The sequence below is a fragment of the Gigantopelta aegis genome, chromosome 4 (assembly GCF_016097555.1).
Source record: "Gigantopelta aegis isolate Gae_Host chromosome 4, Gae_host_genome, whole genome shotgun sequence".
Classification (NCBI taxonomy): domain Eukaryota; kingdom Metazoa; phylum Mollusca; class Gastropoda; order Neomphalida; family Peltospiridae; genus Gigantopelta; species Gigantopelta aegis.
In genome coordinates, this window is record NC_054702.1 from 67791400 (window position 1) to 67863488 (window position 72089).

The 72089-nt window shown below is 36.7% G+C and overlaps 2 protein-coding genes across 2 annotated transcripts in view; one reads left to right on the top strand and one right to left on the bottom strand.

The window, feature by feature from the left end:
• Positions 1-13807, top strand: part of LOC121370976 — a 33429-nt gene extending 19622 nt beyond the window's left edge. The window contains exons 13-16 of the mRNA XM_041496547.1: positions 1-340; positions 3449-3548; positions 7608-7771; positions 11236-13807. The exon at positions 1-340 is cut by the window's left edge and continues 1069 nt beyond it. Coding sequence (XP_041352481.1) covers positions 1-340; positions 3449-3548; positions 7608-7771; positions 11236-13654 — 3023 coding nt within the window. The 3' untranslated portion in view covers positions 13655-13807. The remainder of the gene's footprint in view (positions 341-3448; positions 3549-7607; positions 7772-11235) is intronic.
• Positions 13808-31438: 17631 nt separating this feature from the next.
• LOC121370977 (UBX domain-containing protein 11-like) lies at positions 31439-58198 on the bottom strand. The gene is made up of 14 exons (XM_041496548.1): positions 57827-58198; positions 52944-52981; positions 51762-51926; positions 49421-49515; positions 48379-48433; positions 47522-47598; positions 45008-45131; positions 44691-44824; positions 43721-43888; positions 42173-42377; positions 39052-39155; positions 37690-37757; positions 36401-36553; positions 31439-34133 (listed from the first exon to the last, which is right to left on the bottom strand). The coding sequence occupies exons 1-14, from the start codon at positions 57877-57879 to the stop codon at positions 34007-34009; spliced, it is 1566 nt and encodes a 521-aa protein (XP_041352482.1). The 5' UTR covers positions 57880-58198; the 3' UTR covers positions 31439-34006.
• Positions 58199-72089: the final 13891 nt, after the last annotated feature.

The window sequence follows — 72089 nt, forward strand, 5'->3', positions numbered from 1 at the left end:
AGAAGAAGAAGAAGAAAGCAGCCGATAAACAGCCAGCAGAGACATCGACTTCTGGGAATACTTCAGTTGATTCTAATAAAGTGTTGAAAGTAGAGAAAAACATCACCAACACAGTTCTTCCAGATGTTGTTAAAGATGATGGTGATGACTTGGACTTTGAAGAACAGCAGAGACTGATCATTGAACAGGCGTTTGCTGATGACGATGTTGTGGATGAGTTTGCAAAAGAGAAGTCTGACATTGTCGACAGAGATAAACCAAAGGATATTGACCTGACATTGCCAGGCTGGGGAGAGTGGGGAGGTGCTGGGGTTGAGCCGTCTGCTAAGAAAAAGAAAAGGTTTGTCCATTTACTTTTAGATACTTTAGACTGGATTAATATTGCAACATTGTTTTTGTAAATATGTATCTTGCTGCATGTTCACGAAGCGTGTAAATTAATTGTTGGTGACCATTTGAATCTGTAGTACATATCTGAAATAAAAATAATGTATGCATATATATTTCGAAACTTGAGGTTGTGTGTAAAAGTTATATGCACACATTTTATTCCTGGTTTACAGTAGGGTAAAGTTCTTCTTTGATGGTGAAACAGTGTTTAATCATAAAGGTATCATGATAATGCGATGAGTACCTATACAGCAGCCTGTTGAGTTCCTGCTATATAGTACACTTTGTGATTGAACATGTATACAAAAATATTTTGGGGAATATTCAAACAGTTGAGGAAAACTAGAGTTATGTGTAAATGTGGAGTCTTTTCTAAAAATATAAACTCAACTAAATTAACGTGGCAATACTAATCTGCCCACCACTGGCGAAAGCTGTATTGTAGATCAAATGAAGTGCATTACTTGATTTTCACAAGATGTGTATGTCAGTATAAACTTGAAGATGTCTAAAATGTTTATTTACTATAACTTCTGTCTTGGCCTCTTCTCTAGAGGCAACCAGTTGCTCACAATTGCAGTTGTGTGTGTTTCCTTGATCACCTGTCATTGTTTCACTTTAAAGGAAATTTTTATATCCAGATCTGTGTGATTACTTTTTTTTTTATATATGAAATGTTCGACTTGGAATTAGGACTCTGTTATTTTTGAGTGGAGAAACCTACTATTTCAGGGCTCCTAGATTATGGTAGCCCCACTCCCATGGCTAGTGATATTCAATGTTGGACTAGTAAATAACTACTATTGCCATGCCAGACGGGGCTTCTAGATTATGGTAGCCCCACTCCCATGGCTAGTGATATTCAATGTTGGGCTAGTAAATAACTACTATTGCCATGCCAGACAGGACTTCTAGATTATGGTAGCCCCACTCCCATGGCTAGTGATATTCAATGTTGGGCTAGTAAATAACTACTATTGCCATGCCAGACAGGACTTCTAGATTATGTGGGGCTAGTAAATAACCCCACTCCTTCTATGGCTAGTGATATTCAATGTTGGGCTAGTAAATAACTACTATTGCCATGCCAGACAGGGCTTCTAGATTATGGTAGCCCCACTCCCATGGCTAGTGATATTCAATGTTGGGCTAGTAAATAACTACTATTGCCATGCCAGACAGGGCTTCTAGACTTCTAGTGATTAATGTTGGGCTAGTAAATAACTACTATTGCCCCACTCCTTCTAGATTATGGTAGCCCCACTCCCATGGCTAGTGATATTCAATGTTGGGCTAGTAAATAACTACTATTGCCATGCCAGACAGGGCTTCTAGATTATGGTAGCCCCACTCCCATGGCTAGTGATATTCAATGTTGGGCTAGTAAATAACTACTATTGCCATGCCAGACAGGGCTTCTAGATTATGGTAGCCCCACTCCCATGGCTAGTGATATTCAGTGTTGGGCTAGTAAATAACTACTATTGCCATGCCAGACAGAGCTTCTAGGTTATGGTAGCCCCACTCCCATGGCTAGTGATATTCAATGTTGGGCTAGTAAATAACTACTATTGCCATGCCAGACAGGGCTTCTAGATTATGGTAGCCCCACTCCCATGGCTAGTGATATTCAGCTAGTGAATAACTACTATTGCCATGCCAGACAGAGCTTCTAGGTTATGGTAGCCCCACTCCCATGGCTAGTGATATTCAATGTTGGGCTAGTAAATAACTACTATTGCCATGCCAGACAGGGCTTCTAGATTATGGTAGCCCCACTCCCATGGCTAGTGATATTCAATGTTGGGCTAGTAAATAACTACTACTGCCATGCCAGACAGGGCTTCTAGATTATGGTAGCCCCACTCCCATGGCTAGTGATATTCAATGTTGGGCTAGTAAATAACTACTACTGCCATGCCAGACAGGGCTTCTAGATTATGGTAGCCCCACTCCCATGGCTAGTGATATTCAATGTTGGGCTAGTAAATAACTACTACTGCCATGCCAGACAGGGCTTCTAGATTATGGTAGCCCCACTCCCATGGCTAGTGATATTCAATGTTGGGCTAGTAAATAACTACTACTGCCATGCCAGACAGGGCTTCTAGATTATGGTAGCCCCACTCCCATGGCTAGTGATATTCAATGTTGGGCTAGTAAATAACTACTACTGCCATGCCAGACAGGACTTCTAGATTATGGTAGCCCCACTCCCATGGCTAGTGATATTCAATGTTGGGCTAGTAAATAACTACTACTGCCATGCCAGACAGGGCTTCTAGATTATGGTAGCCCCACTCCCATGGCTAGTGATATTCAATGTTGGGCTAGTAAATAACTACTATTGCCATGCCCGACAGGGCTTCTAGATTATGGTAGCCCCACTCCCATGGCTAGTGATATTCAATGTTGGGCTAGTAAATAACTACTATTGCCATGCCAGACAGGACTTCTAGATTATGGTAGCCCCACTCCCATGGCTAGTGATATTCAATGTTGGGCTAGTAAATAACTACTATTGCCATGCCAGACAGGACTTCTAGATTATGGTAGCCCCACTCCCATGGCTAGTGATATTCAATGTTGGGCTAGTAAATAACTACTATTGCCATGCCAGACAGGACTTCTAGATTATGGTAGCCCCACTCCCATGGCTAGTGATATTCAATGTTGGGCTAGTAAATAACTACTATTGCCATGCCCGACAGCTAGTAAAAACACTTTGTCAAATGTTGCAGATTAGTCCATTTTGTAAATATTAAATCCTGCCTCCACCTCAACCCCCCAATGTTAGTGTTTTTAAACTCTATCTCCTTCTTTAGGTGACATATCTGATTATTACTATTATTTAGTAAAATTGTATTAACTTAAAGTAAAGTAGGGCTAGTGAATTTTTAATTGTGGCTAGTAAAAAATTTTAATCATTGATCCCATGGCTAGTGGATTTTATAAAAATTCTAGAAGCCCTGGATTTGTTCGTTTTGTTGTTTATTTTGATCATGTCATGGCTAGCTGGATGTAATTTTGTATGATATAAGTGTTGTCTAATGTTCAGGTTCGTGATACAGGCTCCCCGAGCTCCTCCGAGAAAGGATCAGAACCTTGGTAATGTTATTATCAGTGAGTGCAAGGACACAGCCATTGCCAAGTATCAGGTACTGTTAGCTGTATTATGTTCGTTTTAAACAGTATTGGAAGATTACATACAAAACTTAATTTAAATACTACATATAGTGTCTTAGTGTAATGAGGGGGCGGGACATAGCCCAGTGGTACAGCGCCCACTCGATGCGTGGTCGGTGTGGGTTCGATGCGCGGTCGGTGTGAGATCGATTCGCGGTCGGTGTGGGATAGATTCCCGTCGGTGGGACCATTTCTCGTTCCAGCCAGTGCACCACAACTGGTATATCATAGGCCGCGGTATGTATTACCCTGTCTGTGGGATGGTGCATATAAAAGATCCCTGGCTGCTAATCAAAAAGAGTAGCCCATGAAGTGGCGACAGCAGGTCTCCTCTCTCAATATCTGTGTGGTCCTTAACCATATGTCTGACACCATATAACCATAAATAAAATGTGTTGGAGTGCATCATTAAATAAAACATTTCTTTCTTTCTTAATGTGATGTGAACTTTTTCTGTTCAGTTAAAGCGACATACCATAGTTTTTAAAAATGCAAGAACTAATGGTTAATAAGACACACTCTAGTTATTTTTTATGGTATTTTCCTGTTTAAACATCATATACTTTAGCTTCTCTCTGTTATAACCATATCCAAATGTGTGTTGCAGGTTTGTAGATTAACTAAACTTAGTATCCATTTTCACGGGCTGAAACTAGGGTCTGCGCCCTTAAAAAGCTAGGTAGTGGATTTTCTTTTAAACGTCTTTCAAACTGGGCGAGACTACTTTTGATCTCAATGCAAATTTCCAGAATAAATCTCATAGTTCATTTCTTATTAGTTCTCTGCTAGTCCAACCAGAGGGGACTAATAGACTCCATCATATGCAGTCATGTGGGATAGGAAAAGTACACATGAGGTGGTGGAAATTTCTACCCGGGATGTAGCTTTCTGAGTGGAAGGGTGTACCTGTCACGAGGCAACGGTCATTTAATAGCTCCACTCTTAAAGTTTCGTATACGTGTTTATGGGGTTATTTCCTCTCTTGTGTTCACATTTGCTGATGTTAAAGTGGGTTGACTGGTAAATGCTAAGTTAAAGTAACATGGAGCAGTTCGATAATTACGTAACGCGGGTATTTTCCACCACCACTTCCTTTAACGTTTTGTATTTGTTTTAGTATTCAATATGTTGTAAGGCATACAGGAATTAATTGAACTGATTTGAACGTTTTGTAACCTTAAGACCACACACCCCTCTGAAATTACGTAACGCTTTTGTGAACACCCCTCACTGTCACTGTGACGTCATTTGACAATAAACAAATATAGCCAGTGCACCACGACTGTTATATCAAAGGCCATGGTATTTGCTATCCTGTCCTAGGGTCAAAATTTTCACCACCGAGGGTGTAATTATTCTATCCCACGTGATCATATATACTCTTCAAAAGAAGAAACGCAAAACCACATTGTCGTAACATTTTGAGAATTGATTTAATTATTGAATGGTGAGTCCGATAATTACCAAATGTTGCAGGATTGTTCACAATTCACTCTAGTCCATTGTGAGTACGTGATAGGACACACCACCAAGGTCAAGGTCATCTGGAGTCAATACCGGGTGTGGCCTCCGCGTGTGTTGACAACTGCCTGGCACCGCCTGCCCATTGAAGCAACCAGAGTACGGATGACGTCCCGGGGGATGGTGGCCCACTCGGCCTGCAAGGCTGCTGCCAGCTCGGGCAGGGTCTGGGGCTGTGGTTGTCGCTGTCGGAGGCGTCGGTCCAACTCGTCCCATAGATGCTCAATTGGGTTCAAATCCGGTGATATCGATGGCCAAGGAAGGACATTAATGTTGTTGTTCTGTAGGAAAGCCGTTGTGAGACGTGCTGTGTGAGGCCTGGCGTTGTCATGTTGGAACACTGCGTTGGCGTTGGCCATAACTGGAACGATGTGTGGCCGGAGGATCTGGTCAATGTAGCCCTGTGCATTCAGGTTGCCCTGCACGTGGACCAGGTCAGTTCTGCCAGTGTGTGAGATGGCTGCCCACACCATGACACTACCCCCGCCGAATCTGTCCACTTCCTGCACGCAGTTTGCCGCATAACGTTCACCACGACGCCTATACACGCGACATCTTCCATCATGACGTCGGAGCAGAAATCGGGACTCGTCACTGAACCACACCTGTCTCCATCGCAGTTGAGGCCATTGTCGATGAATCTGGCACCACTGCAGTCGGAGTCGACGGTGTTGTGGTGTTAAGATGACACCTCGAACTGGACGTCTGGCACGAATTCCTACCTCACGTAGGCGGTTCCGTACGGTCTGGTCGGATATCCTGCGCAAACCTGGTATTGCTGCGGCTGTGGAGGTGGCAGTAGTCAATCGTTCCCGAAGGTGGCGTACCCGGATGTAGCGGTCCTGCCCGGGGGTAGTGACCCGTGGTCGACCGGATCTAGGGAGGTCACGTGTTGATCCATGTTGCTGGTAACGGTCCCACAGTCTGGAGATGGTGCTTGGGGACACATGGAATGCCCTGGCAACGGCCGTTCTGGATTCGCCTGCGTCTAGTCGGCCGATGGCATTGTTTCTCTGCGGTTCACTGAGACGTGGCATGTCCTGGATTGTCAACTGTCGGCCAGATACAGAGGCCAGGCAAGCGAACATCCTGCACTTTTATACTGTCGGTGTTCATGTTGCACGTGCAGACAACGCACGTGCAGTGGTGACATGGTTTGCACGTGGCTGCGTTTTTGCGAATATTCACATTTTGGAACTTTATTGTACAGTAGCTGCGTTTTATCGAATGTAACCGTGGGAATGTGTTTGGGACATGCAATGACCTTATATTCACAAAGCATGAACCGGTAGGAAACATAAAATCGGAGTTATAACCCATTTGTACCCTTTTGCGTTTCTTTTTTTGAAGAGTATATGATGGAGTCTTTTTCTCTTGTCCATTTGATATATAAATATTTATTTTACATGAACAAACAAAGATGGCTACACTTTAAACACTACAAATTAACAAGGGAGCTTTTGTAATGAAGTTTTTAATAATAAAATATTGATCTAAAACTAACCAACTTGCATTGATATGACATCATATATTACCAACACCATAATACTCCCCATGTTAAATTCAATGACGTCATAGCCCATACAAGACATATTTATTCCGCATGGGCTGACGTCATGGAATGGGTCTGTCTTGCATTGCTAGGGATGGGAGAATATAGGTTTTATCTCTGTCCTGTCTGTGTCAGCGCGGAAATCATTTTGCTCACGTCAAACCATAAGGACTGTTGTTTAGTGATCAAAGGGACAATATTTCTATTCGCGTATCAGTTACACAACATTAAATTCACACAAACTTTAATATGTGCCAAGATGTATTAATAACAGCAGTAATAGGTCATGTTCTGAAATTAAATGTTGCAAACTTTAAACTTGACATGTTCATGACAGAGCCTTTTTGATGACTAAAATTATATATTAAAGATATTTTTTTATTCAGAATATCAGAGTATGAATAAACAATGTGTTTGTTGTCCCAATGTTTATAGTGGCCTAAATTGGAGTTTATCTTGCAATAATTTCATACATACAAAAGTATATATATATTACAAAGCAAAATGAAAAATAACTTCTACAAACATTAATAGATGTTGCCAACACATTGGGTATACACACTCTGGTATTCCGAACAAGAAAATATATTTAATATCTAAAAAATGCATAGTCCGAAACATCTTAAAATGGCTGCCAGCTCAGGACAGACCCTTTAAGACAACTGATTACAATGCATGTGTGTGATAATTGAATAGGTTATACAGACATAATTCCCGTAGTGGAACAATTGCTTACCTAGGTTAGGTAAAAATCAATTGAACTGACTTCCGGTTACCTATAATATTGATTATTATTCCATTGATCATGACTTTTTGTCAACTATATTATTGAAATTATTTGATGTTGAAAACAACAATTAAGAAAGGAAGCATTTAACTGCATTGCTTTATTTCATTAATTTTTTTGTTTGATTGGATTTTCTAATTAAATTTGTATTCTATTCTCGACATGTTGTAGGTGAGCCAGCTTCCTTACCCTTGTATGAACATGAAACAGTTTGAGCAAAGCATACGTGCCCCCATTGGCAAAGACTGGAATCCAGAAATGGCTTTCAAGAAATTGGTGGAGCCGAAAGTTGTAACCCAGCTGGGGACTATCATCTCACCAATAGACAAAGACGAGACGTTTAAAAAAACAAGGACAGGAAGACGCAACCCAAACATGAATTTCAAAAGTCGTAAACTTTGATGATGAAATAAATGATGTAATTGATACTCAGTGGCCTTCTGTTTTCTGTTTGCAGGTTTACATTAATACTATATTATTTATATTATAATTTACATTGGTAAATGATATGGCCTGTTGATTTTTCTTTGTTATCATGGTATTTACAATTATCAATTTCCCATATAAATGGTCTGCTTTTGTAGAGAATGGCCATGTCTATGTCAGAAGTAATTCAAGTAATAATTGCAAATAGAAGGTTCATAAAAAGAGGAACTAAAGGTTGAGAATCTTGCACCCAGACCAGTACAAAATGATACTAATAATAAGTTTTATATTTTAATTATTTGGATGGATTATCTCCCTTCTTGCAAACTAAATCTTGACATTTCTGAATGGAGTAGTATGTTCAGAAAGACTGGTATTTCCTAAGAGATGGCAAATTTAAATTAAATGACATTCCAGATTCAGTGTATCAGAAAATGTTATCATCTTTATTCTTTCTTAAAATATTGAGTTCACAATAACTTTACTACCCCCCTCATTTTTGAAGACCGTTTTTTTGCTGGTTTTTTCACACTGATTTTCACCAGTACTCGCTACTGCATCCGTCGCGAGTGCTTGCCAACCAGAGGCCTAATTCACAAATGTCTCTTAGGCTCTGCTAGACAACAAAGCATCCTCTTTTCAAGTCTTTTAGCATTGCACTGTGAGATCACAAAGTTGTGAGAGTTTAGTGAATTAGGCCCCTATCTACTCGGCATTTTACTAACGTTTCCTAGGTATGGTGCCCCTGTGAAGTAAAACACTAAACACCATTCCTCAGTACATCATTCCACAGTACATCATTCAGTTCACACTGCATTGATTTCTGCAATAGTTTTGACAGGAGTGAAAATAATTTTTGTCAAAGTCCTTTTAAAAAAGAAAGTTTTTACATGGAACGTGCCAAAAAGAATAGGTAGTATTTGTGTGTTTTTTGCTCTTCATTTTTTTGGCGTGGGGGGGGGGGGGGGGGTGTATTGTTTTTATTTTACTACATTCACTCCTACAGGGTCCAAATAAAACAACCTTTATACATGTATTTATCACCTACATTTTAATATTTTTAATACAGGAGAGAAAAAAAATCTAATGCATAAAAAAAACTGGGGTCGGCCCTTTTTTTAGGTACTGTCTGGTTGCCAGAAACGTTTCTCCTTTATTAAAGGCTTTAACAACATCTTGGCACATTGAAGTACAACTGGTGCCCTATATATGGCCAGGTGAGTTTGACACTTGGTTGGGAGAGGGGGAAGCGCAGCTGTTGCTGTTACAGGCTACTCCTATTTACATCTATATCCATCAACAATATTGATCTAACACCCACTGTAGTTAAAAACTGTCCTATTACTGCTACTATTTAGGCTCCTGAGAACGTCATCTGGTTGGAGGTGAAGCACAATCTCTAGTGGATAGGGGCAAAGTCGGTGGTGGGGGGAGGGAGGAGGGGGACGGGCCAGGGGCCTAATTCACAAAGGTCTCTTAGACTCTGCTAGTCTTTTAGCATTGCACTGCGAGATTGCAAAGTTGCGAGAGTTTACTGAATTAGGCCCCAGATTTGTTACCTCTATTTATATACAGTGGGGAAAACAAGGTACGTTTTGTTCCTCAAGTAAAACACAAGGCCTTCAGGTTCCTGGATGTCAAACGTTTGGTATTTCCGAAATATAGTTTTAAGAGTAAAACATCTACGTTTTTCCGTTAGCAGCAAGGAATCGTTTATATCTACTTGCCCATAGATAGGACAGCACATATATACTAGTTACGGCCTTCGAAAAACGTTGTGGGGTACTGCTTGGACAAAAAACAAGCTACGTGTCCGCCGAGAAGGCTCGACCCAAGCCTTTTAGACGAGCGCTCTATCGACTGAGTTAAATCTAGCCGAGTACTCTGCCTTTCGATACCTAGACGGACAGTTCTAGATAGGCAGAGTACTCTGGCTAAGCTAGATCCCCCCCCCCCCCCCCCCCCCCCAATACAAGAAAGACAGTTATTTAGATTACAAACGTGGTATGGAAAAGAATTGGGGGTCCAGCTTACAGAATCTTACTATCGTATGTATTATTTTAACTCGACACGAGCGTACTGCAAATTAAAAATGGAAATCGTAATTGTCTGATGAAATGTGGCCACAAAATGAAAGTAAGTGCAGCCAACCCGTAATGTGTGTTTTCATTGGGTGTCGCTAGCAATCGATGTGTTCACGTGACGTCAACAATGGTGAACATGCTGGATGAGCTGACAGTATGAACACGGTAAATGGTTTGATTTGAGTGTGACAGTTTGTTTATTGCATTTCTACCTTTTCCAGTGTTTTTTTGGCAGTTACTAGAATTAGAGCTTGTTAAATCATATGTATTGTTAATCATTACATATTTCCCTTGACTAAATTACTTTTTAAGTTCTGTATAGATCTCTGGGTGTGCGGTGACATTGTGTCATTGACATTCACACTGTACCTGTCACGAGGGCAACGGGACGTTTTAGCTGTATGTCAGTTAATAGCTACGCTCTTAAAGTTTCGTATACGTGTTTATGGGGTTATTAAATTTTCCTCTCTTGTGTTCACATTTGCCGATGTTAAAGTGGGTTGACTGGTAAATGCTAAGTTAATGTAACATGGAGCAGTTCGATAATTACGTAACGCGGGTATTTTCCACCACCACTTCCTTTAACATTTTGTATTTGTTTTAGTATTCAGTATGTCGTAAGGCATACGGGAATTAACTGAACTGATTTGAACGTTTTGTAACCTTAAGACCACACACCCCTCTGAAATTACGTAACGCTCTTGTGAACACCTGTCACTGTGACGTCATTTGACAATAAACAAATATAGCCAGTGCACCACGACTGTTATATCAAAGGTCGTGGTATGTGCTATGTGCTATCCTGTCTATGGGATGGTGCATATAAAAGATCCCTTGGTACTAGTTTAACAATGTAGCAGGTTTCCTCTCTATGACAATATGTCAAAATTACCAAATGTTTGCATGCAATAGCTGATGATTAATAAATGAATATGCTCTAGCAGTGTCATTAAGCAAAACAAACTTTTGTTAATTTTTTGCAAAGTATTGTAACTAATTACTATATTGCAAGAAGGTGGGTGGTTTGGGGTTGTTATTTAGTTTTTTGGGTGTTTTTTTTTATAAATGCTCCTGTTATTTCTTTTAACAGATTGCTACAAGTCAAACTAGAGCAAAGATTATCTGACCATTGCTTTTGAATATTAAACAATCAACAAACTGTGGTCATGGGTTGAACAAAGCAAAAGAATAAACTTTTGTTTGAAAAACAAAAAACAACAATAACCAGACAAGCAACTAATGAGAATGGAAAAGAAAGCGCTTGTGTACAGAATCAATGATAACGGCGTTGGGCCGGAGTTACTGCACCAAGTGTTTCTCGAGAAGGGCTGGCTGGAGTACGACGAGGAAATACACGACGAGTCTGACTGGAACATATGGTGGAAGACATCACGGTTCCGCACCAGCGACTACGATCAGATCAACCCGTGGCAGCGTCTCAACCACTACCCAAACTCGGTGGGCATCACCAGGAAAGATTTCCTGGCAAGAACATTGAAGCGAATGAAGGGAGTGTATGGGAGTGGCGTTTACAACTTCAGTCCAATTGCTTTTAACATCCCTAACGACTACACTAAGTTTGTGGCCGAGTACAGTAAAATGAAGGGGTTGAGTACCGTTAATGACAAATCACTACTGTGGATCTGCAAGCCGGTCGATATGTCTCGGGGAAGAGGGATATTCTTGTTCCGGGATCTGTCCGAACTGCAGTACGACTGCAGTGCCGTCATCCAGAGGTACGTAGCCAATCCATTTCTGATAGGGGGTTACAAGTTTGACATTAGGATCTATGTTGCTGTTCCATCGTTCCATCCTCTGACCGTGTACATTCACCAGGAGGGGCTTGTCCGATTCAGCACGGAGAAATTCAGTCTGGATTCTATAAACAACATTTTTGCCCACTTGACAAACACATCGATCAACAAGCACAGTCCCAGCTACACCCACGATAAGGAGAGGGTCGGACCCGGGTGTAAGTGGACTCTGTTGCAGTTACGTTACTATTTTCACCAAAAAGGTATTGATGATGGTAAAATTTGGCTTCGTATTATCAACATTGTCATCCTCACACTGATCACCCAGGCGCCCTCTGTACCCAAGGTTGAAAACTGCTTCGAGTTGTACGGCTTCGACATCCTCATTGATGACAATCTAAAGCCGTGGCTTCTGGAAGTTAATTTCAGTCCAGCATTGGCATCCGATTGTCAGGCAGATATTTTGGTCAAGAAACCGTTGCTTCACGATTTGATGGAAATGTTGAATTTTAAAAGTACTGATGCCGACAGAGGTGCACATCTGGCTAGCAAGTGCAGTACAAATACTAAATCAGACCGATACGCCTCACTGAGTATGACAAGCAGACATTACACACCGAGGTATGTTGGCATGTCCAATTCTGATATCCTGAAAAGACAATCAAATGCTAAAGACAAAAGACTGTCCGATGCTGCCAGTGAAAATGAAGGTTCTGAGAGTGTGGAGCAGCATCCAATATTCGGTCTTCCTCTGGTTCACCATTCTGATGATGAAGGAATAGATGAAACACCTGAATCAGCTATGGATGCTTCTAATAGTCATGATTTGCATAATGAGTCCACTGGTGCTATACATTCATCTCTTCTGAATGGTTATGAGGTGACAGGATCAAAAATAGAAGACATTCCTGAAGGTATACCCGTTTCCATGACACGAACAAATTCAGGTAATTCTTGGACAAGAAAAGAAAATGGTAATAAACACACAACAAATTCAGCAAGATCTAGAAATTCTTATAAGACACAGCCTGGCTATGGATTACAGAAGGGTCATAGTAAGTCGTCTACCATTTCTGATAGTGGCATATCAACATTCTCCGGATCTAGTGAAAATTCTGATCGTGTGAAAAAACCTAATTCTGATGGTGAAAGTTGCCCGTCTCTTCAATCAAAGACTGGTAGTGGAGACCCCGTTGCATTGTCTCCAGATAAAGATAAAACATTGACTAAAGATGGCAAAACGGTTTCTGTACAATGGCAGGCCATGACCAGAAAACCAGGTCTACCTGGTTTGGCTAGACTTGTAAAGAACCCACTAAACAGCAAGTCCACCCGTTTTAGTACAGTCACCAAAACTGGGAAGAATGCTTTAGTGAGATCTCAAGAGAGAGGTCCAGGTGCTGCAGGCCATGTACTGGGAAAAGATAAAGCTGGGGGTCTCATGCATATGAAAGATAAAGCTGGGGGTCTCATGCATATGAAAGATAAAGCTGAAGCCATAGCAGCATGTCAGTCAACACCTTCTCTCAACAAACTGATCACCAGCAAGACGAAATTATCTTCTTCTATTCCCGATCTGCTGCATTTACCAAAAGTGTCATCAAGTAGGCTGCCCAATCCTAAGCCAGTGGCCGTAAATCAGCACAGGACAGGAATCCTTAAGCCATCTTTGAGAATGAGCAGGAGCCACTTTGTCAAATCCACACCACCACCACCCAAAGAGGCTCCAGAATGTATTGGGGAGTTTTATCTTGTCTTTCCTTTCAATGAGGTCACCAAGAAGGCAAGTCAGCCTGTCTTGGATGCCAGAGCCATCATAAGAGAAACTCAAAAACTGATTAAAGAATCTGCTAAAACAAAAGGAAAATCATCTGGCAAAGGTCAAGGACAGGGGCAGACATCTGCTTCTGAAGAGCCAGTTGATAGACTGTGGGGTCCTCTGAAAGGAACATAATGTGAGTTTCTGCTGTGAACTGAGCACAGAAATCTAACTGGATTACAAAGGAATACTATATTTTATATATATATATATATGAAACAGTGGAGTACATGCCTGCAGTTAAGCTTGGAGTAAATACTTTCATTGGAGTAAAGCATTTTTAACTTGTGTAATTGCTTGTTCTTTCTTATAAATGAGTAAATACGGGGAAAACCCCCCAGTTGTTTCTTTAATACCATCAAAGATTCTTTTAATGCAGTCTTTGATTCTTCACATCATTCTGTAAGTATTGATAAAATGTAAAACTATTTCTCTACTTTTATAGCCACCGACCCTGGGTATTACTAGGCAGTGTAAAATATGTTCGGCTTAAAATACCAATGTTAACAATGCAATCTGATTAAAATTAGCTCTTCTGGTCTACCAGAAGGTCTAACAGCATTGCATGGACTCCCATGTCCAGGTGACATTTCATCTATAAATAACAATTTAAATATCGACCAATTACATTTTGCCTTTTATAGCGTTATTCAGGAGCATACAAATTCTAAAAATATCATGCGAGATTACTTATGCAATAGGCGAATTTGTTGGTCTATTTTAACATTAAAAAATGGGGAAAAGTAATAAACTCTGGATTGTATACTAGTATAAACAGATTTCATATCTATACCATCACATTTTTTTTTTTTTTTTTTTTTGTCTTGAAACAAATTTTATATAAAATTTTATATTGAAATTAGTTTCTGGCATACTTTGTAATTCACCTGAATCATTTCGTATACCCTCGGTATAATACCAAATGTTTTCAAATTCTTTTCAAATCACTGCCATGATTTTGCAAGTAAGGTTTTGATTGGTCGAATGAAAAGTCAGCTGGACATTGTTAGCAATGCCAATGTGTTTTTCGTTAATTTTATGAGGACAAAAGAGGTAATATACCTTGAAAACTAGGGTCAGTGGCTTTAATATTCATGTTAATAATTGATATATAGGTAGGTAAATAGGTAGTAATTATGACATAAACAGCAAGAAATGTATATGTTTATGTAAGTTTTATGTAAGTTCCGTGTCTGGTGTATTCAAGGATGTGGTGTCTGCTATCCTGTCTATGGGAAAAACTCAGGGCAATGTCCTCTTTGGGTGACTTAAATATTAGAAAATAATGGTGTTAGTTGCCCAAATAATATTATTTCATCAATCTTCTTCAGAGCTATAACATATGAGCCACTATTGAATGAAGGGACAAATAAGGCATTTGGCCTGGTATGCATATTCAACGATATATAATGCACATTAATGCTTAATATCAACAAGTATAATCATATTGTTAATTAATAAAACGGTTAAATGTGATGGCTATTATATATAATGGGTGCAGCCATTTTGTACCATCCCAGTGAATACACCCTCTGGCGAGCTGGTGGTTACGTAATACCTAACGTGTCACATCAGGAATTAGTCTTCAAACTGAAGAAACAAAACATACCTGATTTTTGCAGATGCATCACAATGTTCTGTAATAATATCCAGCTCAGTAAGCCGACAAGAAGTATATATTATTTTTTAATAACCATTGTCAAAGTGTTGAAATAACTGTATTATGTTTTGTACATAAATTAACTCACGTACTGAAATAATAATCGGAGTGTTTTCTTGGTTAATTGGTCTTTTCTTTCCGTGGCCTGTACCTGTGGTTCCTGATTGGCAGGTGTATATTTAGACGGTCCCCAGACACTGTCTAGACACACTAAAAAGATGTGCCTCTATTATTAAGATCACAAGGTATTGTTTGTTAGCCACGCAGACACCCCTCAAATCATAATGGACATTATCAGCCGTCTGTAAAACCCTTTATTAAGTAGACTTTCCCATCTAAAATCACAAAACTGACCAATTACGTAGTCCCAAAGAAAAGAAAATTATCACTTGGGTATCATGAGTGGTCGTTTTTGCTCAAACGTACCCTACCAATAGGCCTAATAATAAAAAATATTTCATTGGATTTTTTTAAAGAGAAAAATATTATAACTCCATTTCGTTCTATTGACGCAAATTGAAATATATTTAGCTAAATAGTTTATTATACTATCAAGTCATTTATGTTGTTTTACAAGTCAGGTTGATAAAAGCGAAGTGTCTTGTCATAAATTAGAGCATTTGTTTACACTGTGCTTAGAGGATTTGGACGGAGCTGACGTCACTTCGCCCCAAGCTATACCACCGGATGTCACAAAAAAAAAAAAAATGGCTGCCACCAGTTAGCAGGAATAATCATGTTTTTATATTAACTCTAAAATTACGCGTTTTTCATTTGTTAAAGTGTCAGTATGTATTGGTGGTCCGGGTATGCATCTTTCCAACACATAAGGCTCTTATTTGAGTTTATCCTCCCTTTAATATTTGTATTGCATATATTTATTCCACATTAAAATCTTGCTCATGGTTTGTGGTTCACTTACCTTAATTTGCCAACATCCATTATTATTTTTTGGGCCACCATATGTTTTGGCGAGTTTCAAACCGTGTAAAATGCATATGAAAGATTGTCTGCTGCTACATGTATGTGGTAAGTTTTCGCTCACTCTCTAGACCAAGCGTTAAAATAATTATATTATATGTTAGACCCCACATTTGAAAACGCAATAATTTAAAACATGTTGAGTTGTCAGAGACAGTGTCATGTTGACCTCCTAATCATTGGCATATAACCATGGGGACCATGCCCCCACCCCATTCATAGCTTTTCCAGCCAATCACAGGTATGTGTGCAGGGAGTGTTGAGAGAGTTGAAACTCTTGCTCAAGAAAATATTCTCTCTCTTTTTTTTTTTTTAATGTCTTTTCTGGGACATCATGTCTGAAGACCTAGACTCTTTGCACACCAATATCTAGACCCCTACATAAATTCCTGCACAGATGCCTGTCATCCCATGATACAACTCATAGCCCCCACCCCACCCTACCCCCACTTCCACTATAAAGTCCTTGGTTATACCAGTGTCCCTAAATCAGCCTCTTAAATTGAAAGCATCTGAATGTTTGAAATTTTTTGTTAAAAATAAATGAACCTACATGTACATAAAGTAATTTATAAACATTCCTTTCTTTCTTTTTCCAGTAGACGAGAATAATTTACAAGTTAATGACCTGCGAAACGTGAACCACTTGCACGCAATGCTTAGTGTTGTAAGTGCAGTGTCACTGGTGTACTGTCGGTCAGAGAACACAAGCACATCCACATAAATCAACCCGGCAACAACCCAATTTGCCTCATTGCCATAACATGTCTAGTTCAAGCCTTTTGTGTTTGGCAATTTTGCATTTATCTCTACTCAGCAAACGTTATGACAATAATGCGGATTAGTTCCTTGCATTGGTCTGTGTTTCATAGCAGTGGTAAGCCCACTTGACTACACAATGTCTTACTAAATGGGAGGATTTGGTGTGTGGGGAGGGCATACAGTTTTTTTCTCTACCTGGTTTGAATAATATATATATATTAATTTATCATACCTTGTAACTGCAAACTGAATATGGCTTGTTACAGCCGTCTGTCCTGTTGATGACAAATATGTGTTAGCTTGTGAATTTCTGATACAATGTTATTAAAGGACCTATCCTGAGTTTGCTGCCAATTTGTAGCATGTTTATGACTGGTAAATCCTTTTTGATGACTAAAATTACATATTAAAGATAGTTTCCTCTTTAGAATCTCAGTATCTGTATAAACAAGGTGTTTGTTGTCATGTTAATGTTTGTAGTAGCCCAATAATTTTGTACATATAATTACAAAGTAAAATGAGCACTGACTGCTACACACATTAGCACATATGACTGCAAACACATTGGATATACAGTTACTGGTATTCGAAACAAGAAAATGATTTTAATATGTAATTTTAAATATATTTAATACACCAGCCTTGTGTAGTGGTTAGACGTAATACACAAGCCTCATGTAGTGGTTAAGTCTTAATACACCAGCCTCGTGTTGTGGTTAAGTCTTAATACACCAGCCTCGTGTAGTGGTTAAGTCTTAATGCACCAGCCTCGTGTAGTGGTTAAGTCTTAATACACCAGCCTCGTGTAGTGGTTAAGTCTTAATGCACCAGCCTCGTGTAGTGGTTAAGTCTTAATGCACCAGCCTCGTGTAGTGGTTAAGTCTTAATTCACCAGCCTCGTGTAGTGGTTAAGTCTTAATGCACCAGCCTCGTGTAGTGGTTAAGTCTTAATGCACCAGCCTCGTGTAGTGGTTAAGTCTTAATACACCAGCCTCGTGTAGTGGTTAAGTCTTAATACACCAGCCTCGTGTAGTGGTTAAGTCTTAATACACCAGCCTCGTGTAGTGGTTAAGTCTTAATGCACCAGCCTCGTGTAGTGGAGTCTAAATACACCAGCCTCATGTAGTGGTTAAGTCTTAATACACCAGCCTTGTGTAGTGGTTAAGTCTTAATACACCAACCTTGTGTAGTGGGTAAGTCTTAATACACCAGCCGTGTGTAGTGGTTAAGTCTTAATACACCAGCCTTGTGTAGTGGTTAAGTCTTAATACACCAGCCTCGTGTAGTGGTTAAGTCTTAATACACCAGCCTCGTGTAGTGGTTAAGTCTTAATGCACCAGCCTCGTGTAGTGGTTAAGTCTAAATACACCAGCCTCGTGTAGTGGTTAAGTCTTAATACACCAGCCTTGTGTAGTGGTTAGACGTAATACACAAGCCTCATGTAGTGGTTAAGTCTTAATACACCAGCCTCGTGTAGTGGTTAAGTCTTAATGCACCAGCCTCGTGTAGTGGTTAAGTCTAAATACACCAGCCTCGTGTAGTAGTTAAGTCTTAATACACCAGCCTTGTGTAGTGGTTAGACGTAATACACAAGCCTCATGTAGTGGTTAAGTCTTAATACACCAGCCTCGTGTAGTGGTTAAGTCTTAATGCACCAGCCTCGTGTAGTGGTTAAGTCTTAATGCACCAGCCTCGTGTAGTGGTTAAGTCTTAATACACCAGCCTCGTGTAGTGTTTAAGTCTTAATGCACCAGCCTCGTGTAGTGGTTAAGTCTTAATGCACCAGCCTCGTGTAGTGGTTAAGTCTTAATACACCAGCCTCGTGTAGTGGTTAAGTCTTAATGCACCAGCCTCGTGTAGTGGTTAAGTCTTAATGCACCAGCCTCGTGTAGTGGTTAAGTCTTAATACACCAGCCTCGTGTAGTGGTTAAGTCTTAATGCACCAGCCTCGTGTAGTGGTTAAGTCTTAATGCACCAGCCTCGTGTAGTGGTTAAGTCTTAATACACCAGCCTCGTGTAGTGGTTAAGTCTTAATACACCAGCCTCGTGTAGTGGTTAAGTCTTAATACACCAGCCTCGTGTAGTGGTTAAGTCTTAATGCACCAGCCTCGTGTAGTGGAGTCTAAATACACTAGCCTCATGTAGTGGTTAAGTCTTAATACACCAGCCTTGTGTAGTGGTTAAGTCTTAATACACCAACCTTGTGTAGTGGTTAAGTCTTAATACACCAGCCTTGTGTAGTGGTTAAGTCTTAATACACCAGCCTTGTGTAGTAGTTAAGTCTTAATACACCAGCCTCGTGTAGTGGTTAAGTCTTAATACACCAGCCTCGTGTAGTGGTTAAGTCTTAATGCACCAGCCTCGTGTAGTGGTTAAGTCTAAATACACCAGCCTCGTGTAGTGGTTAAGTCTTAATACACCAGCCTTGTGTAGTGGTTAGACGTAATACACAAGCCTCATGTAGTGGTTAAGTCTTAATACACCAGCCTCGTGTAGTGGTTAAGTCTTAATGCACCAGCCTCGTGTAGTGGTTAAGTCTAAATACACCAGCCTCGTGTAGTAGTTAAGTCTTAATACACCAGCCTTGTGTAGTGGTTAGACGTAATACACAAGCCTCATGTAGTGGTTAAGTCTTAATACACCAGCCTCGTGTAGTGGTTAAGTCTTAATGCACCAGCCTCGTGTAGTGGTTAAGTCTTAATGCACCAGCCTCGTGTAGTGGTTAAGTCTTAATACACCAGCCTCGTGTAGTGGTTAAGTCTTAATGCACCAGCCTCGTGTAGTGGTTAAGTCTTAATGCACCAGCCTCGTGTAGTGGTTAAGTCTTAATACACCAGCCTCGTGTAGTGGTTAAGTCTTAATGCACCAGCCTCGTGTAGTGGTTAAGTCTTAATGCACCAGCCTCGTGTAGTGGTTAAGTCTTAATACACCAGCCTCGTGTAGTGGTTAAGTCTTAATACACCAGCCTCGTGTAGTGGTTAAGTCTTAATACACCAGCCTTGTGTAGTGGTTAAGCCATCAGACACAATCCTGATATATACTGGGTTTGTATCCCAGTACTGGATCCCACCCAGAGAAAGTTTAGAGACTCAGTGGGTAGGTGTAAGACCACTACACTGACGATTCTCTCACTAACCACTAACAACTAACTCACTGTCATGGACATGCATTCCCAGATAGCTGAATTGTGTGCCCGGGACAGTGTACTTGAACCTTAATTGGATATAAGCATGAAAATAACTATAAATGAAATTAAATGTATTTAATATGTAAGTTCAGTCACCAGGAAGACTCTGGTTAGTTGGGTAAATCTTCCATTGGTTACAAACTCAGGTTACATGTAGTTCCTTTAAAACGGCTCCATTCCTTTCTCACCTACCAGAAAAAAGCTGGTTACGACCCTGTGGCAGATTTATGCATCTAATGACAAGTAATCTCCAGTTTATCTTAAATGTTACAATTTAGATGATTTATACATTCTAGATTGCTTCCATAATGTTTGCTGTTTGTATACTACAGGGAAACTCTTCTAAACCGAACACCCTCGAAACCAAGAAAAAAGTCCGGTTTTAAGAGGTATCCGGTTTAGAGAGGTTCTCTTCTGCACAGATATTTATAAAGGGACCGTGAAAAACATCTAGTTTTGAAGGAATTTCGGTTTACAGTAGGTCCGGTTTTGAGACGTTTCTTTTTGTGGGGGGATGGTTTGCTCACAACTTTTGTGGAACTACGTACATGTTCAAGAAATTTCTGACAAATAGAGACTTTTAATGACTAATATTTAATAACATCTTAAATATGGTTGAGTTTTTTTTTAATGTTAGTATCAGTCAGGACTTCTAGATTATGGTAGCCCCACTCCCATTGCTAGTGATATTCAATGTTGGGCTAGTAAATAACTACTATCGTCATGCCCAATGACTAGTTGAAAAACAAAAACATTTATCAAATGCTGCATTTAAGTCTATTTTGTTATATTGGCCCCACTCCCATCTCAAATCTAAGGATTTTTAAGCTCTATTTCCTTTTTTAGGTGACATGTCCAATTATTCCTATTAGTAAAATGGTATTTACTTAAAGTAGGGCTAGTAAATTTTTATTCATGGCTAGTACATTTTTTAAATCACTGATCCCATGGCTAGTGGATTTTGATAACAATTCTAGAAGCACTGTGTCAGTATACTCTGTGTGTTTCTGGTCATCCTAATGTTGTAATAGCTTGAACTTAATTTTACTTTCAAATGTTTTGGGTTTTTTTTTTTCATGTACACCTAATATTATTTGGAGATGAAATCTAGTTTTGGTTACTACAAACATTGGGACAACCAGAGAGACCTTGGATATAATACTTGGATATTCTAAACTATGAAGTTTGTTTTGTTTAATGACACCACTTGAGCACATTGGTTTATTAATCATCGACTGTTGGATGTCAAACATTTGGTTATTTTGACATATAGTCTAAGAAAGGAAACACGCATCGTTTTTCCATTACTGGTAAAGGATCTTTTATATGCACCATCCCACAGACAGGATAGCACATACCACTGTCTTTGATATACCAGTCATGGTACACTGGCTGGAATGAGATATAACCCAGTGGGCCTATTGACAGGGATCCATCCCAAACCGACCTTACCACTGGGCTACGTCCCACCCCTATTCTAAACAAGAACATATATTTGATATGTACTTTTGGTAGGTAAAAACTTTGCATGTTAGTCAGAAACATGTTAATAACAGTAGGTTTGGGTGCAGAAAATTATGCAGGAGGGTCTAGACTGTCACAAGTGAATTTTAAGGGGGGAGGTCATGCTCCCCCAAAAAATATATTGAAAAAAAGAAAATTTGCCTTGTGCAGGGGAGGGGTGGGGATTCGAACCCACCTGAATAGCAAATTCAAAACAGTCCCTTTCATTTCTTATGCTTGACATGGAGTTGTTCCAGAAATGATGGTGCTCATTACAGTCCAATATTTTAAATATTCACCACTTATAAAACAAAAATCAAATATGAACAGTATTTACATTTAGAGTGATATATCATCATATTTTGACTTCTACCCTTAAATTGGTGCCATGTGTGTAAATTGGTAAAACCATTATTATAATTTTCCTGGGTTTTTTCCATTTCAGGCATGGGATGGGCAACAAGTTATGGAAAGGTTCAATTCATGAATTTTAATTTGAATAACTTGTGTCCAATTCTTTCTGCATTTTATATACATCAAAATAAATTTTAATCAATGAAAGGTTAATATTTTTTTATACATGTATATATATATATATATATATATATATATATATATATATATATATCTGTATGAAGCTCAATTAACAGATTTATACACGTATTACAAAATATGCATTGTAATACTGAGTCAAGTATCTTAAAAAATGTATTTTAAAACACTTTGATGCTTATCAATAATATCAGATATCCACTCCCCACACTTACACATATGTGTTGACCTGTAGTATAAAATGCATTGTGATACAATCATGGGTTTGACAAGACAAAATGTATTGGGCAGATAATTTTGAAGCTATCTTAATACACATGTACTATGATATTGCAAAACCATTGTATACTATGGCGGGTATCGTAGTGACGTTATAACCTATGACATTGTTTTACGATATTGTAGTGCTAAGATGTATGTAGCTTCAAAGTCTGTAGCCTGTATTTTACTAATTCATTAAAAACACTTGCATATATAATACCGGCCTCTGTGGTGTCGTCGTTAGGATATCGGATATCAGGCTGGTAGGTACAGGGTTTACAGCCTGGTACCGGACCCAGAGAGAGAGTTTTAACAACTCAATGGGTAGGTGTAAGACCACTACACCCTCTTCTCTCTCAATAACAACTAACCCACTGTCCTGAACAGACAGCCCAGATAGCTGAGGTGTGCACCCAGGACAGCGTGCTTGAACCTTAATCGGAAATAATTTAAAAGAAAGAAAGCATATGTAATATAATATATAATACATTAACCCATTTATTTATTTATTTATTTATTTATTTATTTATTTAATTTATGTCCTTACATGTATCTGCCTGTTTGCTTGTCTGTCTGTCTATTGTTAATTTATATTTAAAGATACTATGCTTAGTTTTAAAGGTACTCTCTAAAGAATTTGTATGGTATTTCTTAGTTTCTTGTTTAGAAGATTCATCTCACTTCAATCAATAGCATACAAGTTTGGAGTTTGGGGTGGGTTCAAAAACTATGGCAGCATTCGGCAAAATGAGCTAGCTTGAGACCTTTTTACCAAATATTTCCATCATTCTACTCGTAATATTAGCTGTAACTCACGTAAAAATGTTTAGTCTTTTGTTTCCAACCCTATATAGTACCGGTAGTAATGTGGCAATATGAATAATTGTTATCCAGTTTCAGGCATTTCATTGGTTGATTGGTTGATTGATTGATTGATTGATTGATTGATTGGTTGATTGATTGATTGATTGATTGATTGATTGATTGATTGATTCATATTTATTTATTTTATTTATTTATTATTTTATTTATATTATTTATTTTATTGATTTATTCATTCATTCATTCATTATTTATTTATTTATTTAATTATTTATCTTAAACTGGATTACAGTGCACTCCTGTGTAACTATGTATGTAACACGACACTGAACATGTATGTACAGGTATATGGGAGTTACATGGTGGTATGCAAATATGGGATATAATTACCAGGTTATTTTATCACAAAATATTCCTATATACATGTATATTCAGTATACCATATTGAGTACAGTATGGTTATTACACAAAGTCGTTTACCACATGGAATTTTACTGTGCAAGTTCATGTTATAGTGAAAAAACTGTATTGGACAAGAAGCAGTAGAATGTGTCTTGTACCCAGTGGCAGATCCAGAAAACCCATTGGGGGGGGGGGGGGGGGATAACATGAGGCAGAATGCTAAGAGAACTTTGGGGGAGGTTTGGAGGGGGATGAAAATTAATATATAATAAAATTATAATGGTCGCAAAATTCCCCCCCCCCCCTTAGATATGCCTCTGATACTGCCTGTTTGATCTACATGAACAAGTAATTTACACAATACCCAATACCTTCCAAAGGTGACCACTTAAATACATGTTAAAAATGTGTGTGTATGGATGTATGGCTTTCGTGTAACTTGTTAATGTGTAAAACGATTAAATACTTGGCTGGCAGTGATTAGAATATCCGTGTATAGCCATTCAGCTGGAAACGAACCCATTACAGTTACTGGTGTGCCAAGTTATTCACGGCCTGACCATTTACCTTTGTGATCTTACTGGTTATTATGTTTGTTGTCAATAGTCTGGCACACACTGCAGAAATTATTATGACCTGACCTACAGACTTTATACTCAATGTAATGGTGTTTTGCTTTTAATGTGGAGACTTTTGTGCTTATATATTTATATGCAATCAACTCAATTGTGAATTCATTATGTTTTTATAAAAGGTATTGAATACCCTAAAAAGTAATGTAGTATTAATACAAAGTAAAAAAATTTAATTCTTTTTTAAAAGAAGAATATTTTTAAATCATAATATTTACATAACTTTGTGTACACAGAAAGAATCTATAGCATGTAGATTTGAGCTCTTCCATATTCCAATCCATATCTCTGTTTTTCCAACGGTCTTTCAGTAATATTAAATATTGATAGACTCAACAAATTGTTTTAATTGTGATATGTAAGTATGTTTTAATGTTGTAGCCATGTATTAGGGGCATCATTAAGCTGAATATTTTAGGAATTATGCTTTAACATTTTTGTTACTGTGTATAATAATTTATTTTTATTATTAAACATACATATTTATATCTATCTTAGTATTCAAGTGTAATTGTCATATTGTACAATAAGTTATTTTTTTTATTCTGTATTTATAGCATATTGTAAATTTCAAATGTGCTCAAATGGCCTCTTCTGTTACAGTAAGTAGACGCCTGTCATAAGAAGCCATTGTATCCATATACACTTACCTGTATTAATTATGCAGCCAATTTGTGGCTTCTTCATATTCCTTTAAGTACTTGTTCAACACAAATAGTTTGACACACAATAGTCGATGTATTTTTCATGCTGGGGTGTCATTAAACATTCATTCATTCATTCATTGTTCAACACAAGATTTGTTTTATATGTGTTTAATGTAAAAGCTGCTCGACAGTAAACAAATGGAGTCTAATGTTTTCTTTCAGGGTGCAGGTGGGGGAGGGACAAATTATGTTTTTCCCTTGTGTGCCAAACACTATATTTACTTTGAACTGGATATATAAACTTCATGTTAAACTCCAGGTCCCTGTTATGATCATTGATTTAAAACAACATTATTCATTAATGATGATCAGTCTTGTCAAATTTGTAAATCATAAAATATTAGCGATCTTAAAATTTAGCAAAATCGAAGTAAGTGACATATTAGCGAAATATAATTTTAGCGAGGTCATCGTATCTAAAACTAAAAAACATATAAGCAGAAGTTGTAGGATGAGCTGAAATCATGTTTTTGATGTTATGCATCTTACAGACATCTTGAATTTGGCAGAAAATTGCAGTAATGTGCATGCTAACTAACTATTATTACTTGCTATCCTTTTGGTTTAATCAATAGCATATAGCCAGTGTTGTGCCTTCAATTTAATAAAATTGTCAATCGGTCCCACATGATGTCATCACTACTGGGGGTGGGGGTGGGGAAGGAGGGAGAGGAAAAATAGGAATAAAAAAAAAATCATAAAAATCATTTAAAAGGCAACATTTGCCAAATACTGTTTTTAAAAAATCATAGGGGTGTTTGTATACTGAATTATGAATGCGAAACGATAAACATCAAAACATGAAAGAAAAAAAATGTTTGATCACATCAGCGAAAAAACTAAACAAATTGTATATAGTGTAACATGGCCCACTTTGGTTTTCAAACTCATTAATAATTTATGATGATATTTTGTTTTTAATTACAGGAGAAAAAAAGAATCCTGTTAATAATTTAGGTTCATCACATTTCTTTTATCATGGTAACATGTTTACATGTTTTAAAAAAAAAAATTTTTCATTATGTAAATTATTAGAGGGTAGGGAAAGGGGTTACTGAATATTAATTATTAAAGTTTGAAGTATGGATATATTTGTGGTTATTATGAGAAATAATGCATGTATTTAACTGATTTTATTAAAGTTTGAAGTATGGATATATTTGTGGTTATTGTTAGAAATAATGCATGTATTTAACTGATTTTATTAAAGTTTGAAGTATGGATATATTTGTGGTTATTGTTAGAAATAATGCATGTATTTAACTGATTTTATTATCTAATAATGTACACATACTGAATTATTAAAGTTTAAAGTATGGATATATTTGTGGTTATTGTTAGAAATAATGCATGTATTTAACTGATTTTATTAAAGTTTGAAGTATGGATATATTTGTGGTTATCGTTAGAAATAATGCATGTATTTAACTGATTTTATTAAAGTTTGAAGTATGGATATATTTGTGGTTATCGTTAGAAATAATGCATGTATTTAACTGATTTTATTATCTAATAATGTACACATACTGAATTATTAAAGTTTGAAGTATGGATATATTTGTGGTTATTGTTAGAAATAATGCATGTATTTAACTGATTTTATTATCTAATAATGTACACATACTGAATAGTTAAACTAAAGAAGCAAAATCTGTTACTGCTTTAAATAAATAATTATCTATATGTAGACAGGTGTTAAGTGTGTTTTGTTTAACAACAACACTAGAACACATTGAATCATTAATTAATCATCAGCTATTGGATGTCAAACATTTGGTAATTCTGAATCCTAAAAGCTTCCTTGAGACAAACACAAAAAAATACATAATAATAAACTGTAAATTAATTAACCTTTGGATGTAACTGGTACTTCTTGCCCTGGTAGACGATGTGTGACTGTCTTGTCTTTCATATTATCATGTTATATTACACCCATATCAAACCATAATAACCTCTACTGTTCATAACTTTTGACAAGTTAAAATTTGTTTTGTATAACACCACCACTAGAGCACATTGATTTATTAATTGTGACATAGTTTTAGAGAGAAAGCACACTACATTTGTCCATTAATGTCAATGGATCTTTTATATGCACCATTCCACAGACAGGATAGCACATACTATGGCATTTAATATTCGTCATGGTGCATTGGCTGGAATGAAAAACAGCCCAATGGGCTCACAGATGGGGATCAATCCTAGACCATCTGCGACCTCTTTTTTCCATTGAGCTACGTTACATCCCAACTTTTGACAAATGATCACAGGTTGCTGAATCTTCTGAAATAAACTGAATAGTAATCAGATTTTATTTTTCTGAAACTACATATTATACACATACATGATATACAATGTTAGTAAATACTTTTAGTTGCTATTCTATTTACTGTTATTCATTGTTGTTTTTGTTTTGCCTTGTAAAAATTGGAAGGTATAATAATAATGTATATGTAGGAGTTGCTTTTTATTGGCAGTATAGATGGCTTAAAGTTTCAGATTTAGCACTGTGTTATGGTTTTGCCTTGGGCTCTGTTCCTCACAAACTGTAAGTCCCATATCAGTGAAATATAAATCATAGTAGCACCTGTGAGTGTTACCTGAATGCATGTTTAAGAAAAGAATTGATGATAGGTAAAACATTTAATTTTCAGTTTTCATATTTTATTTCATGTACAACTGAAAATTTACAATATATTTCTATTTATATCAAAATATGTTATGTGCTGTTTGTTTATATGTACACAATGTATCTCATGCTGTTGACACTTTTTTCTCTTAATATGTGTTCTTAACCATATTGTTACACATACAATGTACATATATTTATTATATTTATTATATTTATCTGTTGAACTGCTGAGAACATATTTTTTCAATTAACTTTCAGTGTTATTTCTATTATTGTGAAATGTGTTGTATAAATATATTGTTATATTTCATTTTTATTTGATCTTATATTCACACAGTACAGAGTACACACATAAAATATGGTTGTAATTACATTATGAGAGGAGAAAAATGTATACATACATGTACACAAATATCAATTCCGATACACTTATGACTGTAAAGCCTGACCAATATATTTCCATCTTTTTCTTATTCTGGAAGCCTTTGCTTTGAGGGTACAAATATAATGAATACAGTTCTATGTGTTTATATGACTTAATAATTGGCAGTAACTCTTTAATTCTACATATATGGATATATTGTTTTATTAGTATTAAACACAAATTTATTGTTATATTTATATATTTATATTTATTTTCATTGTCTGATAGATTAAGTTTGCTTTGAAATTAACAAGAACATTTGGTTTAAAATGCATCTGGGTAACACAGTTTGATTGTTTTAGAAATATGTTATATTATTGTATTAAAATGTCAACTGAAAGCAAAGTGTTTAGTATTTTCTGTCATTTTTTTTTTTATAGTAGGCTATAAAATTAGATATCTGACTGAACCACCATTTTGGCAGTTGATTTACAAGAATATGGTACCATAAACAGAACAGCATATACCATGGATCTTGGTGGAGTATTGGTTAGAAACAACCCACCAGAACCACTGGTCGGGAGTGAACCCTGTGACCTTTATACAAATGTACCTCACACAGAAGCTGATGCAGTAATCTATTCATAGAACACATGACTGGTATATCAAACACTGTGGGATGTGCTGTCCTGTCTGTGGCAGCATGCATATAAATGATCCCATGGCTGCTAATGGAAAAATGTGACAGGGTTTCCCCTGAAGACTACAGGTATATGTCAGAATTACCAAATGTTTAACATCCTGTAGCCGATGATTAATCAATGTGCTCTGTTAAAATTAAACGAAAGTCATTAAACAAAACAGACTTTTAACATTTCATAGATCAAGATATCTTAGAGTTAAACTTTGTTGCCATTGTCAAGATTTGTTTCATCTAACAGAGCCTTTTAACATCTAAAGTTCTTTTTAAACACCTTCTCATTTAAAACATTAGTGTCTGCATATTTAGTGCGTTATAGATAACTAATTAAATGTTCAAAAGTTGTCAATGTTGGGCTTCTACAAACATTAGAATAACTAAAACCACCGTGTATATACAGATGCATATTATATTGAAAGTAAGAAAATATATTTAATATGTAATTCTAGTTGCTGAAAGAAATTAAATTGAAATATACTAGTAAGAGACTATCACTGTATTTTATTTTTGCTGTTTATGCGTGTGTATTTTTACCCATGTGCTACTAAAAAATAATAGTGCTATGGTCGATGTAAACAATTTAAATCAGATTTTTTTAATAAAGCATTTTAAATCAAATTTGCTTTATTTGTGTTTATAGCATCTCATTTTTTTAAAAGTTTGTTTTGTTAATCTTCACTAATAGAATACATTGATTTATTAATCATAAGCTAATGGAAAGAAATGTTTTATTTAACGACGTACTCGACACATTTTATTTACGGTTATATGGCATCAGACATATGGTTAAGGACCACACAGGTATTGGAAACCCGCTGTCGCCACTTCACAGGCTTCTCTTTTCAATTAGCAGCAAGGGATCTTTTATATGCACCATCCCATAGACAGGGTAGTACATACCCCGGCCTTTGATATACCAGTCGTGGTGCACGGACTGGAATGAGAAATAGCCCAATGGGCCCACCGACGGGGATCGATCCCACACTGACCTGCACATCGCGCGAGCACTGTATCACTGGGCTACATCCCACCCCGTCATAAGCTAATGGATGTCAAACAATTGGTAATTTTACATAGTCTTGGAGAGGAAACCTGCTTTATTTTTTTCATAAGTAGCAAGGAATCTTTTATATGCACTTCCCATAGACAGGACAGCACATACCATGACATTTGATATACCAGTCATGGTGCACTGGTTGGAGCAGGAAAACACAACAATCTGAGAATGGGTCCACCGAGGTGGTTCATTCCTAGGAAAATTATAAAAGTTTGTTTTGTTTAACGACACCTCTAGAGCACATTGATTAATTAATCATCAGCTATTAGGTGTCAAACATTTGGTAATTGTAACTCATAGTCATCAGAGGAAACCTGCTACATTTTTCCTAATGCAGCAAGGGATCTTTTATATGCACTTTCCCACAGACAGGAAAGCACATACCATGGCCTTTGTTACATTTGTGGTGTGCTGGTTGGAACGAGAAAAAACTCAATCAGCTGAATGGATCCACTGAGGTGGTTCGATCCTGCAATGCAAGCACCTCAAGCGAACACTCGACCGACTGAGCTAAATCCTGCCCCTCAATCCTATGATGAAAGCACCTTATGCGAGTGCTCTATCCACTGAGCTAAATTCCACAAGAAGTCTTGAAAAATCCACCTGGTTATGAACCAAATGCCATTTTTGCTTTCTGTACTTGCTGTATTAATTCAACTTCAACAACCCACAAATTTGAACTGTAATTTTAATCAATTTTATTCAAGTGTTTAAAATCTTTAAAATTAACCACATAAAAATGCTAGTTATTTGGTTTGGGGTTGGAGGGGGGGGGATAGATGGATTTTTCTGGTGGGTGATGATAGTGGTGGTTATAATTTGTACCAGTATATCACTGCTTTGGTTTTTATCAGATACTGCAAGAGAAGAATAACAAAACCAAGTACAAATAATACAACCCACAATATTTTAATCAACATTAAATGTTGAAACACTGATTAGAACAAAACCAACAGAATTAACATGCATACAAGTACAGTTAATTAAATTACACTGCTTTATTAACATAAAATGAATTATTTAACAAATCATGTGGGGACATTTAATAAAAAAACATGTGCAGACATCTAATAACAAACCATGTGGTGACATTCAATACAAACGTTTTGACCATTTATATACACAGCCATCTCACAGTAATGAACCAGCCATTACATCATACACTTGAGTAACATAAATATCTTAAAGTTTATAGTAATAACACCAACATGTTAATGACATGAACATGTATTACAACATCGCAGAGGAAAAGTGCACTCGGGCTAGGAGGGAAGAGCACACCCACCCACTGACCTCCCACCACCCATTTGAAAGGCAATAACACTTATCCCAGTTGCTTGAATCTTCCACTGCCTATAAAATGGCGAAATGGGAGACATTATAGGACTTCATCATATGTGATCATGTGGGATAGAAAAAGTACACCCGAGATGGTGGAAATTTTGAGTCCAATGGTCAAAATATTTATTGCCAAGGGTGTACTTTTTCTATTCTACATGACCATATATGATGTGAGTCTTTTTCTCTCATTCATTCGATAAATAAACCATTATTTTACAGGAACAGACAAAGATGACTGAACAAGTAACTTTTTTATTTGACCATTATATCATAAATAAACTACACTATCATATTTGCTGTGTTTGTTTGATGTGTTAAATAAAATTTAACACTATTTAAATAAAAAATTTTAAATAAAATTGAACACTACAAATTAACAAGATAGCTTTTAAAATGAAGGTTTTAATAACAAAATATTAATTACCTCACATCACCATCTCACATTAATATGATGTCATATATTACCAATGACGTCATGTTAAACACAAGCGTGTGATATCCCATGTGGGATAGAAATTTCTTATACATAGCGTTCTTTCACTGGATACATGTAGCTCTGCCCCACATACCTGAGGATGAGAGAAAACTGCATCCAAAATGTCCAAAGTGTAACAAAACCCCATTAAGAACTTTCACCAAAACTGCCTTTAGGAATTATTTTATTACAATTTTAAAAGATTTTTAAAATGTGCAGCAAAATGCCAAATTGAAATGTTATCATGGTATTGCCATTTAATTAAACTGCTAGAACTATATAGGCTGTTCTTCTTTTATAAACTAAATTACTGTAATCTAACCTTAATAGAATTTAAAATATAATAAAAACAATATTCAAACCCATTTCCACCAGTCAGTTTGATTACAGCCAACAATATAAACGGCAAAATGCAGGAATTGTTTCAAGGGTATGTATGTCTAGACTGTAGCTCCCTGGAAAATGCATTACAAATAGAGAAAATGTTATGGAGCAAGGGTGGGGTTCGACCCCCAAAACCCAACCTTTGTACACGCACCTGATATAAGGTTATACATTTCCTCTTCCCTGTTTTTTCTCTACTTACGTTTATACACATGAAATGTTGTTTCCATGCCCTCAAACCTTTCATGTCTTTCTCAATAAATTTCAAAGCGTACACACACACACATGAAATGTTGTTTCCATGCCCTCGAACCGTTCATGTCTTTCTCAATAAATTTCAAAGCGTATACACACACACATGAATAAAGTACATTGTAATAAAGGGATAAAATTATCTGACAGTGCACATGTCTGTTAATTATTTTTTTTTACTTCTTCAAAGACTCGGGTCATCAGACTAAAAACATGTAGCTTAGCATACAGTAAACAATATTATATAACAATCACAAATATCACAGCAGTACAAGGGGAAAAAAAGAAATAACAACAAAAGATAAAATATCACAAAACTGAAAATATAATATAAAAAATGCATTTTGAAAATGCCAGTTAAAAACATTTAAAAACAGTACATTTATAGGCAAGTCTGTACACTACTTGTGGGGTTTGAATGCATGCTATTTATAAATAAATGCAGGGTTTCTGCCAGAGGTTAAAACGGGTATGGCGCCATACCCAAATTATTATTTTTTAAAGTTAACATTTTGTCAAAATTAATGACTCTTTATCATTAATGTATGATTTTCTTAACCCTAATCCTTTATGTAATCCATTTTCTTTGTGGGGGAGGCCTCCCATACCCCCTGATGACTGTGGTGGCATTCAATTCCATAGCGCCATAGCCAAATATTTCTTTCTGGCAGAAACACTGAAATGGTATTGCGAACTAAGAAAAATTATCTTAACTTCTGGTTTTTGCCCAAATTAATGCTTATGAAAAACTAATGTCCAGATATTATCCAGTTTTCTATGTGATTTTAATTATTTTTATTGACTGGTGAACAGTCAAGCATTTATTACTTGGATATCAGTGGTTTTGACCAATAAGAATAGCACTGAATAACACCATTTTGTTATCATTTATATATCATGAAAAATTTATTTGATGGTATTGAAATTACTCCCGGTAAAAGTATAATGTACAATCAATAATAAAATCATAACAATTAAGAAATACAAACAACAAATACAAGTAAACAATCAACAGATATTCAATAAAAACAATTCTAATATCCATAGTGAAAATACTGTACACATAATACATAATACATGTATATTCAGTTTTAAAAAATATTGCAGTAGAAAGCAGCATATAGTTTTGGCATTTTGTTCTTGCTATAAAATGTGAAAATAAATTAATATTAAGTAAAAAAAAGAAAAATCATTCAAAAGACTATCTTGAAATTTACTGTTTAATTCATTGTCATATTCTTTGTACATTGAAACCTGACTAAAATGGATAACACTGAAGACTTAATATGTATCCGATTTAGATGCTGGTGTTCAGAGAGTTGCGTTCTAGAATTTCGAAAATTGGGGATCGTAAAACTTAGCTGGTTTTGACAGGGTCCAGTTTAGACAGGTTTCACCATACATGTATATGCAAGGAATTCGGTAAAAATATACATTTTAAAATATGTTCAGTGATCTAGAAGTGCAGTAGTATGGTTCCACAGAAACTTAACATACGATGTACTCGACATCATCACTTCAGTCCTTTTGGCTCAGGAATTATCATTTCATCCCCCATGCTGTCTCTTAGAACTATGACCCGACAGGAATCACAGGAACAACCGACTTACATCAGCAGCTTGTTCAGTTGTGTAAAACATTAAAACTGTCCTCCTTCTTCAGCTATTACTTCTTCTTCATTATTTTCCATTATATTTACTTTTTAAAACATTGACATAAATATAATATGGGTGCACAGTGGCCCGATTCCCTACTGATACGGTAGAACCACTTTCAGGAAAAGGACATTATAATTCCACAGATTTAACATTTGTTATGTCACAGGGCGCAATAACATCACAGCATTTGGCGTGAGTCCACTTTCCTCAAGAGTTGCGCTGTCATCATCATAGGTTTTCTTGGGATACGCAGTTGTTATTTTATAAGCAGGCATGTTCTTTCTGTAAAACAGTCAACAAAGATACTTTCATTTTTTTTTAAACAAATTTTTAAACAATATAAGCATCCATCTTATGTGGCCATGTGGGATTATAGAAAAAGATGGCTGAATAAGTAAATTTTTTATTTAACTAGTTTATAATTAATAAATAAACTACACTATAAAATTTACCATGTTTGTTTCATGTGTTAAATAACATTTAAAACACTACAAATGAACATGATACCTTTTATAAGGCAGGTTTTAATCACAATATATCAGTCAGAAACATTCCGAGTTTTGATCACGATGAGGCAAGACCTTTGTCCATGCTCTCTCGAGTTACTCCCCCCCCCCCCACCTGGGGGGACTGATGATCTCTTATGGAGCTTTGCTAGAGTACCGGATTACGTACACCGGGTCACGGGCCTCCGTGACCTTGGTGTACGGGGACCCGGTACCACCGAAGAAAGGAAGGTGGAGGAAGAGGAGACGTGCGCCAGGGAAGGCTCAGGGGGAGACAAAACCGGCGGCTAAACCACCGGCAGCGGCTCCTTCTGCTTCGCCACCCATCGCCGCCCCCCCCCCTAAGAAGACTGGATCGGAAGAGGCACCAGCCCCGGACATCCCGACTTCTAGGATGGACCAAGATGGACCAACTCCACAGGCCACTACTTAAGCGCCTCCGGTTGTGCACCCGTTGAGGTGCAGGCTCGAAAAACGGCTGTAGTGAAACGGAAGGCAACCACTCCCCCGAGTGGCCAACCGGACAAGCCAAGCCAACCGTTGCAACCGCCGAAACCCGACGACCCACAAACCAAACAGTGGACACTACAGGCCGGCAAACTTCAACAGCGGTATGCTAACCTCGTGCGGATGAACTTGGAGGACGTCACCAAACTGTATATCAATCCCAGACCAACAGCCTGGGTCAAGCTCCCAAGGAGCCCAGAGGGAAAGTTTGCCATCACCAGAACCCTACTGTGTGACAAGGAGGAGGCGTGTATTCTTACCATACACCAAGCCAGAGTTTACCATCAGGGAATGCTGTTGAAAGAAATGGACAACCCGACGATACATCGTATCGTGAAGACGATATCGGGGGCCAACTACCGTCCATTGGTCAGGCAACTAGCAGTTAGCCCGTACCGGCACTTCTTCACGGATATTGACTCCTCCAACTTCATCGGATCACCCTAGACGCCAACCTTTGCTAGGACAGGTAACAACCTCCTTTTTGGACTAGTTGGACTTTAAACATTTTCGATCGAGTTCAAAATTCTTATGTTTATTTATTTTTTATAAATAGTCTGACGCATTTTACTTTGGCGCCCAATCAATTGCTCAAAATCACCTTAAAACCATTTCGGCCGAGCAGTCTTAACCTTTTTTGGGCTTAACTTAAGAGTCCAGACATGTTTTTGGATGCAGTTATTCATGACAAGTTTTACCAAGGAATCAAAATTCAGCCAATCACAGCACGGCTATCACTTGGTGTCTGCTATTTGGTCCGCGCTCTCGCTGGACTTCACTAAATGGCTTTATTCCAAATTCCACCCACTTCAAACTCAATCCCCCCCCTCTCCTGCTCCGGAATTAGTCACTGGCGAAGTCAGAGGCTAAGTCCGTGGTGGGCGTGCCTGAACCTCTGTGGATAGGGGCACGTTAAACGAGTTCCCTTCCCTTCCCTTCCTTCAGTCAGAAATTGTTGTCTGATGACCCCCGACATACTAGAGTTAGCTCCCCTATTTAAGCATAATTATTATGAAATGGCTCATGGAAGTTTATAAGACTCCGTCATATACAGTCATGTTGGATACAAAATGTACAATCGAGGTGGTGGAAATTTTGATGTGGGATGAGGCTTGCGGTGTTCCAGGATATATATCTTTCATAACTGTCTTTCATAAGACAGCTCTGTCCTATATATAGGCTACTTATATAAGAATGATGAGAGAAAGAAACATACTATCTAATATCTCGTATTCATTTTTGTATATTTCATACAAGTAAATCTGGAGAAAACAATATGTTCTGTCTGATATTTCATTTTGGTATATTTCACACAAGTAAATCTGGAGAAAGCAAAATTTACTAACAGGTATTTCATTTTGTAAATTTCAACTAACTAGTAACTACAGAGAAAGCAAAATTTACTACCTGGTATTTTATTTTGTCCATTTCAAACAATTTATAAATAAAGAATAGTAAAATTTTACTTTCTAGTGTTTCATATTTGTTCAATATTTCAAACATATCTAAAATTAAATACAATCAAATAAAACATACCTTGCTTTGTCTAGATATTTTCTCAAATCACCTATTGTTTCAATAAATTTCATCTTCACTATGTACGTGTGATCACCAGACTCTGACTTTATCCTCAGTGTTGTAATATTACGTGGTGTGGAGGGTCGAGCATTTTCCTCCTTATCCTCCAATCTGAAACAAAATTATTTTTATACCACTCTGGTAAAAACCCCACACTAAGAACTACCTCATCTGAATTGTGTGACCATTATTTTACACCTATTATGATAATTAACTTAAGATGGTCATATATATTTTTTGTTAACTCTTTGAGATAATTAGCTGTTAAATTAATTAATACAGTATCTGTAAATGATCTGTTTTTCAGTAATATATATTATCAGTAAAAATGTGTTTTAATTTAACACAAACAGATCTGAAAATAAACCACACTATACACAGTATTAAAAAACCCCTGAAAAACATTACTGTAAACTGATTTACAGCATTTATAATAATTTTTAATTATTTAACTCTTTCCCTCCCATTCTCGACTGCAGTTGAGATGCGCAAAAACCCATTCATGACTGCAGTCAAAACTCGACCAGTCTTCATAAACATAGCTGTAAAAATTCACAGGAGTTATCTATCTTGATTCTGTGAATGCTAGAACAATAGAATGACAATAAAACATGTCGAGTGTATTTTGTTGGCTGGTATTCATATTTAAGTTGTTATCTCAATATCGAAACGAAAACAAAAGACAGTCTAAATTTGTATAAACGTTATTGATGACGTAACGCGCACATGAGTTCGATTTCTCACTATTTGTATAATTTCTTTTAAAATATGTTGGACATTATTATTTAATGAAACTGAACATTTGTAAAGGACGTATTCACTGAAAATAACTGAAAATACAGACTTTCAAGTAGATGATGGATGGATTACTCGTCGTCGATTGAAAGTGAAAATAACTTCGTGAAAGAATCATAAACAATGACACTATGGATTGTGATGTTAGTGTTTTAAAAAATATATTTTAATATATATATTAAGTTCTTCTGTAAATTTTATTTTTGTAATTAGACTCACTAACATGTCCTTTAAACTATGACACACATCAAAATAGTGTTACATTAGTTGTTTTTTTTACAATTTAGGGTTGAAAAATGTAGATTCAAAATGACATATTTCACGTTGGAAACTTGGGTCAGTGATGACGTTTTCTGATTGTAGAGCTGGGTGGATAAGACTTAACTAGAGAATAGTCAGGAGTAAACAAAGCATCATGTCAATATAGTATTAATGAGATTAACTCATATTACCTTTTCTTCATGTCTGCTGTAACTTCAGTCTCAATCACCGTAACACTAGAGCTTTTCATTGGTGAACCCTGTAACAGATAACACCAGTGAGAATTTCAACATAACTCAGAATGTTTTCTTACTGTAGAATCCTAGAGCTTTTCATAGGTGACCCCTATAACAGAACTATAAGACCAGTGAGAATCTCAACATAACTCAGAATGTTTTCTTGTTGTAGAACCATTCCTGACTTCAAATTACAGAGCATCGAACTGATTCAAAGTTCTGAACCTCAAGTTTTATTTCAATATGATATTGTACAATCAAGATTCTGGTCACAGGATTAGGTATTTTGTCTTTGGCACTGATGAACTGTTTTGTGCAATGTATGAAGGGGTCACTGAAAAGTATTTTGAGTTTAGGAAGAGTATTACTGGAATTAGAATGGAAATAATTTAACGTGTATGTTCAGAGCAAGCTGTTGTAGTGCACGCCTGTCTTGGATGCAAGCTTTGGCTTGGCCAGTTCTTTTACCTGTACTATTACCTGTTCAGTTATAATGTAAACCATGCTCAGTAAATTAATATTCATCAGACAACATGCATACATTATGTAAACAAGTACAAAGACAATATCTACAATAGTTAATTATAACTTGTATGAATTCTTCATTTAAAGTGGATCCACTGGATCAAATCCTGCTCCATTCAGTGTCTGTCAACTATCTGGCCCATATCAAAGGCCACAATCAAAAATAGCCTATGTTAACCTAAAAGCCAATAACGTTTGTTTTCTATATTTGTAAATATGGATTTTTCTTTTCTTCTTTTCTCTCTGTCTATCTGTTTAATTAATTTTTTATTATATATTTAGTCTGTCATTAATTTTGTGCTCCAAATTTGACTGTTTCAATTAACTAGTAATTTTATTGAATGCACTTTATGTTTATGTATCTATTGTTAGATAATGATTTCAGGGCCCCAACCCTGACATTATCAATATATAAATATCTGGGACAATAAATATATTTAAAAAAAAAAAAAAAAAAAAAATAGCCCATGTGGCAGAAGTGGATCTCAGTAACTGATTAAAACATGTGCTTGGGTGTCATTAAATGAACATAATGGTCAAATATGATATAGATGAGACAGGAAGAACATTTGTAATCCATGATGTAGATTGTACCTTGAACTTTTTTCTTTTTTGTTGTAATGTGCCTTGTGTATTTTTGTGCTGGGGTGTCGTTAAACATTCATTCATTGTAAAAAAAAATTCTATAAGGCAAGGGAGATTATCAATAAAGGTAACAACTAATTCCAATTACTGTAACTTCAAAAATATCTCCAGACATTAGTATTCAGAAAAAACATCACAGATTCAAACCTTCAGGTTATCTGCAATGGAGTCTCTAATGTCAATCAGACGACCTTGTTTTAAAATCGATTTTGGTAACTTTTCCAAGAATTGTTCAACTGACATTTGTGGACCTGAAATATAAATAAAAATATAGAGAGATCAAACATCTTTCTTCAAATATTACCGGTAAAATGACATAAATAATATTAATGAGCTTTAAGAGATGCATGCACAATACATACAGTTTTAAAATGTCAAAATGTATAAAACAAAAACTAACTACTCCAACAGAGTACATGGTTCTTGAGTCATGTTTAGTCAAGTGATGCAGATTTCAATACTATATGTAGATTTCAGTATCATAGTCCATGCGACAGGGAGTGCCTTTTTTCATACGATGGTATTTACCACAAGTTATTTCTTTCTGAGCCGATTGTTTTGTAACTTGCTCACAAAAATGGTATTGTTTTGTTATTTCCAAACCAATTTTACTTTTCTTCATGCATCAAACCAAACTGACATTATTAACAAAAAAACACTTTTGTAGGAGGATGGGACAGACTATAGATGTAACTATGAATAACTCTAAGTCTAACCACAGTCACTGAGTGGATGAAAGGCACACACATCGACCGGTTTTCCACAACTGATATACCTATCTCCATTTTCAATTAGAAATAACAAAAGTTATAAGGCGACCACAAGTGTATTTTCACAATGACTTATTTATATTTGACCTATGTTGGTAGTACTGATATCTCAGTGCATGCCCAAAGCAGAAATGACACCACTCAAAACAATCTAATTACAGTACTGTTATATTGGTGTCGGACATATGGTTAAAGATCTCAGAAATGAGAGAGGAAACCTTCTGCCACCACTCCATGGGCTTCTCTTTTTGATTAGCAGCAAGGAAAATTTAATATGCATCATTTCACAGACAGGATAATACATACCACAGCCTTTGTTAAATCAGTTAAACCAGAACAAGAAATAGCTCAATGGGCCACCAACCAGGATCAAGCCCAAATCGACTGTGCATCAGGCAAGCACTTTACCACTGGGCTACATCCTGAACCTACCCAAAACAATGAGGTGAATGCTTTACCACTGAACTACATCCTGAACCTACCCAAAACAATGAGGTGAATGCTTTACCACTGGGCTACATCCTGAACCTACCCAAAACAATGAGGTGAATGCTTTACCACTGGGCTACATCCTGAACCTACCCAAAACAATGAGGTGAATGCTTTACCACTGAACTACATCCTGAACCTACCCAAAACAATGAGGTGAATGCTTTACCACTGAGCTACATCCTGAACCTACCCAAAACAATGAGGTGAATGCTTTACCACTGAGCTACATTCTGAACCTACCCAAAACAATGAGGTGAATGCTTTACCACTGGGCTACATCCTGAACCTACCCAAAACAATGAGGTGAATGCTTTACCACTGAGCTACATTCTGAACCTACCCAAAACAATGAGGTGAATGCTTTACCACTGGGCTACATCCTGAACCTACCCAAAACAATGAGGTGAATGCTTTACCACTGAGCTACATCCTGAACCTACCCAAAACAATGAGGTGAATGCTATACCCAAAACAATGAGGTGAATGCTTTACCACTGGGCTACATCCTGAACCTACCCAAAACAATGAGGTGAATGCTTTACCACTGCGCTACATTCTGAACCTACCCAAAACAATGAGGTGAATGCTTTACCACTGGGCTACATCCTGAACCTACCCAAAACAATGAGGTGAATGCTTTACCACTGAGCTACATTCTGAACCTACCCAAAACAATGAGGTGAATGCTTTACCACTGGGCTACATTCTGAACCTACCCAAAACAATGAGGTGAATGCTTTACCACTGAGCTACATTCCGGCGACTGATCAAAACAATGAGGTGAATGCTTTACCACTGGGCTACATTCCGGCGACTGATCAAAACAATGAGGTGAATGCTTTACCACTGAGCTACATCCTGAACCTACCCAAAACAATGAGGTGAATGCTTTACCACTGAGCTACATCCTGAACCTACCCAAAACAATGAGGTGAATGCTTTACCACTGAGCTACATTCTGAACCTACCCAAAACAATGAGGTGAATGCTTTACCACTGAGCTACATCCTGAACCTACCCAAAACAATGAGGTGAATGCTTTACCACTGAGCTACATTCTGAACCTACCCAAAACAATGAGGTGAATGCTTTACCACTGGGCTACATTCTGAACCTACCCAAAACAATGAGGTGAATGCTTTACCACTGAGCTACATTCCGGCGACTGATCAAAACAATGAGGTGAATGCTTTACCACTGAGCTACATTCTGAACCTACCCAAAACAATGAGGTGAATGCTTTACCACTGAGCTACATCCTGAACCTACCCAAAACAATGAGGTGAATGCTTTACCACTGAGCTACATCCTGAACCTACCCAAAACAATGAGGTGAATGCTTTACCACTGAGCTACATTCTGAACCTACCCAAAACAATGAGGTGAATGCTTTACCACTGAGCTACATTCTGAACCTACCCAAAACAATGAGGTGAATGCTTTACCACTGAGCTACATTCTGAACCTACCCAAAACAATGAGGTGAATGCTTTACCACTGGGCTACACCCTGAACCTACCCAAAACAATGAGGTGAATGCTTTACCACTGAGCTACATTCCGGCGACTGATCAAAACAATGAGGTGAATGCTTTACCACTGAGCTACATTCCGGCGACTGATCAAAACAATGAGGTGAATGCTTTACCACTGGGCTACATTCCGGCGACTGATCAAAACAATGAGGTGAATGCTTTACCACTGGGCTACATTCCGGCGACTGATCAAAACAATGAGGTGAATGCTTTACCACTGAGCTACATCCTGAACCTACCCAAAACAATGAGGTGAATGCTTTACCACTGAGCTACATTCCGGCGACTGATCAAAACAATGAGGTGAATGCTTTACCACTGAGCTACATTCCGGCGACTGATCAAAACAATGAGGTGAATGCTTTACCACTGAGCTACATTCCGGCGACTGATCAAAACAGAGTACTTGAACTATCCTCGATATACACACAGAAATAACAGCATCTTGTGACTACCACACAGCTCTAATTACCTGACAGACGGCTGGTTACAGACGAGCCTGAATTCTCGGAAGACAATGTTCCCGACATATCTGGCTGGATGAACGTTTGTGTGGTGATGTCCAAATTACTGGGCACCAGTCGAGAGGGCTTGGTTTCCCCACCCAGTGCCTGTCCCGTACCAGTAAATATAGAAAGTGACTTTCTTCGAAATGATACCATTCTCCTGTCTGTTACCTGAAAGATGATGATTATACATAATAATATATAATTTGAAAACATAAAATATATAAATAAATAAATATAATTACAGTGAAATAATTTACAGTATTAAAAATATAAGTGTTCCTGATGTCATACTGTATACTTTACTCTTAAATCAACACTTGTACCAATGGACCTCTATTAAGCAGCCAACTGTACTTAAGATGCCTAAATCCAATTTCACAAACCATTGTAAGTTTATGGTTACGATTAGCACCAGTAATGTTTTAATATGTTTTTGAATCAATTTGACATAGAAAATTATGCCAATACAAGACAGATCACGGCAAAGACAGAAGAAAATTATATTTTATGTATTTCAAAATTTATTAATTGTTCTGTTTTTACTTACTGAATTTGTTTTGCAGTTGGAGATTTATGTTTAGATACAAAACTCAGCTTACGTCTCTGGCCGTTCAACACATTTAACCATACATTATTAGCTTATCAATTAATATTTAGGAATATTATCTTAGGTACTGCTTATCAAGTCAAAGACTTGAAAATAAAAGTGAGAAAAAAGTGTGTGTGTGTGGATAAATGTGAAACTCTGGTGATAAACAGTAGATACCAACATAAAAATCTTCAAACTGTAAGATAAGTGGCATAAAAGTGAGAAAACAAAATGTTAAAAAATGAAATGGAAAAAATGGTGCCAAATAGTGTATTTAAGTGTTATTTGGCATCATCAAGAAAAACTGACTACTCTGACATTAAAATCTTTGAAAGTTAAAGGTAACAATAATGGGTTGAAGGGTTTCTTAAATTTTATATAATATTATATGTGGATTCCAGCACACTGTGGAATCACAGGAAACGAGTCTGCAGATAAACTAGCCAAACAAGCATCTAACTGCCAACAACACTGTCACAGAGTGTCACTTCCAGAGATGAAGACTCTCATAAAAGGGAAGTTCAACACAGCCTGGAAAACAAGGACAGGAAGTACTTATCCAAGAGACCCCATCATACACCTAAACCGACGAGAACAAACAATGATATTCAGACTGAGGACGGGACATTGCAAACTCAGTGCACATCTCTATAAACTCAAAGTGGTAATAACACCTCATTGCTACTGTAACACTGAACCCCAAACTCCAAAGCATGTACTGCAAAGATGTCCAACATATGACAGTATCAGAGAAAACATCTGGCCACAACCCAGAACAATCGGAGAAAAACTTGGGGGCAAAAAAGACTACCTGCTGCTGACTGTGGAGTTCATGGAGGCGGTAAAATGCATGATTTGAATTCAAGGAGCATAAAGAAACTGAACGCGGAAGAAGATATAATATTATATAACATCATCTTACAGCAAATGGTATGCCATCTGGATATCGCGGCTGGAGTTCGGACGGGAAGTAGCCATCGAGTAGATCTTGAACACACTGCTGAGTTGCCGGGTCACTGAATGGGCGGAATGGTCCACTGAACAGCGAGATGCCATTAGCATACAGGGTCAAGGGCACTGGGTCAGGGATCTAAAAAATACACAAAAATGGAACAATTATTCAACTAACACATGACACTTGGTTACTGGTTTTGTAAGTGATATAAAAATACACAAACTGGCATAATTATTAAACTAACACATGACACTTGGTTACTGGTTTTGCAACTGATATAAAAATACACAAAACGGCATAATTATTAAACTAACACATCACAACTGGTTTCTGGTTTTGTAAGTGATATAAAAATACACAAAACGGCATAATTATTAAACTAACACATCACAACTGGTCACTGTTTTTGTATGCGATGATATGAATATAGTTTACATGACACAATTATTAAACTAACACATGACAATTGGTTATTATTTTTGTAAGTGATGATATGAAAATACACAAAATGGCACAATTATTAAACTAATATATGACAATTTGTTACTGCTTTTGTTTCAAGCATAAATATGCTGGTTGTAATGTAATTTCATTCCTTCCTAAACTGGGTTCCAATTATTTATTCAATTTGAATAGTAGGACACATTCTCTCTCTCTACTCTTACTTTTGTACTAGTATCCAATGAAGGTTCAAGCAGACTGTCCTGGGCACACATCTCAGCTATCTGGGCTGTCTGTCCAGGACAGTGGGTTAGTAGTTAGTGGTTAGTGAGAGAGAAGAGGATGTAGTGGTCTTACACCTACCCACTGAGTTGTTAAAACTTGCTTTGGGTGGGAGCCGGTACCGGGCTGCGAACCCTGTACCTACCAGCCTTATGTCCGATGGCTTAACCACAGCACCACCGAGGCCGGTATTTGGTAATTAATCCTTTCTCACCTTAAGCCTGGCACCATCTGTAGTATGTTTTATCTTGGCCACGCCATCCCCAGCCAGAGTATTTAGGTCTTTAATGTTTTCAATGATTCGGTCAAAATCCACATGGAAATCCGGAGTCCTTGACACCGAACTACCTGCAAGATACAATCACAAAGGTCACTGCATGGTCAACAAGTTGTTTTAGTTAGTATGTTACAAAAATACAATTCACTTATGGCATTTAGAAGATTATCCGAGTAATGTTATAAACTTAAATTCTAATCACATCCTGGTTCCCGGTGAAATGAATGAAAAGTGTGTACGAGTGTGAGGTCTACCTGGTCTCCACATTCCTGCATCTTCATCATCTGGGTCGGAGCCGAGTTTCTCAGTGTTGTAAACATCAGCACCACAGGCCGCCTGCTCACCCACCCACACCATTCCATAGTCGGCAAGGAATGACTGAAATAGAAAACACATCTCTAGCACATATTTTGTACATATAATAAGAATTGGGGTTTTTTTTCTTTCTAATTTGTTTTTTTTAATAGTGATCATGAAAACACAATTATTTAAAAATGCATGGAATTTATTTTTAATGATCAACATTTTTACAAATTATTTGAATATAGTAGCAGTAATTTTCAACTATCAAAATGTGAATATACAGAAATTTATTTTCAATTATTTGAATATAGTAGAATTGATTTTCAATTATTTGAATATAGTAGAATTGATTTTCAATTATCTACACTTTTACAATGATTTGAAAAGGGTATTAAAAAAACAAACATTCCTGTTAATCCAAAATCAATGAGGCATACATTGGTGTCATGTCATGTTTTGTTATTCAAAGTACAGTCAACTCCACTTATTTGCACATCGGTTTATAGCATAATTCGGTTAATCGACTATTTTCACCCAACACGGAACCATTTGCCCTTATAACACTACAAAACATCCGGTTAATTGCACAGACTACAGGCTATATATCGGTTATTTGCACATATAAATAACGATTTTTTTTTTTTTTGTGCTAAATTAATGTCACAAATGACTGAGAATGTCTATCAAACTTTGGCAAAAAAACTCAAATAAATCACCGATTAATCTGTTTTGTTTGAGCTCACTGTGTGGTAAGCCGACTGCAAGTGTAATCGCTGTTTACAGAGTCGACGTGTGACATGCAAATGAGATGGTGTGCACGTTACTACTGGTGAATCACAATACCCGACTACAAGATTTAAGAATGACATAATTAAGTTGAATAAACCTAAGACCTAATGTTTTGTTTGCAATATATTGCTGTTAATCAGAGGCCATCTCAATAACAAGTAACTCTCCGACTATTATTTTTAGAAGTACCGCCTGTGCGCTTGTACGCATGCGCACTCAACTATTGAGGCCCTATTCGATTGACGTGTTCAGGGCAATCATTGTTCTGTATCAATTATTACGTTATGTTGAGAAGCCTTGTTAATAATTAAAAGATTACAGATCAATCGTCCTAGGCGGTTATGTTTTTAATAAATGTGACCGAGAAAGGGTTGTTGTTCACTTATTCATTAGATGCAGTGTACGCTATATCTGTTAAACGCAAAAGAAACGATTTATCACTTGCTTCCCGGAAAATGTAGCGGAAAAAAAAAGACTGGTGGGGGAGGTCGTCAAAAAACCAAACATAACAAAGACCGTTATTTATGGATCGTCCCTAAGTTTCTGCTATATTGTTAGACACCAATCAGTCGGACCTCACCATGAAGGTCAGTCAATTGTGTTAGACCGGTCATGCATGCAATGCAGACTGCTGGAACTGATAATGACTCACTAGCCGAGCTTAACTTTAATTGCTTAACAATAGCAAAGTCATTATTTGGGGATCACAAATAATACCAAAGCTTGCCGTATCTTTTGGGATGGAAAGAACACCATACCAGCAAATGCATACAAGTTCACGTAATTCTATTCGGTCAATCAACAGCCCGGTAATTCCGGAAACTGACGTCATTTTGTAAACACGTGCACCGATGAAACTTGAACTTTTTGATGGTTCTGTTGTTTCAAGTTTATCTCATTAACTACATGGCTAATACACTTTGTTTACACTAGTGGATGGTCAGTGGGTTTTTTTTTAATGCACAAAGTTTGTGTTTTTAGAAAACGACGCCAGTTTGTGTTTTTAGAAAACGACGCCCAGTGACGGACGTTGTTGGTTTTTTAGAAAATGATTTCTGGTCTGGCAGATTAAAACAAAAACGCCATGCTAATTATATATATCGATAGATATATTTTTTTACATTTATATATATCCAACTGCATGTGACATGTGTTAACTGTAATAGTTCCGGTATGAAGTACCGCATTATGCTAGACTGTCTCCCATGCCACTTTGTAGTTGGATGGCTGTTACAAAGTGAAAGTCGGTACTCTATCGGTTAATCGACTAACCCGGTTAATTGCAAAAAATCGAGCAGCACCGAGGGTATGCAAATAAGCGGGTTTGACTGTATTTGGTTTGTGTTGTTTGTGTTGTTGTTTGTGTGTTTGGCTTTTTGTTGTGTGTTTTTGTCAATGTTTTTTGTTGGGGGAGGGTCGTGTTGTTTTGTGGGGCAGGGAGGTTTGTGGAGGGTTTTTTTGTTTGTTTTTTTTTGCATCAAAGAATAAAGCTCATTTTTAATATCAATAAACAAACATAAAATTTTTGATTTAATAAAAATTTAAATTGTATTAACATCAAATCACTGATTAAATATTTTAATCATGAATTAGCCTAGTTTTTTTATATGAATTAAAATAATGACTTTGGTTTTTGCATCATGAACTGACCTAGCTACTAGTATCAATAAACTGACCTCCATTTCATGCACCTGCTGCTGTAACAACAAACATTTCTTTTCCAGATCACTCGTTCTACTGGGAGAATCGGACACTGTAAAAACAGTTACAAGTTCATGTAAAAAATATCTTTATTTTCAACTGAAAATCAACACATTAATACAAATAAATCTGATGAAAACTTTACTCTATGGGTAGATGGATGGATGAATGGATGGACTGATGGATGTGTTTGGATGGATGGACGGATGGACTGATGGATGTGTTTGGATGGATGGATGGATTCTTGGGTGGGTGGGGGTGTGGGTGGTTATTGGGTGGGTGGGTGGGTGGGTGGATGGATGAATGGATGGATTGATGGGTGTATGTATGTGTGGGTATTTTTTATTGAATGGTTGGATGGATGAACAAATGGATGGACAGACAGATGTTTTGTATGAATAAATGGATGGATGGATGGATGAATGGATGGATGTGTGGGTGGGTGAGGTGTGGGTGGTTTTTGGGTGGGTGGATGGATGGATGGATGGATGGATGGATGGATGGATGGATGGATGGATGGACAGATTGACAAATGGATGGACAGACATATGTTTTGTTAGGATAGATGTATGGACAAATGAATGGAGAGATTTTTTGTATGGATAAATGGATGGATGGATGAATGGGATGGATGTGTGTATGGATGCATGGATGGATGGATGGATGGCTAGATGGCTAGATGGATAGATGGATAGATGGCTGGATGGCTGGATGGCTGGATGGATGGATGGCTGGATCCTTTGATGGACGGTATTATACATCCAGGTATATAAATACAGAAATAAAGAAACAATGAACGTACAGTATGTAGTTTTATGTTCTTCATACATACCTCGAGCCTTTTGTAATATCTGCAGCTTCTCCTCCAGAACCTTGATCCTTTTGTCCTGTGAACAGAATAATAATCAATCAGCTCAGTTCATCATAAAACATGTATTCTGCTGGTAAGCTTCTAAGCTTGCAAATCAGACGTTTATTTTCTGTTTGACAGGCTATCAAAAGCATGTTTAATACCAACACTGTGTTTATTCCGGTTAGAAAGATCTATATAATCCTTGTGAATGTGTATCATTACATAATTATGTAAATCTGTTTCCAACAATAGGTAAACAATAGGCTTTATATCAATTTTGTTTTTTTTGTGTGTTTTTTTTACTGTCTGGTGCTGAAAATTCTATTACCCCTGGTATATATAGTAGTGTACTTTAAATTTATATATTGACATAAGATCATCTACATACAAAGACTGGGTCTATGACACGTCACATTATTTTGACTAGCATTACAAGATACTTTCGTTCCACATTTGTTTATCACTAACTCACCACATTGTTTAAGCACTGGCTGTTAGGTGTTAAATACTTGTGACATATTCTAGAGTCTGAGGCTATCACATCAAAGCAACACCATAAAAATTGTATGCATGACTCTAAAAGTTTTTTTAATCTCAGTTGGATATATATATTAAAGTTAAAGTTTGTTTAGTTTAACAACACCAGTATCACAAATTGATTAATTAATCATCGGCTATTGGATGTCAAACATTTGTTCATTCTGACTTGTAGTCATCAGATGAAACTCGCTACACTTTTCCTACTGCAGAAAGGGATCTTTTATATGCACTTTCCCACAGATAGGAAAGCACATACCATGACCTATGACTGGTTGTGGTGCACTGGCTGGAACGAGAAAAAACCCAATCATCTGAATGGATCCACCAAGGTGGTTTGATCCTGCAACGCAAACACCTCAGGTGAGTGCTCAACCGATTGAACTAAATCCTGCCCCTAATTGGATATAAGAATGAATTAACTTTAAAAAAAAAAATCCATATAGAATGAGTGCAGCAGTACTGCAGTAAATAAATCACCAACCTTCTGGGCTATTTCTTTACTTTGGTAATTGAGTCTCTGTTCCAGCAGGGACACCCTGTTGATCATCAAACTCATCAGCTCATTGTCAGACGGAACTGGGAAATCAGAAAAAAACAAGCAAAATAAAACTTGAAGCATTAATGGGTTTATTCATTCAAGCCTCCCTTCCTGTTCCAGAATTAGTCACTGGTGAAGTCAGAGATAAAGTCCAGGATGGGCGTTCCTGAATCTCTTTTGGACATGTGCATGTTAAATGAGTTCCCATCCATCCATCCCATTCAAGCTTCCCCTCATGTTCCAGAATTAGTCACTGGCGAAGTCAGTCAGAGGTTAAGTCCAGGATGGGCATGCCTGAACCTCTGTTGAACATGGGCATGTTATATGCATTTCCATACCCATTCAAGCCTCAGAACTAAAAATTGGTGTAAACCAAATTATGGGTTGAGCAAAAAGAAAGTCATGCAGCTAACACACTTCATTTGCATAACCTGTTATTACAATGTAAATGATGTTCTACATTTAATGTGCAAACCAAAACTGGGTTACACAAAAATTGACTTGCACAATTAGCACCGTGCAAACAAAACTATCATTCTCACTATCATCACTTAGCGTTCTAGTGATACGTATCACTTTGATATGTACCAAGATATTTTTAACCATATGGGTAATAAAAAAGTAAACTAAAGAGTTATTCAGTGACAGTATAATAATATAATAATTTATTTACAACAGCATGTACAGTAAACTAGCCTTTTGAAACTATACTCAACAAAACTGAAGTAATGGCTAGTAAACCTTTTACTCAGTTTTACCTTTTTTTCTTCATGCTATGGAATTTACTACAAATTATTTATTTCTGAGCCAATTGATTTGTAAGTTGCATACAAAAATAGGTGGGTTTGGGGGGATTTTTTTTTGTTATTTCCAAAACACTGTTAGCCTACTTTTCTTCTTACATCAAACCAAACTGAAATTATTTACAAAAAAACCCAGTTTTATAGAATGATGGGACAGAATATAGTACTGAATTATGTTAACTTAGCAAGTTTTCATCACAGAGGATTTCTAAACGTTGAGTACATTTTGACCAATGTTAACAATCAACAAAAATGCAAGCTTTGTTTGCTTTGTAAAAAACAATGAACAAATTAAAATGTATTTTGTGCCATAAAGAAAAAGCCGAAAATATCTACAGGCTCTAAATTAATTGTATTGAGTATATTTGCTGTCACTATTCACAGTATACATGTACCATCGTTTCTTTTAAATGATGACCTGGAGGTTTTTAAGACAATGTCATCAGTTGAACTACTACGATTACCTCAGCAAAATGTTTCCTAAAATATATATTCATATTTTTAACAGAGTATTTCAGTATCTATACTTTTGCTTTTGCATAAGCACTGTAAAGAGTCTTATAAAATACCTATGCTAAATGTTCCAAACTTTATTTGAAAACGAAGATAATTTATTATTTATATATGACAGCATTGTAGATCATTAACTTTTCATAATGTACACTTCACAGCAGTCAGGTATTATGGTATGAATTTCATCACTATTCAGTGCATGGGCCCTTCTTTCCCTTTCTGACAAACAATCAAGTTTAATGCAGGATTTTCAATAATAGTTTTATAAAAATAACATATCCTTTATTGGAATTAATGAAAACATGCACAATGTCCTCTCCTAGGCCCATGCTTATAAAACGTTTAGAGTCTAGACTCAATCTTTAATGATGTCACATGCATAGAATTTGTATGGCGTTGTCATGACATTAGTGTCTCAGACTCTATTAGAATAGAAATGTTTTATTTAACACATTTCATTTACAGTTATATGGCATCAGACATATGGTTAAGGACCACACAGATATTGAGAGAGGAAACCCACTATCACCACTTCATGGGCTACTCTTTTCGATTAGCAGCAAGGGATCTTTTATATGCACCATCCCACAGACAGGGTAGTACATACCATGGCCTTTGATATACCAGTCGTGGTGCACTGGCTGGAATGAGAAATAGCCCAGTGGGCCTACCAACGGGGATCGATCTCAGACCGACCACACACTGAGCGAACGCTTTACCACTGGGCTACATCCCGCCCCCAGACTCTAGATTCTAGAGTCTAGACTCTAAAAGTTTTATAAGCACCAGGCATGGTATCTGACACCAACTTGACAAAAACATTTTTGCCTGGTTTTAACTTTATTATAAACTTAACCTTTAATGTACTGTAGTATATATAATTCAAGTCACATAATCTATGTGCCTTTAGTAACAGATATTTTCTAGGCAACCTTTCCTTTAAAAGTGTATTTTTAACAAAGTTTTACCTGAAGACGCCACTGAATTTTTTGCTGTCGAGTTGGAACCAGTAGAGTTGTAGGAGGTGTGGCGGACATTCAGCTTAGGCAGGCCACCGAGGAATGGGTCTCGCTCTTTTATCCGACTCGTGGCCATGTCTGTGGTGATCTCATCAAGCAGTTTGTTTTCATCTTCTGGAGAACAGTTGGGAAAACAGAATTTCAAATGTTCAGTACGTATTACACTTTTCTTCAAACTTTAACGGATCTTGTAAGCCTACATTTATGTAGTTATTCTAAGGATTAAGGATATAATAAAACTTGTAAAGAAGCTGACATACACAGGGTTTCTGCCAGAGGGTAAAACGGGTATGATACCATACCCCCCAAAAATTGTATATTATCTTTTTTTAAGTTAACCTTTTGAGACTATCATTAATGTATGATTTTCTTAACCCTAACCCTAAACTTAACCCATTTTCTTTCTGGGAAAGGTCCCCCATACCCCTTGTTGACTGTAGTTGCATTCAATTCCATAGCACCACACCCAAACATTTCTTTCTGGCAAAAACATTGATACATATAAGTCAAATGTGGGTTAAGATGCCACCAAAGGTAGTATCAAAAAGGTGGCTGCTTAATGCAGGTTAGTTTATACTATGTTAGATGATTTGGAGGAATAAAAATGTTGCTTCTTAACACGTGGCTGCTTAGATACATGGCCACTAGAGCAGGTGTGATTGTAGACCGATTTGCCTTTATATATATGTTTGCCTTGAAGTGTTTATTTATTGCATGATTTTATTGTGCACATAAACAGCTATGTCGTCTCATGATATATAGTATTGCATACTATAAACAATAGGATATGCATTAAGAAAGCATAATTCTGGTATGCATTATGCATAATAGAAGAGAAATAAAAATCAGTCTTTATTACATGTATAATAAAATTAAATATGCAACATTGTGTTTATGTAAAGTTCAATCAAGAAAGATAATGTTTACAAACTAAATACATGTATAAACAGTAGTGTACAGTTATAATGGGGAAGTAGGTGGAGTTCAGTTATTTTTGTCACCATAATCCTTCATTGAAAAATACTAATATTCTGCTACCTTTATTGTGAAAAAAAAAACAAATCCTAAAAATGTTGGCTACAAAATATAAAACACCCCAGTCCACTTAGAAAAGTTTTAGAAATAAATTACCTGTGTAGTGTGGATCCCTGAATGGAATTGGTCTTTGTCTGAAAATAAATGCCATAAGAATAATGGTATGTTACATAATTAATAGAAACAATAAACATAAATCTGGGAGTTTCTTTGTTGCTGTTTTTCTACTGTTAGCATTGTTAGATTACATCCACTTAACTGCAAACCCACCTAAATGTATCGATCAGCATTAATTAATAGATAAAAATATCAAATGACAACAAATATCAAACAAAGTTATTTACCTTGGACTCCCAATAGCCAATACATTCTGTTGTTAAATGACCAAACATTCACATTCATTATGAGGCAGTGCGGGAATAACCAGAGGTGAAGGCAGAACCCACAAGTTCAAGTAGATGTACCAAACCTGTACCGTTACCGTTTATGGTATCTTACTTTTAAATAGCCTACAGAAGCAGATCCAGAGGTATGCACCAAACTCCAAACTGCTAAAAACATGGGCATCAGAAGTGGGAGATAGAGGATAGAAGGCACAACCTTCCTGGTGACAAGAATAGGTCCCTCCAACCCCCCCCCCCCCCCCCATCACAGTTTACTATGCAAGTTTAACTTTCAGAGATCATTGCACAAATGTTAAACGTGGTATGTGCTATCACTCTATGAGATGGTGCATATAAAACATCCCTTGTTGCTAATCGACAGTGGGTTTCCTCCCTCAATATCTGTGTGGTCCTTAACCATATGTCTGATGCCATATAACTGTAAATAAAATGTGCCGAGTGTGTCGTTAAATAAACCATTTCCTTCCTTCAACATAAAGTTGTCACTCAGTTACGGGTAAGTCAAAGTAAAAATTAATTCCTAAATTATGATAGGGAGGACATACTATCTCATTTTTCAACTGTCCATGAAAGTATCTGTCTATTAAAAAAAATTGTTAGATCTTATCAGCTTTTATATATTGCGTATCGACCATCACCATAATTGAAGAAATTACAGATTTTATGTTAATTGATCATAACTGGCTATAGAGTGGTAATAACCGAAACTGATGAACAATAGATTGCAGACATCTGTTGAATGACCCATTTACATCAGGTGTGGGTAACCAAAAAACATAAAACTGTCATTAGTGAAGCCACCATTATCATTTGACATAATAATGGTAATGATGCATACTGATGGTTTGATATTACCGGTAACAGTTCTTCAACTTTCAAACTGCATATACAATTCAAGGCCATTGCATTTATAAAGTTAAAGCTTGTTTTTGTTTAACGACAACACTAGAGCACACTGATTTATTAATAATCGGCTACTGGATGTCAAACATTTGCTAATTTCAACATACAGTCTTAGAGAGGAAACCTGCTACATTTTCCCAGGAATAGCATGCGATCTTTTGTAAGCACCATCCCCACAGACAGGATAGTATATACCACAGCCTTTGATGTATCAGTTGTGGGAAATTGCCCAAAGGTTCACCAACAGGATCGATCCTAGACCAACCGTGCATCAGGCGAGTACTTTACATTCATTTCAACTTATTTTCGTGCTTATATCCAATTACGGTTTAAGCGTGCTGTCCTGGGCACACACATCAGTTATCTGCCCAGGACAATGGGTTAGTTGTTAGTTGTTTGTGGTTAGTGAGAGATAACTGAGCGATGAGGGTGTATAGTGAGTCGTTAAAACTTGCTCTGGGAGTCAGTATTGAGCTGTGAACCCAGCACCTCCCAGCCTTATGTCCGATGACTTAACCAAGACACCACTGAGGCCAGTACTGGGCTACATCCTACCCCTTGCATTTATATAACATATGTAAGATATTAACATTATGAACCCTAAATACAGTCAGGGACCAATATGATGCACACACATGCACGCGCACACATACACACACACACACAGGAAAATATTAAGACGATAGCTGTATACTTTAGATCAGAGCGCACTACAGTGGTTGTTATTTAGCATATTTATTGAGGTCACCCAGTCACATGTTTAGTACAAGGTCGAAAATAGTTTATTTCCACAACCATCCCCATTTATTTTACTTGGATTTCCACCCATGATGAGATTCACATTTAGAGGGCCAATAACTCTGAAATGAAAAAAGATAGTCCAATTCTGATGAATGATTCTGAAAGCATGGGTCCAATTCACCCTGGGTAGAAATTTTAAGCACAACATTCATTTCTAAGATATTGGCCTCCAAAACCCCCATAAATGAACATTTGCAATTTGCAAGTGCAACAAGTAGGCATGGGCTTATTTTTGAAGGGCCTTATCTCCAAAACCTTTAGGAGTTAAGCCTAAAACATTTTACATGTTCATTATACATATAGAGGTACTCTCACAACAAAATTGTGAGCCACATCCGAGTCTGTGATGGTGAAAGATTTCTCGACTTTGTTTGAGTTCATATGGTCCACAAGTCATTGGCATAGGCAGAATTTGATATTGGAGATGAGTCAGGGGATGGAGGCAACCACACTGTGTATAAGTTGTTATGGGGCAACAGAAAAATGTATAAGGTGCTGGGGCCAAATGCGGAGTGATTGGAGGTATACCTCCCTCCAGGAACCCACCCTGGCTATGCCAGCACTTGGTTCACGTTTTTACTCTCTTCTGTTTGACTTGTTTGCTTTGCTTCTTCCACCATTACCTTTGGTTTTTCAATTTCATAATTATATTCTTTCCTATATTCATAACTATTATTATGTCAAAGTATATTACACCAAATAGAATCATAATCTTCTTTAACCAAACAATACACAAAACATCATCAACAAATAGTTGTTTAACGACACCACTACAGCACATTGATTTATTAATCATTGACTATTGGATGTCAAACATTTGGTAATTTTGACATATAGTCTTAGAGAGGAAATCTGCTACATTTCCCCATAAGTAACAAGGGATCTTTTATATGCACCATCCCACAGACAGGATAGCAGATACCACAACCTTTGACCCCCAATGAGGATCGATCCTAGACCGCCCACCCATCAGGAAAATGCTTTTGCCACTGAGCTATATCCCACCCCTCAGTATCCATGAATGCAAGTTTATCAATATAGTGCATATATACACAATATCTTTACCACATGATGTCATAATGTGAAATGTTCTGTGGTAGGCTAACTGTCCAAATATGTTGTAGAAATTGGGTGGGTGGGGATGAGAGTGGGACCAAGCCTTTCACTTAAAAATAAAAGTTTATATTTTTTGTCCATCTCTATATAAATAAAGACAAAAATCTGGCGAGTGCCTCACTTCATACTAGACTGCCCATCGTTACTAGAGTGTGTGTGGTCCCCACTTCAGATATCATTCATACGGGCCAAAGAACAACAAAATGTGTTGATAAACTTTGTTCAGGAGAATCCTCAACTTTATAATGTGTACAGAATTAAAACTATAACAGAACACCAACACATGGATTACATGAAAGAAACTTGTCAGACAAATGCACATGTAGTGTCTTGATTGTAAGTACTTGATAAAATAAGCATTCTTCAACAACAAATCAAATGAAATGTGTATAAGAATCCACTTGCAAAAACACTGATATGAAAATGCACATTTCTGCATGTAGAATTGCACAAAAGAAATTGTGCGTGAAACTGCATCAATGGATAGCGGGCCTAACCAAGAAGATGTCCATCTCATGTGAATAAACTACAAGACAAGATCTGGTCAATGCAGCAAGGGATCTTTTATAGGCACTTTCCCATAGACAGGAAAGCACCTACCATGGCCTTTGACAGTTGTGATGAACTGGTTGGAATGAGAAAAACTGCAATCAGTTGAATTGATCCACTGAGGTGATTCGATCCTGCAATGCAAGCACCTCAAGCGAGCACTCAACCGACTGAACTAAATCTCGCCGACGTAAGAAGAAAAGTAAAAGTGTTTTGGAAATAACAAGTATTATTTCTGTGTGCAATTTACAATTCAACAAATAAATAACTTGTCGTGAATTTCATAGTATGAAAAAAGGTGTTCCCTGTGGGACAGACTATATAGTTATAAGGTTACTAGTCATTTCGTACCATAGTTTATGGTCATTTCATACTATAGTTTATGGTCATTTCGTACCATAGTCGTTTCGTACCATAGTGCTTTGGTCATTTTGTACCACAGTCATTTCATACCATAGCCATTTCGTACCTACTTTTTACCATCTTGTACCATAATGTTTCGTCATTTTGTACCATAGTGGTTTCATACTCTGTATCTTATTTTTGTCATGGTATGCCACTTCTTATTTTTATTGTTGACAAATAAACGTTGATGTGTAAACATACCTTGTAAAGTGAGCAAAGGTTTAAATGAACATATGTATATTGCCACTGATGATCATTTCATACGATACGAGACTCCCCCTTCCCATCTTATATATGCTTACGTCCTTAGCCCAGAGATCAGCTTATCTTAGAAGATCTTGATATGTTATTCTAACACAAAGTGCTCATTGGTAATTAATATAATGATGAACGGAAACGTCTGAAAATAAAAGTAATGAAAGTAATATATCATCCTTTTCTTTTTATTTGTTTGTTTGTTACTTTCTTTCTTTCTTAAGGGTGGGGCTTCAATATAGCTGCATTAGCCTAATGTTTATTTTTTAAATCAGTAATTCGACATTTTACTATCGATCAGTCAACTAAGCTGCACAATGATTGAGGTACGAAATGACTTTGGTACAAAATGACCAAGGTACAAAATGACCAAACAGACATGGTACGAAATAACCATGGTACAAAATGACTATGGTACGAATTGACCAGGGTACGAAATGACTTGGGTACGAAATGGTAAAATTGGGTAAGAAATGACTATGGTTTGAAATGACTATGGTACGAATTGACCGGTTACCAGTTAGGCCTATACATTTTATGACTTACCCAGAAAGTGGTAGCTTGTGTGTCTTTTTCAAACTTGATAGTGGTGAACTCATACTGATTTATGAAATGTTTGTATCAAACTATATATATATATATATATCAACAGTAAACTAGAAATTAAATATCACATTAAAATAACTCAATGACCAACGACAATTGTTGAACACGGTAACAGAACACAGGATCACAAAACTACGTTAATAATATAATTTCCTTCCATTTCTCCGAAAGCAACGTTCAAATAAATATAATCCACAAAATATATTGTGTTGTGGTAATTTGTAATTTAGTGAAAAATAACACTTTCTGATGTGTCTATTAGAGTCGATAAGTGTTGATCATTGCAAATATTTTTTATCATATCCAAGGACGCCATTGGTCGCTACTTTGTAGCTGTGTGAGTTTCCGCATTTTATATTTGGAGCATCGCAGTGCCAACCTTTCGGCGTGCTTGAATGCGCGTACGTATGTATGTGAGTGAGTGTGTCTTTGGTGATCAGATATGAATATAATTTTAATTAGAAAACATAAAATGTAATAAACCCTTGAAGTTGCAGACAACAGTTACTGCTGGATATCCGTTAAGCACTAAGGATTTGGTAAACCAGCATGACACGGTGATCGCACCCAAGAATAAAGGGAAACACGAGGTATTTTTAAACCTGGTGGATTAAGGTGTCATGCTGTTTGCTGAACTGTAGAAGGCAGTGTGTGTTGTTTTCTCTCGTCAACCAGTGGACAGGGCCTACTTAAAATACCGACGAATGAACCTAATGACCCGTACTTCTGTAAAATAAAAAAATGCATTATCCAATCATATAGAAAAGACGAGTAACAGGGCTTTTAAGAAATGACCACACGGATAAGGATGTGGTAGTTTAGTTCATATCAAGTAACAATAAAATAATCTTGCATAATTTGCATGAAGGAAACGTATTCTACATTTTGGTCATAACAGATACTTAGGGCCTGAAATCACCCGAGTTCCCTCTAGCTCGCTCCTAGCTCGAGTATTGTGACAGTAAGAGAGCTAGACGGACATTTAGACAGTTATCAACGCTCTCTAACCATCAGAGACCAACCTACATAAATTCTGCGCAATCTCTGCCTACGAAACGGTAGTCAAAGATTTCTAATACAACAACAATCCTATGTTTAACGTCCATTACCTTTACATCGATCATTTTCGAGTTCCAGTGGCGGATCCAGAAAATCCATTTGGGTGGGGGGGGGGGGGCAGTGACATGAGATGGAATGCCAAGAGAACTTAGGGGGAGGTTTCGAGGGCCCTGCCCCCCCCCAGATCCGCCTCTGAGTTCCTTGAGTAAAAAAAAAAAATCACATATTAATCATTAATACACACACTACAGGAAGAAACCCGACAGTACCCCCTTTTAATAATGTTCCGGTTTAATATGCATTTGCTGAGAGCGTTATAACTTGTCTAAATGTCCGTCTAGCTCTCTTACCGTCAGAGTACTCGGGCTACCCGCCATTGAATGGGTGCTCCCAGATGTCACTCCTGCTCCCCAGCACTCCCTTGGAACTAGTTCAATGTGAGTAATTTGTAGCTCCACTTAGCATATGAAGATATATATGGTATCAATATGGTAATATTTTAAAATGACTCTCTCATTTTGTTTTTATGGCAGTGTCTGTAATTATTTAAAAAAGAAAATAACAGAAATGTTTGTTTAACGACACCTCAGTACATTATTTGATATCTAACGTATGTGGCTATTTTGACTCTTGGTCTAAATTTATACGTTATACACTTTAAACACTAGCGTAGGAAGCGGGGTGGGGTGGGGTGGGGGGCACTTTTCAGATATTTCGCTTTAGATTTGCTTTATAATAGTGTAAAAGTGTGTAAATATAAAAGTGTGCCCCCCCCCCCTCCCCCCACTGTTTGGCGCCTTCCTACGCCACTGACTTATATTCATTATATATATTACACATCCACGGGCCCTTAGTAACGTTATCTGGAGTGGAAGGGGTGGGGGTTGGCACAATCTCTTTGAGTGGGTCGCAGCCTTTTTGATAGGGGGAAGTGAGGAATATGACACAAGCCATATTTTTATCTTTATATTGAGTAAGGAAAACCCCCCACAAAAAAACCATGTCCATTTTCGTCCTCTAGTGGCCCCCCCCCCCCCCCCCCCACACACACACACCTTCCATCGGTTCTTACGGGCCATAGGCGTACGGGCTCCCATTTTTGTAGTGGGGGATGCTGGGTTTTGCCCGAATTAAACGAAAATACCCGAATCTGCATAACAACATTTATTCATATTAACATTACTACCAAACATGGATTAAAACTAATTTTGTGGGTAGAATGATGGAAATACATGGTAAAAAGGTTTGAGATTAGCACATTTTGCCCGAATTTGCAGGGTTTGCCCCAACACCAGTGAGGCCCCTTCCCCTCCCGTCCCGTAACCGTATCCACCCATGTATGTATGTATGTACATGCATCCATCCATTTACTCACTCGTCCATCCGTACATACATAATTAACTCACATACATATTATTCATAATATATGATTGCATTAAAAATAATTACATTGTTTGAATGATATATTTGATGACCAGAATATGATAGGTTTATTGTCTTGTGCGTCACGTTTTCTCGACAGATGCGTGTTCTGGTCAGTTATTTTGTCATAAGAAATCTATAAAAACCTGATCCCGTTAACTTCCGCCAAATTCCATTTTACGTGCGGCAGAATAAATTAACATAAACTTCTTCATCGTCTGCTTGCCTCTATTGGGCAGTTTATTTTCCATTTGGATGGGCAATTTTTAAGTGTCCACTAACACCCACGTGGTGTCCACATTAACCTTAGCGTCGCCATTTGCAAATTATAAAATGGCTGTTTGAGTTTCTGTTCAGCTGACAATATGTCAGAATTATCTGTATTCCAAGTGCTAATCATGTCAAACACTTGTTTTTGGCTGTATCCCGAACCAGCGCTTATTTCAGTAACACTGCAGCGAGTGTCATATTTGTCCATTTTAACGGCTGACATTTATGTATGATTAATAACGTATGATGAAAAATCTATTAAAATCGTGCCCACACGCACAGTTCATATATTTACAACCCTGACAATTGAACATGTGTACTGCAATGCTATGACCTGAATGCTCCCCAGCTGGACACGGTCACAGTGATCTAGGGATAATAAATCTTATCTCTATTAATAAAATAAAGATTATAAACATATTGGCGTATCAAAGTAAAAGTTCAAGTAATTTGTAACAACTTTAGTAAAATCATCAACAGGGAGAAACGAAATTAGGCCATGGGCTACATAGGTTCCTCGTGCAACCTCCCCCCCCCCCACACACACACACACGCCACCACCACCACCATCATCACCACCACTCCACACTACCCTACTACATTATGTTTTTAGAAGCCCAGATGTGTCCAGAACATAAACCTAACTGGTAACAGTAAAAACATTGGGATCCACAGCTCATTTCTGTCCAGTGTTTAAACCAGAGGGTACACTAGAAAATGTGATTTTGTCGTTGATGTCGGGCCACAATCGATACCATTAAAACAAAATTTGCATAAAAAATACCCAGAAATGCGTCAGTGGCATGTATTATATATCAAATCAAAGCTTATGATCTACTGGTTTGCATGACATGATTTAATGTAGGATATCCACTAAATATCTGTGACTAATTAATCATTAAGTGACTACACCCCACTTTACCTTGCGGCTTTCATAAAATATCCGAATTTCTATAATATTTTCTTTTTCTTAAAAACACATCGAATGTCTGCCACTTGCTTGCTAGTTCTTCATATTCTACACAATCGGAGCTTTCATTTGACAGCAATATCATCATCATGGTAAAACAATTAAACAAGGTGTGTTTTCAACGTAACACGAATAGAGCTTTACTGGATTTTATACTCGTAATCGGAAATATCGGTCTGAGATTTGTTTTTTGTTTTGTTTTTAGGAAAATAGTGTTCAATTTATGTTTGAGCTTGAGCTTGAACTTCTTTTTTTTGACCATGCCTCGATACCACTAGTGTTTCAGGCATGTAAACGGAATGCAAGTCTGTAGGAAGAGTTGTCTGCCCGAACTTAAGCTCCTAGGAATGCAGGTCCTATGTCTAATATACCTAAGAATGCAAGTCCTTGGACTTACGTTCCTTTGGAATACTGGTCTGACAGCCAGGATATCAAGTCCGGGCCGGACTTGCATTCCTGGACAATCAAAATTTAAGTCCGGTGGTACACATACAAATTAAATTATAATGTAAACAAAACGAAAAGCAGTTTCCTTTCTGCTTTATTTAATTAACTTAGGATACTGGCGCCTCTCTTTATTTAAATATTTTCTATTTATTCCAATATTTTCCATTTATATCATTTTCAAGAGTATGTACACATTGTATTGACCTTATTACATGAGCAGAACCAAGGTCTTTATTCATTGCGTGTTGTTCCAACTAATAAAATTTAATGCTTAAACATTTAAAAGTAATCTTTGAAAACTCGAACACGTTTTCCATAATTAGAAGCATGTTACATGCATTAGTACTCGCAAATAAGTATAACTTGCCCATATGATATACCAACAAAATTGTCTGTGAAACATTATGTACTGGTACTTGATAATAATAATAATAATAATAATAATAATAATAATAATAATAATAATAATAATAATAATTCAATAACTATAAAAATGTGATATTTGCGTTATATAAATTATGTTGTTATTTTATATTTTAAGTTAGTGCCTTTTTGTCAGTAATGTTACAGGAGCGTGTACATAGATTTTTATTGCCCGAATGAAACGAAAATGTCCGAATCTGAAACACAACGTATATTTATATTCGCATTTCTACCAAGAAGCTGTATAAGATTCCGAAACAAAATGCATTTTTACATGGATTATAACTAATATTGTGAGTAGAATGATGGAAATACATGGTGAAGTTTTCAGGCCAGCTCATTTTGCCCGAACGTGTCCATTGCCCCCCCCCCCCCCCCCCTCCCCCAGCACTGGAGGAGTTGCTCCCCGACCCCCACCTCCACCCTGTCTGGTACGCTTATGGTGTTCCTAACGGCCAGATATAATAATGCAGAGACCCTTTCTCCAACTCGTTTCTTATGCTTATGATGGTCAAAACTGACACAAGGCAATCGGTGATAATTAATTTCACGTCTTTTGATGCTTTTTGTAATTGTCCATCTATAAAAGGCAAAATTTCATGCTTATTATTCCTGTTATTTTTATATTGTAGTAACTGGTCATTATAGTACTAGTTATTAGTACTAACTACTAGAACTAAGTACAGTTTTCAAAATTTTATTTCAGGGATTTTCTTTAATCATATATATGTAATTAATAAGCAAAATATTGGAAATAAAATTCCAGCGGACTAGAAATACTAGGATTGAAAATCCTGTGGACTAGGAGTATCAGGAACGAAAGTCCCACGGACTTAAATTCCTAGGAATACACGTTCCACAGACTTAAATTCATAGAAATACAAGTCCCACAGACTAGGATTCCGAGGAATTGATGTTCGATCGGACAAAGATTAAGAAAATCACAATTAATTGGATTGTGACTTACAGCCAAAATATAAACTTATAAAACATATTATTAAAAATTATGTTGGTGTATATAGAACTTGGCTTTTGCTGTTCGCCAAATGTTAAGTTTTTTGAGTTACCAGTTTTCATATATATATATTTTAAAAACAATTTTGGGCTCCATATTTTTTTTATAATTATATATTTCTTCGTGTTGTACACATGACCATATAGCCTACTTTATATCTATAGTTTCATTATATACTTTTGAAAAAAGCAAGATACTCGTCCTACTTCAATATGCTAACAAACATGTAAGACGATTACAATTATTCACTTACGTGTCTGATCCACAAGTCTATGACGTAAAAAAAAAAAAAAAAATCGATACTCAAACTTAAAAAAACAAACAATTGACATAAAGGTTTAACCCGCAATAATCTTAAGGAAATCGTACACTTATTCATCACATTACGAGGGAAGGCTGCCAAAACGTCACTTTTTTCCCCCGTGTCTTTCTGACACCTCATGCATAACAAACGAACATCTAATTTGCCGGACTAGTATTTCTGTCAGTGCTGTAGAAGGAATTTAAGTCCGGTAGGAATACAAGTTGTAAGGGAAAAAAACACTTAAAAATAAACCAGGTATGAAAGTCCGGATAGGACTATGGTTCCTAAGGTATGGAGGTCCGATAGGACTACGGACTCGGTTTCCACGGACCTGCGTTCCTTTTACACCGGGACCGGGTCCGGGACATAATTTATGTTTGGAGTTGATTCTAAATAAATGTTTTCCAAGGAGTCCGATGTTGCGATCTCATTTTTTAAAATATAAAATGTACCCAACATGACACCTGGGCTCCCAATTATATTTTGGAGGTCATGAAAACGTATTTATATATGTAAATTCTGGTTTATTTTTTAAAGTTTTGTGTCCATTTAAATTAATTAGTGAATGGCCAATTCAATCAAATAATTTTCAGAATCCAAGATGGACGCGATCTTGCTTAACATTCAAAATGGCCGCCAAAATGGTGAAATATTTTGATGGGTTCACCAAATCCATTTTAAATCACTTGCGTCGCAGGATCGAACCACCTGGTTCAGCTGACTGGGTTTTTTCTCGTTCCCACCAGTGCACCACAACTGGTCAAAGGCCATAGTATGTGCTTTTCTGTCTGTGGGAAAGTACATATAAAAGATCCCTTGCTGCTAATGGAAAAATGTAACATATCAGAATTACCAAATGTTTGATATCCAATAGCCGATGATTAATTAATCAATGTGCTCTAGTGGTGTCGTTAAACAAAACAGACTTCTTTTTTTAAATTCGAGCTCTACCAATGATCTAGAGTTTACTTCTCAGTGGTATTGGTTGCAGAGGTCATAAACCAACCGTCAAAATATTTTTGTATTTTCTAAATTTTCTTCTTCTTCTTCTTCTTCTTCTTCTTCTTCTTCTTTTATTTGTTTGCATTTACCATAGTTTAACACTTAATAGCCGATGTATTCGTGCTGGGTTGTCGTTAAACATTCATTCATTCATTCATTCATTCATTCATTCATTCATTCATTCATTCATTCATTCATTCATTCAATCAGTCATTCATTCAATCAGTCATTCATTCATTAATTCTTCTTCTTCTTCTTCTTCTTCATCTTCTTCTCCTCCTCCTAAGGGTTTTGAAGCCAAAAAACTAGTGACATTTAAAACAAAACGTAGTGTGTTTGTGTTTGTGTTTGTGTTTGTTTGTCTGTCTGTCTGGTTGGTTGGTTGGTTGTTGTTGCTACTGCTGCTGCTGCTGCTGCTGCTGCTGCTGCTGCTGCTGCTGCTGATGATGTTTTTGTTGTTGTATGTTGTTGGTTTTTGGTTTTTGGTGGGTTTCGTTTTTACATTAGCTTTACAAAAAGCAAAATTGTCATTTCAACATAAAACATCATAAAATAAGAAAAAAAAGGAAGAAAAACCCGAACAAAATTGAATTGATCACATAATGAAACCAGTTAACAGAAGTTCCTATATTTATTGCATGATCTAAATAATATCTTAATAAAAACGACAACCCGCGCGGAATAATGACGCTACAATATGATGACTTTGCAATACCTACATGGCTACAATAGGCGTGAATGACACACTATTAAAGTCAATGTACGCATATAACGGAAACAACCTTATTAAAAGTCAGTCTACTCAGACGACGAATCCATAAACTATATATTCATAGAATGAAAGCGGTTATTAAAGTTATCCCGTTAGGTATTAACACTTGTAGAACACGTGTCATATTTTAAACATGTTATATTGTGGATCTGTCTTTAAAAGAAATAACACATGACGTTTATGTGACGAAAGTGTTCCTTTATTCTTTACAAATCTTTGTGTACTTTTTCTAGTTGCTACATAAACGCGTTTTAATCATTATACAAGTTTTTTATGATGATTTTACTGATTGTTTGATTGACTTAATCCCTCAGTCGGTCACTGAGTGAGTGAGTAAGTGAGTGAGTGATTAGATGACTGACTGATTAGCACGTACTTATTATATAATGTCAAGTAGCATAGGGTTTTGTTTTCAGAACAGAACAGAACTTTATTACACTCAAGCCGTTATGCAACGCTGTAAGAGGAACATACATATTTTGTATTTTGACAAGATGGGGAAAAAACAGAAAGAAATGTTTTATTTAACGACGCACTCAACACATTTTATTTACGGTTATATGGCCTTCAGACATATGGTTAAGAACCACACAGATATTGAGAGAGGAAACCCACTGTCGCCACTTCATGGGCTACTCTTCTCGATTAGCAGCAAGGGATCTTTTATATGCACCATCCCACAGACAGGATCACACATACCACGGCCTTTGACATACCAGGGTACAAATAATAGGAATACATTGCTTGGTTCATATATGGATACAAATACAAATACAGTACATGCTATTACATTACAAAGATATGTGTATTAACAATATAATTACATGAAGTTACATTATAGAGAAATGTGTATTAAAATAGAAATAGAGATATATTGAAAAATATAATTATTCAGAATATTTCAGTTATAACTAAGTACTTTACAGTTCTTGATATTACAATATATAAATATAAATATTTAGTGCATTTCAATTTTTATAAACGTGTATAATTTGATATGAAAAATAAAAATAAAGTTTCATAAATTAACACTAAAGATGTAAAATAAGGTAATACGATTTAAAATATATAAAGTATAGTTGTATGTTGACCTTTAGTTTCATTAACTGGTTAAAGTATGGTAATTTTGATTGCTGTTGTTATGGGCGTTTAAATACTTGAAAAATTATATTCACTAATTTTGCTATTTGTTTAGTGTGCATATTCTTTTACTATTCATAAGTTCTCTAAATTTATATATATATTTGGTCGAATATAATAACACGAACGTTAACATTCTCTGCGGGTATTATTGAAAAAAACTACATACAAATAAATACTGAAATTCTTCTCCTATATTGTTTTCATCACAAACAGTACAAAGTCTATCTTCTAATAGAACTGTATTCCAATGTCCGGTCTCAACAGGTAAATAATGGTTACAAGTCTTAAATTTTATCATAACGGTCCATAATTTTTCAGGAATAATATTAAGATAATTTTCAAAATTTAGTTGCTCTTTGAAATGTTCGTAGGTTTTACCTCTCGATGACTCTGAAATATTATTTTTCCATGTTTGTAAATACTGATCGTTTTGTCTTATGCTAATTTGTTGTGATAGCCATTTTACAGATAGAAAGGTTTGTGATAGCCATATATTACTCATTCCTAGATGATCTAAAATATTTTTAGCAGCAGCAAACCAGTTATAGTTAGTTCCATTGCTAATATAGTCTCTCATCATTGATTTGTATAATAATAGAGGTAGTTTAGACTGTTTTCCTGAGATAACTCGTGCCCAGTAAGAAATTAATCTTTTGTGGATAGTCAACTCGACTGGCATTCTACCAAGTTCACCATATAGCATGAAAAAAGGGGTCTCATTTTTACAGAAAGAATAATTATGTTATAACAGAGTTATAGATGTCGTTGTTCAATGACGTGACAAAAAGGGTTTGCTTGAAAGCCACGCCACCCTCAATGACGCCTCTTTTTCCTGTCGGCCCATATCACGACTCATAGATAGTGTGGGCGCCTCCTCAAATCTGCCCCCCCCCCCCAAAAAAAAAAAAAAACCCCAACCAAAACAAAAAAAAACCTCCACCCTTAATATAAAATCCTGAACATGAGAGTGTAGTTTTTTTTCTCTGTAAAATAAAGATGTATGATTAAAATGGTGTTAAATAATAATTTTCATTTATTTTAATTCATTAGTTTATTAATTAATTCATCACTGATCCATCCATCCACCCATACATCCATCCATCCAGTTACCCATTGTTTACTGTGGTGGAGGGATGTATGTACATGTACTTGTTAGTTCATATCTCTCTCTCTCTCTCTCTCTCTCTCTCTCTCTCTCTCTCTCTCTCTCTCTCTCTCTCTCTCTCTCTCTCTCTCTCTCAATCTCTCTCCCCTCCCCCTCTCTTTCCTCTCTGTCTCTCTGTCTGTCTGTCTGTCTGTCTGTCTCTCTCTCTCTCTCTCTCTCTCTCTCTCTCTCTCTCTCTCTCTCTCTCTCTCTCTCTCTCTCTCTCTCTCTCTCTCTCTCCCTCTCTCTCTCTCTCTCTCTCTCTCTCTCTCTCTCTCTCTCTCTCTCTCTCTCTCTCTCTCTCAATCTCTCTCCCCTCCCCCTCTCTTTCCTCTCTGTCTGTCTGTCTGTCTGTCTCTCCTCTCTCTCTCTCTCTCTCTCTCTCTCTCTCTCTCTCTCTCTCTCTCTCTCTCTCTCTCTCTCTCTCTCTCTCTCTCTCTCTCTCTCTCTCTCTCCCTCCCCTCTCTCTCTCTCTCTCTCTCTCTCTCTCTCTCTCTCTCTCTCTCTCTCTCTCTCTCTCTCTCTCTCTCTCTCTCTCTCTCTCTCTCTCTCTCGGTCAACAGACTGGTAGGTACTGGGTTCGGATCCCAGTCGAGGCATAGGATTTTTAATCCAGATACCGACTCCAAACCCTGAGTGAGTGCTCCGCAAGGCTCAATGGGTAGGTGTAAACCACTTGCACCGACCAGTGATCCATAACTGGTTCAACAAATGCCATGGTTTATCCTATCCTGCCTGCGGGAAGCGCAAATAAAAGATCCCTTGCTGCTAATCGGAAAGAGTAGCCCATGAAGTGGCGACAGCGGGTTTCCTCTCAAAATCTGTGTGGTCCTTAACCATATGTCTGACGCCATATAACCGTAAAGTAAAACTGTGTTGAGTGCGTCATTAAATAAAAACATCTCTCTCTCTCTCTCTCTCTCTCTCTCTCTCTCTCTCTCTCTCTCTCTCTCTCTCTCTCTCTCTCTCTCTCTCTCTCTCTCTCTGAGGAGACAATGTTGAATAAACAATATGAACAGCATAGTATATAAAATGGTTGATATATTTTTGGATACACAAGACATACTTATATTCAGATGAAAGAAAGGTGTGTGTGTGTGTGTGTGTGTGTGTGTGTGTGTGTGTGTGTGTGTGTGTGTGTGTGTGTGTGTGTAAAACCTTTAAGCATCAAAATCAACAATATTAAACTTGTTATTAAGGTTTATCTATTTTCTCCAGCATAACAGATCAACTTTTCATCTCATCTTTTTATTTTAATTTACATATCTCTTTATGCATAGCGCATTTCCTCAACAAGGCTATATCCTCTGGGATTGGTATATTTTTAAAATGGAAATTTAAATATTGTTATAAGGATCGTCCAGTCATCGTCCCCGTTCCAGTGAACACTTCCTTCTCTCGAACGTTTTCATCTGGACAGGGTCCCCAAATAGCGATTATGACCTGGTTCATACCAGGATAAAATCTCCATGGGGTAAACTCTGGGCGGTGACAACATTCACCAAGAACCAACCGGTGTTAATATAAAATCTTCTGCATTCAAATATTGTCCTATACTTTTGATACTGGCTGTGGCGAGGGGGATTGCTCTTGGTCTCTGTATGGATAATTATTGTCCTGCTTTGTAAAAGTTGTACTGTGTGTGGAACTTTAAAACTTCTCTTTTTTTCCCATCTCTCTCTCTGTGTGTGTCTGCTTTGGATCCCGAAAGAAGTATGACGACCCTTTGGATGTTGTGTTTTGTTGCAGTTATTCAAAGAACACTGTCAATGAGATGTAGAAGCGAAAAACGTAAATACATTTTTTTTAATGTTATACTAGCTTTACTATGTATTGTAGAATTAATATAACGTTTTAATATTTAATTTCATTAAATGCATATACAATACTTTATTGTATAGTGGAGAATTGTTACATATTGTTAGTGTAAGTAGTGCCAATACTGTTATAATATGACGTTAAAAGGAAATTTGCTGTAATGATTTTTAGCATGAATATTATTATTATTATTATTATTTTATTTTTTTTATTTTATTTATTTAATGTATTTAATGTATTTGTTGTAATTATAGTTGCAAGGTATGTTTAATATGGAACAAACCTGAAATAAATTATGGAAGCCGTTTATGAATATTGTTTCTAAATTTATTATTCTTTATACAAATGTATTTGAAAGTATATTATTAAAGGGACATTCCTGAGTTTGTTGCAATTTTAAAGATGTTATCGACTAACAGAGACTTTTTGACGATTGTAATTACATATCAAATATATGTTTCTGCATAAAATATTAGTGGCTGTATATTAAAAATGTTTCTGATCGTTCTAATATTTGTACTAGGTTAAATTTCATTTTATTTCCTAAAAAAAGATTTTTTCGTACGTACGAAATTATTTGAAGACAAAATCCAGTTCGGGCTTCTTACAAATATTAAGACGACCAGAAACACATTGAATATACAGACATTGATATTCTAAACAAGAAAATATATTTAATATATAAGTTTAATCGTAGACATATTGTATTAGTCGGAAATATCTTACAATGCAGCAAACTCGGGAATGTCACTTTAAAGGCATAATCAGCTCAAATATGATATTTACATGTTGAAAAGATGCATACCTGGACCACCAACACATACTGATAGTTTAACAAATGAAAATCGCGTTATTTTAGAATTATTGTTATTCCTGCTAACTGGAGGCAGCCATTTTGATTCTTTTTCTTCGCTTTCATCGTGTAGAATTGCAATATCTAAGTGTAACCTAACCCTAATGTCCAGTAAATGATTATTTGTTTTCATTTTTAAAATAAGAGGGGGGATGTGTGGAGGGATCCACACTTTACAAAACTTAAATTACAAACAAGCTTCATTGGATAACCTAAGGCCACTGTTTAAAGGGATTTATTAGGCCTATGTCGATAAATACATTTGGAATTTTGCTTGGCGATTGGGATTTTTTTTTTTTTTTTTTTCATTCCCAAATTGTTTACTGAAGCTATGCCAAATATTGTGATGTTCAGATATCGATATAAGTAAGGTGGCGGGACGTAGTCCAGTGGTAAAGCGCACGCTCGGTGCGCGGTCGTTTCAGGATCGATCCTCGTCGGTGGCCCCATTTGGCTATTTCTTGTTCCAGTCAGTGCTCCACAACTGGTGTAACAAAGGCCGTGGTATGTACTATCTTGTCTGTGGGATGGTGCATATAAAAGATCCTTTGCTGCTAATCGAAAAGAGTAGCCCATGAAGTGGCGACAGCAGGTTTCCTCCCTATATCTGTGTGGTCCTTAACCATATGTCTGACGCCATATAACCGTAAATAAAATGTGTTGAGTGTGTCGTGCTTCTATATAAGTCGGTCTGGACATAATTACCAGCGAAGTCAAAATTAAAGTTAAAATTTTTTGTTTAATGATACCTAGTCCACTAGACAGCATTTATTTATTAATCATCGGCTATTGGATGTCAAACATTTGGTAATTCTGACATATAGTCTTAGAGAAGAAACCCGCTACATTTTGACATTAGTAGAATGGAATCTTTTATATACACCATCCCAGAGACAGGATAACACAGCCTTATACATATATATATATATATATATATATATATATATATATATATATATATATATATATTAATTCCACTGCCCCCTTACCTTTATCTCCTTTGAATTCTATCTTATTTTCTTGCTAATCTGGCAGCTCCTTTCTTTCTATCTTTCAACTTATTTCGCTGTCCACCTCCACATCCTGGTCCTTGTCTATCCAACCGCGGCATGATTATTGATAATAATATTCTCAACAATAATAATAATCGTAATTTTAAAACTAAAATTAATCACCGTTAAATAGTGGAATATGTTACAACAAAATATATTAAAACTGGCTGACGGATAGTTTATGATGAAATCCACAAAACAAAATCCTTTTTGAATTTATGTTCGTGTTTTTTCTTGAACAAACAAACAAAACAAGCAAACAAATAAATAAATACTCTATTACTTCACTGGTCATATTGCATAATATGATGAAGAAAATATTTGTCAGACATAGAAAAAATAATAATGTAACACTCGAGGGATATGGTAGTTTCCTGCAACACGGAATTTTTTTATGTATACACAATATCCACAAAATAAAATTTTATGTAAACCAAATACACGTAGAGACAAGAATTACATCAGACCTACCAGGCATGAATAATAATTATGCTGCCCCCCACCCCTCC

Coding starts and splice junctions, on each gene's coding strand:
- LOC121370977 (XM_041496548.1), bottom strand. CDS start 57,879: ATGAGTTCACCACTATCAAGTTTGAAAAAGACACACAAGCTACCACTT. Junction 44,825..45,007: donor TGCAGGAATGTGGAGACCAG/GTAGACCTCACA, acceptor TGTATCTTGCAG/GTAGTTCGGTGTCAAGGACT. Junction 34,134..36,400: donor AAATATCTAGACAAAGCAAG/GTATGTTTTATT, acceptor ACTGTTTTACAG/AAAGAACATGCCTGCTTATA.